The sequence below is a fragment of the Thermobia domestica genome, chromosome 17 (assembly GCF_964235325.1).
Source record: "Thermobia domestica chromosome 17, izTheDome1.hap1.1, whole genome shotgun sequence".
Taxonomy (NCBI): Eukaryota; Metazoa; Arthropoda; class Insecta; order Zygentoma; family Lepismatidae; genus Thermobia; species Thermobia domestica.
The window spans coordinates 117151136-117223224 of NC_137470.1; the positions used below are offsets into that span (position 1 = coordinate 117151136).

The window sequence follows — 72089 nt, forward strand, 5'->3', positions numbered from 1 at the left end:
ATGGAGATGGATTCTGTGAATGGTTTACAGGCACACATCTCAAAAAACCCAACCTTGCGGCTAACATCATGTTTTCCGACGAGGCCACATTTTATAATAATGGAACTATTAACTATGTGTGTTGTGTGTTGGACAGACAGCAACCCTCATGTTCCCAAAGTTTTCCATAATCAAGTTGACCCTCGTATAAATGTTTGGTTTGCAATTCACAGTAATGTTCTGGTTGGTCCCGTGTTCATACAGAGGAGATTAACACTTTGATGCTAGTGGTCTACTGTTCCACGCTTAGTTGCATGCATGCTTAGTTGCGTTCGGTCTATTTAATGGACGGGTTCCGCCAAACAAGGCACCCCGCCCGTAGTTCCTCAATACGCTATTGATTTATCGTGCACAAGTGCACCGTCAGAACTTGTCCCCTAATTCTGACTCGCCTAAGCGATGTAACCCCCATTCTCTGAGGGAGTGGGATACGCCCACTGCGCGGCCAGACCGAAGTCCAGAGTGCCTACCAGTAGACCTACTGGTTGAGGCAGACTGCTAGCGAGTCAGTCCTATCATGCTCTGCAGTATTCTTCCCGCTCTGAACTGCTATCATAGATATCTTGCTGTGCCGTGTCATTTTTTTAATCATTTCTGGCGAGTGTCGATGTGTGTATAATTTCTAATTCTTTTTCGTACTCATTGATAATTAAATTGCACCAAAATGTCGCAAATGATTCATCTGCTCCAACTGACGTTTGATCCTTAAATCTGCGCTTTAGTTTGTCTTTTAACAGTTCAACTACATGAAGGGGATTAATGCCAGCAACTCACCCATTTTCTACACTGAGTACCACACCTAACACTAATTCGAGCTTACTACCACACATTGACGCACCTGACTGATCTTCACTCAGCGTCTATAACGCGGAATCTAGCTGCTAGTGTTTCGAAGGATGGGTGGCGCTGTCGGCGGAAAACGAGTTTTAAACGGGAATGACTTACCATACAGTGGTCAGTACTTAGTCCTGTATATATCTACCAAGTTTTATGTTGATCCCCGCGTCGAACCGAAACATGTCCCTTGTAAGATTACAATGTTTCGAGGCAACAATCATGGCGGAAACGAGAGTAGCCAATCAGACGTGCCGGCTCAGATGATGCTCGGTTGTTTATTTTTTTGGCTTCATTCAGTTCATATGTTGAAGATATGTATGGGCAGATCCTCTATTTTATAACTTCCTTGACTGCAACAGACTATACCCATGAGATTATTGTAAATGACATTTTGAGAGAGGGTCGACGAAAACATGTAAGAAAATTGCATATGAGACCAAAATGTTTGTCACTTCACTTTACATAATCATTACTGAGAAGCTGAAGATGAACATGAGATGGGTTCCGCATGATCTGAGTAAAGAGCAGAAAGCATGTTCCAAAAGATTCCCAGAAAAAATGCTTCAACGTTATCAAACAGAAGGAGATAAGTTTTTCCAAACGATTGTTGCAATTGATGAAATCTGGATACGAGAATTTGAACCAGAACTGAAGTTTCAGTCGTCACAATAAAACAGTTCAGACTCTTCACGCCCGAAAAAATTCCGACGGCAACAATCAAACGTTTAACTCACGATGATCTTCGCGTATGATACGAATGGAGAGATGGCTACAATACAGTGATACAGGGGACGTCTATATCAGACGCATACTACAAGCTGTTTCTGCAAAATGTTTTGCGCCCGAAAATTATTGAAAGAAATCCTGACATGCTTGCAGCTGTTGTCCTCATTCTGAACGACAATGCAAGGCCGCATACTGCTCTACAAATAAGGTTGACACTTAACGAGTATGGATGGGAAATGCTTCCCTTCCCAATATAGTCCTAATTTGAACCTTCCAGACTTTGAGTTGTTCCCCCAAATTAAAAGAACCACTCTGTGGAAAACGTTTAGATTCGATTGACGAAGCTTTCAGTGAGGTGACCCGAGTGATCAGACACCTCAACAATCAAGGTGCCCTATCCAGAATACAGAATTTGCCAAATGTTGGGAAGCTGTCATAAACAAGTATGGATATTGTATTGAAGGCCTGTAAAGGTATTTTGTATATACAATGAATTATTTACTTGCATAGCATCTTTCAGTCTGCAGAACTTTTGAAATGACTGTCGTACAATATATTGCAAAAAATATTCCGAACAGCTGCTAGGACATAATATTGTACGTAACGGTACATCTAAACACTAAATGCAAACATTAGAAACTATTGGTACCATAACAAATAACAGTTTAAGTGCCACGCTAAATAACAGTATATGAGTCTAATTTTGTAATAATGTTCGTAAAATTTGCGGGTCGCAAACGAGCGCAAATAATGCAATAAATAATTATAATTGCATACCGAGTATCGCAGAAAGAAAGCCAAACTAACATTTCGTTAACACAATATACTGCAGAACGAAGCCGTACTTTAAGACATTCATTAATTACGACCAAGCAGCTGTTTATGTAAGATAAAACTTGAAGCTGTGATTTTTGTGATATTAATGCACAATTTACAAATTTTTACGTTTGCTGCAGTATCATAGGAGTTTACCAAATGTATACTACACTAAGCTAACCAAAGTCAACCTACGTATCCTAACTCATATTTTATGTTCAAGGACAAAAAGAAAGAAAAACCTAAGTTTTTAGTGAACCCCATCAGCACTATATTACAAAAGTTAAACATATCAAGTATTGTTGTGCGTGAGCCTGTGTATATTACATTACGTCAGTCTTACTACTTCCATTTTGATCAATTTATTTAGCTTTGAATTTATAGTATATAAGGTGCTGGTTTACTTTTTGTGCACCAAATTTTGAAAAATTTACAGGTAAAATTCCGTACTTCTCTTGAAAAGACATACTTATAAAGAACAATTTTCTGCAAACGATAGAGTTAAATACAACGTAATACACCTGTATTTTATGTTTACAAGTGTAGGTTACTATAGTTCGAGTCTCTCGAATTGGCGTGTGGCATCAGCCAACAAGCTTGCAGTGCGCTGTTACTATACATTCAGTGAGGAACATAATCATTCATAATTGTCTACAAATACGAACAAAATTAATTATGAATGATTATATTCCTCCCTGAAGGTTTAGTAACAGCGCACTGTTAGTTTATTGCTTGATGCCACACGCTAATTCGGGTGACGCCGAGTATAGTGTAAAATCCTTACGAGTACTTTACTACGGATAAAATAAGTGATTGCATATAAATGATGGTTGTATTAGAAACTATTTTCCAGTGCACAATGTACAAAAGTTGTATTTTATGTTTACAAGTGGAACGCTATAAGTATGAAACCGTGACAAGTATTATTGAAATCATATCATTGGCAAAATCCACTCGTTTCCATTATCCTCATTTTTGCATATACCAACCTTCGCTGACGCCCCCCTTCTCTAGAGCTCGCGCCCTCCAGCATCTCTATGCCGTGACTCACTTAGGTAGGATTTGTGCTTTTTAGTGGCCTACTAGCACAGGTGTTTTCTTGTTTTTTGCATGGCAGTTTTTATGTATACTTCTGGACGACGTATTTACACGCAAATCCTAGAAGAATTTTAATTTTTCATCAAATGATTATGATGGTCCCTTTGAAATTTAACTATGCCAATTGACATGTTTCCATGCCGGCCAGCGCAAATAATTTAGTAAACAATAAGAAGGAATTTGTAAAAGAATTGTAATTTTTTGAACAATTATTTCGAGTGGTGCGTCAAAAGTAAAGGCACACGAGAAATATTCCTAAATACGTGCGTAAAACATTATATCAAGCTTTACATGAACGGCAGTAGCTCGTTTCAAACTTATTCTTTGAATTGTAATTACACATTCAATAAATGAACTGACAAATACAGAAGATAACGTGCAGTTTGACAAGTTGGCGGCAGTTGACAAGTAGAAATTTAAGAAATACACTAATTTTATGGTACATATAATTATGTATTTCTAGAAAAAATGCCTATTTCATTGGGGCATATAGGTTACAATTCATACAGCTATCCTTTGCAGATATTTATAATATGGTAGCAAAACAATAATAAATAAAAAAAATCTCAGCTAGGGCCCATGGCTTTAAAATTTTAAGTTCCTAAGTGAGAGTTCATATGTACAATGTATACCACACAAAGAAATTTGTTTCGTGACCTAGTGGGTAATGTGAGAAACTTTGGGAAATAATTCCTATATGGATTGCGTCAACGCAAAGCAATATTTAATATTTTGTTAGTGATCATCGGCATAGCAGTTATAATGAGTTCTTGCATTTCTTTTATGTACAATTTCTTGAACACTGTTTCCGAATGATCCCCTTAGACGTGGAAACGAAGGAAGTTAGTAATTATCTTGGTTACATCCAGCAGCTACAACACAGCCAAAGAAATTGTGCTGGCAAAATATCCTTTGTATTGCTTCAATTGCAACAAACTGTTACTTATTTCATTCATTCGTGTTTTAAAAAGAAATGATAACAAGTCGGTAATATTTGCAGATAATATTGAATTGTTTCGATATTACTCCCCTAAAGTTGCACGAAAATAAATATATTCACTGCACGAAATTTCTATTAGGTGACTGTCGTAAACGTATTTCTACCATCTTGTTCAAACGTGAATTCGTATTACTAACTCAAGAACAATTTATATAAAAATTACGTTTAATTAGTCCCTTCAAAAACTCAAATGGGTTTAATTTTATTGTATGCCCATTCATTAATGTTTTATCTCGTTTTAATCATTTTTTCACGACAGGGGCGGATCCAGGACCAACTTCTGGGGGGGGGCGGTGGGTTGTCATACTGCTACTTTTAAGGGCTCCAAACTTTGGGTTGCGTTTTATTTATACATATAAAATAAGAAAGTTTTCTCTTCTGGGGGGGCGATCGCCCCCCTGGATCCGCCCCTGTTTCACGATTTCTCCAACGCTGAGGGAAAAAAGGGAATTTTGGAACAGCGTTACCATCTTATGCAGCACAAAATTCTCAGCTTTTACAAAGTACCGAATATTTCGGCTAGTACTTGACTTATCGATCTCAAGTAAACCTGAAAATGCTCCTTATGGCATACTGATTTGCTCTATGAATTGTAAACCATACTGTGCTAGGGACCTTTTCCAAGTTATTGCACTATTTCCAAATTCAACTTTTCTCTCTTCTGTTGTGGCAACACTGTTTAACTGATCCTTCTAAACTTGAAGTCATTTTAAAGAGTTCTTCCCAGTTTTTCATTTAATGTGCGCAAATAGTTTCTATTTCAATTCTTGTGTGTGTTAAAGGCAATTAAATTTGACACATGTTTAACGTTATTTCTCAAAAAGTATGCAACACTGATCTGCGAGTGTCATCTCTTTCGCCTTTGTTTTCATTGCTGATTGGAATTAGGAAATTAAATTTAGGTCATTCTATTTAAAAAATCATAACTTTATACTGGGTTGGCAACACTGTTCACCTGGTGATGTTACCCAATATATGGATAGATGTCCCCCTCCTGTAGTTGCATTGCACAAAGTTTCGTACCTCTCTCTCTCTCTTGGTTTCTCTGTTATAAAGGTGGGACATTATAAATGGTGCACCCGGTATATATATATATATATATATATATATATATATATATATATATATATATAGTGTGTCCCAGGAGGGACAGTATTTTGGGAAATGGTAGTATGAGCGATTCTAAGCAAAAATGTAAATGTAAACATATGTTTTAATCTCAGTTGTTTGAGAGTTACAGGTTGTGAACCATTTCTGACTTTGTTGCTTATTGTTCACCCTGTAAGTATTTTACAGAGGTAAGACATAGCGAATTTGAAAGGTGATGGAATGACCTTTCCAACGGTATGCAACATGTGGTAATGTTGTTTTTAGAAGGGAAGCTATTGACGGAAAATTGAGAAAGTTAAGGTTATTTAAATAAATTCGATGGCAACACTGATTCCAAATAACCCTCATTCCTTCTTTTATAAAGATACCACTGCCACATATTGCATGACATTGAAAGGTCATACCATCACTTTTCAAATTCGCTATATTGCAGCTCTGTAGAATAACTACAGGGTGAGCAATACGCAATATATAGAAAGAAAATGGTTCACCCCCTGTGGCTCTCAAACCATTGAGAATCGGACCTATGTTCATATTAACTTTTTGCTTAGAATCAGCCATACTACAATTTCCCAAAATATTGCCCCTTCCTCCTGGGACACCCTGTACACAGTGATGCTATTCAGCCGGTTCGCTAGAACAGGTTGTTAAAATATTTCGAGTTCGCAGAACCGTTTGTTATACCCAGGCATAAACACACACACACACATTGCATGACCTAACCAAGAGTGAAAGAAAGAGGCCAAACAAATTAGTGAAAAATTTCTGTACTTTTCCCGCTCGCTTGTATTGTGGAAACAAACGCCTTTCAATTGTTTCAATTCAATGTGCAGACAGAAATTTGAGAATGAACTCTGGGATTTTGTCCGGGATACTTGGATCTGAGAGTGTAATGAATGTGCCGTATTACGTAAAGCGACAAAGGGGGAGAGAGGGTTCGGCCTTACGTTACGAAGTGTGACACGAGGGAGGAGGGGATTAACGTATTCGTTAGTTAACGTGTTTTTTCTGTAATCTTTATTTTTATTCTCAAGTTTATATGCAATCTTTTAAACAAATAATTTTAATCAGCACTTTTCATTTTGATACATAAATACCTATGTACCTAGATATTTATATTGTTTTGGAAAATTGAGAACATACAGACTGTATAAATTGAATCATGCAGAAGAGATTTGAAGACGCTACTAGACACCAGCATGACTGGTGACGAACCCTGCGTGTATTACAATACAATAAAGCTATGTTTTGTGGCTATCGCCGCAATGCATTTAAAGTACACGCTTTTCTGGAGTTAGTTGTTAGCGATCGTAACTACCACTTGAAAATGCCCTTGCGTTTTCACTTGTATCGCAATTCGTGGGAATAGATTTAAAACTCTTGATTTGAATCATTACCCACTCTATTCTTCCAAGGGGTTTAGCATGTGATACAGAATAAACTCTTTTTCGTGAAATAATATTTTCCGCGAGAGAACGATCCTAGCAAAATAAGATATTAAAAACTGAATTCGTCGGACATCCATGTCATAGAAGTTTTTATCCTTAGATTTGAATTTTCTAAGAGAAATCGAGTTTACTCGCATTCTGACACTGATTCAAAGAGCCAAGCGGAATTTTTGTAAGGAGGAGTCCAAGTCCCAACAACCGGATCGGGGGACTAGTCGACAATCTTCCACTGTAATCCACAATCATGATGCTGTTATGAGAGGTGCGCAGTATCAAGATGTTCCAGCTGGTGTACCAATTTCTAATTCCACCATTCATGATATCTACCCGGAGGAAGAAAATACAGGTACAGTAAACCTTCATGAAAATATCTTTTCTGATGAGTTAATACCATATGTAGAAAATTTGCCTGACAAATATAAGGACGTTATTAATGAAGAATTAGGGACTGTTAAAGACTTTGTTTATGACATTAAAATGAACTATTCTAGTCCGAGTATAGCACAACCTTATCCGACTCGCCTCATAATTGCGCGAGTTAGATGAATATTTGGATGAATTAATAAAGAAAAATGTAATAGAGGAAGTTTCTAGTTCTGCATATATCTCTCCATGTTTCCTTGTAAAAAATCGAGATGGAACCAAGCGGCTCGTAGTAAATTATTTTAATATTAATTCTAAAGTGATTGTAACTGGTTTTCCAGCCCCTAATGCTGAAGCAACTATTGCTATCATAGGCAATCATGGAATATACAGTGTCCTGGATGCAAAGGGAGCTTTTCATCAATTAATGGTAGATGAAAACTGTAGGGAATATACTACCTTTGCTACACCAACTATTTTATTAAGATATTTGGAAATGCCTATGAGGTTTATATGTTCACCGTTTATTCTTTCTAGTATCATGAATAAAATCTTTAGGGATCTCTTAGAAGACTGTTTAGACATATTTTGTGACGATATTATTATTCATACAGATACTACTGAAAACCATAGAGAAATATTAGATTTAGTTCTGCTGAGACTTCGACAATGGGGTATTACAATTTCTAAAAGAAAAACTAAACCATGTAAAAATAAAATAAAATTTTTGGATGTTTTTTCAGGTGGATATATGATGATCGATGAGGACCGAGTTCAGGTAATTAAAAATCTACCTAAACCTAAAAATCGAAGTGCGTTGAGTAAAATGATTGGCTTCTTGTCATATTATTTAAAATTTGTTAAGAATTATGGAGAATTATTGGGTCCTTTGCATGCTTATAAGTCAAATAAAATACCTTTTCGTTGGGGAAAAGAAGAAGATGAGATATTAGAGCAAATAAAGGAGGCAATTATTAATCATATTGTATTGAAAGTTCCAGACTTCTCTAGTACTTTTGTAATACATATCGGTAGCAGCAGTCGTGCTTATAGCTCTATATTAAGTCAGTATGATGAGGAAGGGCAACTTCGTCCTGTTATTTCTTTTCTAAGATCATTACACATAGAGATTGGTCCAAAAGTATCTTTGATCTCGAAATGAAGAGTTTAGTTTATGCTCTTGACAAGTTTGATATCTATTTATAAAAGAAGTTCACCATTTATACCGACAATGCTAGCTTATCGTGGATTTTAAAAAATCATAAGAGACAAAAGAAGTATAGTTTTTTTAATTGAGAAGATAAGTAAATACTCCTTTGATATAATTCATCTGCGGTCTTTCAAAAATCATCTTGCTGGTTATGTTAGCCGTATGTATAAATATGTAGATTTTAGTCCACCCAACAGTGAAATAGTAGAAATTAATACGATTAATGAACAGAAGGTCCATCTTTCTTTCGTAAATTTCTGGAGCCATTCTATCTTTAATAAACCACTTTGGAAACACCAAAGAGAAGATCCTCAATTAAATGAGATAACTTTAGCATTAGAAAGAAAAGAAAATAGGGATCCTTACATATTCAAGGAAGGTGTATTATTAAAAAGAACTAATGGTAAAAAATATGGTGGTTTACGCGCAGTAATTCCCCAGTTTTTGCGCTATTCTGTGATTAAATACTGGCACAAAGAATTAGTGGGGGGATGTCACGGTGGAATCCAGAAGACTATATCTAAGGTAGCACCTAGGTTCATACTTCCCTACTGAGTACTTCATACTTCTCTAGTGAGCATTTCAGACAATATTTCTTTAGTTCAGGCATTAGGAATATCTGTACGTCACCTTACTCAATGTCTTCGAATAGGACAGAGCATATGAATAAGAGAATTAAAGGGATACTTCGTGCGTATATTGATAAGAATCATACACAATGGGCTAACTATCTTTATCAGATCCGATATACCTTGCATATTACTGAGAATAGTGAAACTTAAAAGACCCCTAGTGAGCTTTATCTTGGGAGAAAAATCTTTAATCCATTAGATGTTAGCTGGATTTTAGATTTGGGTATAGTAGAGAAAGCCCAAAATAAAGAAGAGATTAATGATACAATAGTAGATAATATTGAAAAGGCCTGGAAACGAAGACAACTAGCTTATAATAAAAAAACGTGTACCTAGTAATTTGCCTGTAGGTGAATTAGCACAATTCAATAGCACGTTTTCTTCTTTCAATCTCCATCTTCATTCAACTGCAGCTGAAAATAAAATGAGCTGTTTTCTATGTCTATGTGAAATGGTTGGGCTGACGCCCGCACGAGTCTGTTGCGGGCCCGCAACTGACTTTTTGCACGTCTGAACCGAGCGTTAACCCCCGACGTGGAGTCCGACGCACTCCGCGAGTAATGAAATGCCTATATATTGTCGCATGAGAACCAGAGGAACGTAACTCCATTTTCATAGGTTTACAGGCGAGAGGACAAAAATATTATTTTCTTAGAAAGATGTGACTTTAATAAGATGGTAATTGAGCTACATTACAACAGATGATCGACAAGGAGAACATATGGCGTCACGTTCCATTTATACCAATTGAGGCTTTCACAATTGTGTCCAAATATTAAGAAAACCAAAACCGCATTTTGGAGTTACGTTCCTCTGGTTCTGATGCGACGATATGTCTTATTATTTTTGGTGTAGCTCCACGCCCTTCTCGGTATCTTCTAGTCAGTTGAGTTTGAACGCTGTTCTGTGGCGTGCGTGCAGAAAGTTTATTTCAGTGCTGCTCAAGCGTTTGCGCGGAGTCCACTGGACTTCATGTCGGGGTTTGTGTAAAATTTCTATGCCATAACTGATTTAATGTTTCCACCTGACAAGGTGGAATTAAATTGTTATATCTGCCGAAATTGAATTGCTTTGTTACAATCCACTTTGAAAATGTCTCTGCCGTTCACAGTTAAGGTTAATGAACTAAGCTTTGCAGAGAAAGTCACAGGAGTAATGAACAAAGTGGGTAGGGATTTGTCTTATGTATTGTTTTTGGATGTGGATGATGAAAGGGCCGTCAGTCAAAGTGACCATGAAAGCAAATCGGAGATATCAGAAAATGACGGTGTCAATTCATCTGATAAAGCTAAATGGGCTACTGATGAATTTGTAACGGACGAAACAGACAAGGTGAAGAGTGATGGTGTATGTGCCCTGCAGATTTATGAGTTATTGTGTCTGTTAAACATGTGCTGGTTTCAGTGTATTCTGATACAATTTTTAAACAAGAAATAATCAGCATTTTGTGTTAGAAACAGTAAATAATTTCTGTAGATATGAAAAATGCGACCAATGTGATATGGCCATATTGCTAATCTAGTTGATTGTTTTTGATGTAGTGTGTACCCTTTGTTTCTAACTCAATCATGCAATAATACATTATACTATACATAAACCATTAAAAAATAAGCAACAGAAATACAAATTTTAAAAAGTAATTTTTACCTACAAAAATATATAGATAATATTTCGGAGTCCGTGGGACTCCACGTCGGGGTGTACGTGAAAAATTCTGACACCAGGGCTTAAGGATTAAAGGAAGATCAGCCATTGGGTCTCGTAATGTACGGTGTATCTCTACCGCAATTAGAGGAAGCCCTACGGGGTGAACCTGCCAAGGGAGATACGGCTTTGTAGAGAGACACGGCTCCCAAATGAATATGTCTGCTCACAGGTGGTCTACATCAGCAATTGGCTCTGATAATGTAGAGTGTACCTCTACCGTAATTAGAAGAAGTCCCGCTTGCTTGAATGATCCTACCGGGAGCGGAAAGTCGGATTCCTGCCTGCAGACGAATTCAACGAGGACTGGGCAAAAGTCTCAATCCCAGGTATCTCGCTAATTGATTCTGGTCCTAGTAAGAGGGAGGAAACTGTGGAATATGGGCTGGCATCAAAATCAAATGGTGACTTGGCACATATCATTGGATACGGGATGAGATATAGGAGTATCTCGATGTGTGTGTGTGCTACCTCTACACTCGAAAGCCGTTGCCGTGGAATGATAGAAGTAAGCAGGGGCGGGATTGAACAAACAACCTCGAGCATCGCCTGGGGCACTCGGATTGGGCTGAACTTTGCCGGGCTGTGGTCATACCATGGGATTGGGTAGCGGCGAGTATGGGTGGGAGGTGAGCTTACCTTGAAACGCTCGGGCACTATGCCTGCAGAGCATGCGAGCACTGGCTTGCTAGCAGTCCGCCTCCACCATTACGTAACTATCAGTTGGTTTCATAACGATAACCTTTTCTTTTTAATTAATGGTAGTAAAACTGCAAGTGTCTGTGCCTCATTTTCTCTCTTTGTTTACCGGAGTTTAAAGTGGATCTGTCTGGTGTATAACGAAGGAGAAGGGGTGGCAGGAACGAGTGTACAAGGGTTATTACCGTTAGTACTCTGATTCTTAGTAGATATGTGGATTAGAAGAAAAAAATAACAAAACTTCTTTCTTATTGTTTTTTTTTCAGTTCCTATGAATATGAAAATCATAAAGGATATTCTAAAAGAAATTGAAGTAAGTAAATAAACAAATTAAAAGAGGAAAGGGAATAGAATTATTCGATCCGATGTGAAAATGCTTTGCAAGCTTGAAGTCTTTCACTCTACTCGCTCAATCATAGTGACGTTATTGAAAGGGGATCCTACTTTATACCATACATTGAACTTTTCCGGGAATAGCGCGTCGCTTCGAGCCACAAGAGAATAGTTTTCTGTTTGTTTCTATATTTGTGTACGAACTCTTGATTACAGAAGATAATATATGTAGTCATTAGGCTAAATCCAACAGATTCAATACTCTATTCCTTGCGTCTCCTACCCAGCACCTTTACTGGAAATCTGTAATTTTCCCCTTCGCTAAATCAAACTTAATTTTCTTTTTTGCTTATACATAATATATTTTTTTATTTTTAATATTTTAATTGCACATTTTGATAAAGCGAATACTTTCTATCATCTCCACTTATTAATCACTCAACTTTAGCCAAGGACAGAAGGAAAATGTGATAAATGCGATAAATTGTGAATTACAGTATATTGTGTCGAACATGATAAATGATGTGATTTAAATAATAATAATAATAATAATAATAATAATAATAATAATAATAATAATAATAATAATAATAATAATAATGTTTTGGACACTATGATATATTGGACTGAAATTTTGTGAAAACGACTAACATACTTTATTTGACATTATGGACAGTGAATTTTCATTACCAAATTGAAGTTAAAATTATATTTCAATTTCAATTTATTTTAGCACAACTTACGGTTCATTTATATGTTCAAGCATAAAATGATTTCTATTATGTGTTGATTCTTTCCTTTAATGTGTTTCTTAATGAATAAACATAAAGATTGTTCCTAAAAGATCTTCTTACCTGATGTCAGCCTACACACTTTGCATTTCATCAGTCTGCCTTCGATTCATTGAACTAGGAATTCAATGACTGGTGCCTTGGAACAACTGCCCATTTTTGCCTCCCGCTGCGGATGGCCATTATTATTATTATTATTATTATTATTATTATTATTATTATTATTATTATTATTATTATTATTATTATTATTATTATTATTGTTATTATTATTTATTCTTTGTCTTTTGAGTGAGTGTATTTTAATTAAGGTGTTAATTGATTTGAAAATTATGCTTATATTCTTTTATGATTTTCATGTATTTTCATTTGTAACTTTATGATTATATGCATGTTCCTTTTTAATGTTATATACTTTTTCCCTATTGTATAACCATATCAATATGTTATTATTTTAGTCTCATGAGTGGGTGTACTTTGTTTGAGATGTACTTGGGATGATAATTATGTTTATTTATTTTTTCATTATGATTTTCATTGTATGTTTATCTGTAATACCCATTGCATGTTTTTTTTTTTGCATGTTTCATTTTTATGTTATGATTAAATGTAAGCGCCCTCTATTTGTATAATCTTTCTTGAGGGCACTTTGTGGCTGTAGCTGTTTGTCCCTAATAAACATTTTATTATTATTATTATTATTATTATTATTATTATTATTATTATTATTATTATTATTATTATTATTATTATTATTATTATTATTATTATTATAATCATTTCCAAGGTTAACTTTTAATTGCTATTTAAACAATATTTGTTTATTTTATTTTTGTGTTACATCCAATGATTTAGAAATTCGGTTGTGCATAACTCGGAAACTCAGACCCTGCACAAACTTACTTTCGCACGCTGATAAAGAGAGCAAGGTCTACTACCATTCCAACTTTGATCTCAATGGGATGAGTTCGGTGTAGGATTTTTGTTTTGGACTATATGATGCATAATTTGACAATTCATAACACGGGAACCGTAAGCCTGCACAACATTTGATACGCTTATATAGCAGGTCAAAATCGAAAATCATGCCTAATTTGATCCTGATCCGATTATTTGCATATATGTTGGTTTTCAAAATTATGACTCAAAATTTGAGCACCTTAATTCTTGGACGGTAATAACGTTTCACAAGCTTATGTAGTAGATCAAATTCTACAACCATATCAAGCATGATCCCAATCGGACCACTTTGGTGCATCAAATTTTGCTTTTGAAAATACGCGAAGTTCGACTGCCCATAACTCGTGAACCGTAAGCTTGCACAATATTTTTATACGCTTATTTAGCTGGTCATATCATCATGCCAAATTTAATCTCGATCGGATCATTTATATATATATAGAAAATGTGATGCAAAATTTGAATGTCCATAACTCAGGAATATGTTACGAACATGATATACCACATGCCTATGTAGATCAACTTCTACCATCATCCCAAGTTTGACCCCGAATGTATGAGTTTGGTGTATGGAGTTTTGGTTTGGAACATATGACGCAAAATTCGACCGCTCATAACTCATGAACCGTAAGCCTTTACAATGTACGATTTTATACTATTATGTAGTGTGTGAAGGTCTTCCATGTAAAGTTTGATCCCGATGTGATGATTTTCACATATATGAGTTTTTGGTTTCAAAAATATGAGTCAAGAAAATCACAGCCCATATTGGACAAACAAAGAGCCTACTCATATAGAAGGTCAGTTTCTACCACCATGCGAAGTTCATCTCGATCAAATGGGTTTGGAATTGATTTTGTTTTCGAAAATATGATGCAATATTCAAACTCCCATACCTCAGAAAACCAAAGCCTGCACAGCACAATATAGCAAGTAGAGGTTTACCACCATGCCAACTTTCATCGCAATCAGATTAATTTGGATGAATTCGTACAATACATAATGTTTCTTTTTTTTCTTTAAATTTTTCAGAGAGAGAGAAATTATTTCGTACTTTTATAATTACTCTGTTTTAAACGTAATGAAATGAAATTTTTAAGTTTTACGTTCCACGATTATGGCGGCTAGGTGATGATGAGAAATGAATGAAATAGTGGAATGAAGAACGTGGGAGGAAACGGGAGAACCCCGAAAAACCCACGCACACGGTGTTTGTCCACCGCAAAGTTCACTTGGAAGGAGCTGGGATCAAACCAAAAACCCCACGCACCAGAGATAAAGCCTCTACCACTAAGCCACCACGGCCCCCTTTACCCGTAACGAATACTTAGGAGTATCCTCCGGTGCTCCCTAATAATACATAATCTATCCTTTCTACATCAGGCTCTGAGAAAAAGATAGTCCGACCCTGGTGAGTCTCCGAGACAACAAGCCATGACGAACTCGCCTGTATTGCAAACCCTAGCACGCCGTTTCTCTAATTATTATTATTATTATTATTATTATTATTATTATTATTATTATTATTATTATTATTATTATTATTATTATTATTATTATTATTATTATTATTTACACTACCACCCAGGCATTTTTCCAAATAATTTTCCCCACGGAGTAAAACCAAAATGAGGGAGGTTACAGAGGGATACCATTTTGTTATATTGGCAACAGCAATTTAAATTTCTTAGCTCCGGAGAGGTGCAAATGGGGTGATATATAAAAATGATCAAAAATGACTGATATGAGTGTCAAGTCAGTAGTTTTCGGGGTTGGCAAGGTTAACAGTGACACTTTGATGACGTTCACATTACAATTCAGCCCTATTTAGTACTCCTTAGAGGGGACGTTGACAGGTCAAAATAACTGAAAATGAAAGATATTAGCGTCAAATTCATAGTCTTGGGATTGCTAAGTTGGCTGGTAACAGTTCTAGTGCCTTTTAACTCCAAGTTTAGCCTCCAGTATGGGCAAGACCCCCTCAGCTCAACTAGGAGCTTGGAAGAGGCAGGCATAGAAATCATAAGAAATGACCAATATTAATGTTGAATCCATAGCTTTGGTTATCGATCAAATGAATATTGACGCTCTCAATGCGTTTAAGTCCAAGTTCAGCCAATTTGCAGAGGGTGGGGTGTGGGAGGTGAAAAATAAAATATCAAAAATGACTAAGATTTGTGTTGAATTCATAGTTTTACAGGTCGGGAAAACGTCTAACTCGTTTGAAATGACTCTTGGAAGATAGATAATACCCATTTCAAACTGTGTTTTTAAACAATATCAGTTTGATTAAAGACGTAGTCTGTGGAGGTAAGGTATATCTTCTGTACTTTTATAATTAAATTTCCATTGAAATAAATGTCGTAAGGAGGAAGGGGATTCAAATATTTCTAATAACAGCCATACAGCACAACAGACATGATCATATTTTTATATATTTAAGCTTCAACTTCTTAGACAACAGAATTTGTGACGAAAAATAATTTTGCACTGAACAATAACAAGAATTGTCTGCTTTCAGTCAAGAATTAATTTCTTCGTGGAAATAGTTGTCTGTTTGTTGATTTGTTTGAAGGTAACCACTTTCTGGAAAGTATTATTTGATATTTTGACGTATATATAATTTGCTGGATTATGATCGGGGCGAATTTCTATGTATTTTATTTTCTCTTCATTCACTTTTAGCCCATGTCCATATAAGCGTTTAATAAAACCTCTGAATTTCTTTTTATTGTTCTTGTATCATCACCTATTAGATTTACATAATTAGCATACACCTTAACCTGGTAAATACCATTCAGAACTAGATCATGATTGCAATCTTTGATTTTCCTTACAGCATACTTCAGAACAAAGTTGAATAATAATGACGACAGCGCATCTCTTTGTTTCAGACCAGTCTCAACATATAAACTCGTGGACAAGAATTTTCCTACTCAGATTTTACTTTGGAACTCATTAAAACAAATCTTAATTAATCTTACTGGCTTTGATGTTTCAAGTTCTGTAAGAATGTTGTACAATGTTTTTCCCCTAACCAGGTCGTAACCTTTCAAAATGAATAAATAATTGATATACCGGATATGGAATTCCCATTTATTTAAGAATATTTGTCCAATAGTAAATATCTAGTCGATTGTTGATTGATATAGCCTAAATCAGCACTGATAATCTCCCAATAATTTCTACTGCGTGGAGGGTCAATTTTGCTAACAGAATGTTCCAGAGGATTTTATAGGATATTGACAGAAGAGAGATGCCTCGATAGTTATTGCAATAAGTCTTATTGCCTTTCTTGTGAATTAGAACAATAATTCCACTATTGTGTCAATTCCTCCTAGTTCCAGATAAGAAGAATTAGTTTGTGTAGTTTGTTCCACATTTTTCGCGTCCAGCTAAAATTACTCAGCCGGAATTTCATCTATACTCGGAGATTTATGTTCCTTTAATTTCTTTATAGCAATTTATGTTTTGTTAGGCTCTTAAATATACGATTCTATTGTGTGCATTTCCCTTTATTCCTGAACGTTAGTTTTTAGCTACGTATAAGCAAATCGTCAAAGAAATATTTTTATTTATTCAAAATACTGTCTGCATCAGTGAGAATTGTTCCATCGGCTTTCTTTAATATAAGAGCACGAGGTTGATAGTTTTTCTTAAATTCATTGAAGCCCTTATACATGTCCCGAATATTTTGTAACTATTGTTTTCAATTTCATTACTCTTTGCTTTCAAAAATTGCGTTTCTTTGTTCTAAATGTTTTGGAAATTTCCCGTGATTGAAAATTTCTACTGTTTTCAAACAGTGATTGAAAATTTCTACTGTTTTAATACATTATAAACATATGGTGAATTAATATTTTACTTATAGTTGCAAATGGCTAGTTTATTGGTTGAGGCAAAAAACAAAAATAAAAGTTTGATTCGAATGGGAATCGAATCCGGGACCCTTTGCACTTCAGGCTCAGATTCTTCTCCCTCTGCCACGCAGTCTCTTGGTAAGTTTGCGTGTCTTACGGTATATGCGGCGAGTAGAACACTTTAAGACGGTTTCTCTCGGTTATTTTTGGTCATTGCGCTCTCCCAGTTTGTAAAATTAACTCTTTATATGTGCACTACCACCTCGCAAAAAATGGCCCCGAAGTTCACTTACCAAAATCTGCCTTCTCCTTGTTAGACTTGAGAAATGGTTATCCTTCAGGTTTTTATTATCATTTGCCCATGAAACAAACGCCAGAGATATATACTAACTCCGTATACAAATGTGTGGTGTTGAAATGTATAATTTTCTGGAATATGATACTTTACTTTTTAAAATTTTAATATTTCCAGTGTACCCCTAAAAATGTAATAAAGAAATAACGGCCATTTTTTAAATATTTAATCAGAACTGAAAACTACACAAAATTTGCAATAGATTAGTAGAAACGACATCTTCCCAGAGGTTGTAGTTTCCGAGATATCAATGTCAAAAGAATTGTCCACAAACATATAGAATTTTCTTGACATATAAACCTAGCATTTTAATATATAGGATAGTTAAAAATAGTTTAAAACTATCATATGTTCAGAAAAATTCGCCACGGGGCTAATTCCCTGATAAGAGCGGCGAATTAATCCAAACCCATATACCACAAATCTCTAGAACTGTACCTAATAGTGTATGTACTATGTCACCAAAAACTTTAATATATTCATTCTTAAAGAAAACATATAAGAATTTATGATCTGCAAAATCAATTATGTCATGTTTTAGTTATATTACGGCTATCAGCTTCAACTTAGCAATCAAAAGCTTCAGTACATTCTATTCTAGTTTACAATCTCGTTTACAATATAAAAGTATTTGTGATTGGGCAAGTAACTCTCTCAATTTGTATCTGGGTGACAATTTGCCAAGTCTGTGGCAAAAAGAAGAAAACTGACTTAAGAGAAAATTCAATAATATAATTCATGTGATCACCTTGATGCTGAACTGGATTCATATGGAAAAGTCTAAGGAATGAAAAGTCATATTTAAGTATATCGTATTTATTGTTTGTTTCTATCTTAGAACATACAATTGTTCCATCTTAAATATATGGAACAACATCCTGAAATATTGAGGGTGTTGTTGCTTGATAGTTTCGTTACCTCCTCCCTTTTCCAAGCTTCTTGTTTTTTCTGCCTGCAAGAAAAAGGAAGAATATTTGAGTAATAATACGGTAAAGAACGCTATAACCACATCTTTACTACTAGTTGAGGAACTTAACCGGAATCAGTGGATTCAGAAATAGATTATAGTTAAGCTACAGCAGTTCTTGATATGTGAGCAAGTAGATACACGAGAGTGTTTTATGTGTTCATTGTACTCTCTTTACACGAATCGTATATGGTTAATTTAGGAATCTACGGTATACCAATCACGAAATTACATGCTCTTTTCTAAAGAACCTACAAAATTATACTACTACAATGCTCATTAATTGACGTATTACACTGAGAACAAAGCTGTACAGCACCCTTTGAAATATGCTGAGTTACCAGTGGAATCAGATGTTGTACGGAACATGACTGACATATACTTGAAAGGTTATTTTACCCATTGCTCAAGTGATGGAACTAATATGCTGGAAAATTGGTCTCTGAGGCAGGGGCGCCCGAAGAAGATTTTCTAGGGAAGGGCCCATCTACATGGTCGCTGTTTTATGTCTGGTGTTTCTGGTATTTAAATATACGTGATTTGCTATATTACGTATACATTTTCGTGAGCCAGAAGGGGGCCCGGGCCCCTCTTGCTCCCCTTCGGGCGCCCATTCTCTGAGGAAAACAATGCTGTGGTCCATGAATATGCTGCTAGTTTTCTTCAGTTTTGTATCAAAAGATATAATATATTTCAATCAAAAATTTTCTTGGACACCTTATATCTGGAGAATTATACACAGTGTAGTCACACCCAAACTATCACTTAACTCAGTATGATGTGATTATCACGTAAAAAATAAGAAACCTCGATTTAGCGGCCGTTTAAAAAAAATGTGGATCCTGATCCAAAAACTAATTATGGTCCAATATCGTAATCATTTGATACATTTTTTTTTTTGAATCATTCCTATAATGTTTGGCCAATATCGCAATCTTTTGATCCATTTTTGACCTTTCGTAAAATTCTTGTTCTCTAATTCACTGCAATGTGCCATTGGAGTTAATCTTTGGAGTGTTTCAATCATAGAAATGCAAGAACAATGACAAATCATGAACGAAGTTGTTATAAAGCAAAAAAGGTATATTCATAAAATGTATCAACTTATACCCAATTGTTCTATACAATAGTGATAAATGATTGTGGAATTATGAGACTTCTAAGAACGAAGTTCCTAAATCAATTTTCCTGACAAATACTCCTTTAGCTTAACGTAGGACATAGGATGTCCCATAGAAGGTCCAATTCAGATGACCACACTCATGCTCACAACCATATTGCTAAAACCTTAAAATAGGTTCGCAATCTACCTTAAAGACCTGTTTTGTGACGTAAAAGGCAGTTAGAAACTTCCGGAGGCATGTCAAACGGAGACCTTTTGTCTGGGTTGCGAACCACAAACCATTCTCATACATGAAATTACTGAATGGCCTTGACATCCACCCAATTCCTCCGAGAAGAAATTTAAATTAATACACGTCTTGGTGGCGTAGAAAACGTAGCTCAGAATTGATTATAATCATGGGAATAGAAATTCAAAGATAAAATTGAATAACACAGAAATAATTTAAAATAAGAATTTAATGATCTGATGTTGAATAATTGAATAATCAAAGAGCATGGTAAGGATTGGCATGGCTTTAAGACTAGAGAAGACAATGCATAATCACTTTTGGTAACGGTGATAAGCAGAACCTCTGATGGACAGAATGGTGGGGCAGGAAAAAAAACTAATGATGAATGCTCTGACTCGCAGAGTCTCGACGTCAAAATAGAACTTCCAATATCCAGAAGAGAATCCGGTAGTATTTATATGATTTTTCCATCATGTCAACATTCTTTGTGCGTCTTCTTAGTTCTAGAAGTCATAGCCGGTCATTTGCATTGTAGAATTCAAGGCACTCTAAATTTTCCATTGGATTATGAATTCTAAACAATATTCAAACTGCCTCCACTTCATACATTGCCTATTCTGATTAGACATTGCGGTACAAAATAATATAGTCACGATGGATCTCATCCAGAGAAACGTTTATAACAAGAATTTTAGGAATGATCAAAAATGCATCAAAAGATTGCGATCTTGGTTAATAATTAATTTTTGGATCAGGGTCCACAAAATTTTTGGACGGCCATTAAATCAAGTTTTTTCGTATTTTCTACAGAAGAAGCACACCATACTGAGTTAAGTGATGGTTAGAATTTGGCTACATTATATGTAGTTCTCGAGACATAAGTCTTACAAGAAAATTTTTGCCTGAAATATAGTTGAACTTTTGATCCAAAAAGTAAGAGCAAATTCCCCTTACAATTACTAATAATCAACTTATTTGTCTCAGACATATTCATTAAACCTATTATAACTGAAATTAATTCAATTTCCAGAGAACCAGTTACAATAAAATCCAAATAACATTTCATCACTAAAACAAAATAATAGTAATAGTAATAATAATAATAATAATAATAATAATAATAATAATAATAATAATAATAATAATAAATAATATGCTACTTAGAATATCATATTATTTTAGCCCTCTCTATTTCTAGGGGCGCCATTTGAAACTTCGTTTGAGGGGAAGACAAAAGCACCACCACCAAAAGCACCACCTGAAATCTATTGGACATTTTGATCCAAAAAGCGATTCACGCATAATAGGATACACTAGATCATGGCATATTAATTATTTGATTCTAGTCTGCGTCCGTAAGCAACCTCATGTCCGCGAGACCCTAGTATTCACGTGCGCTCTACCCACCCCAGCACTTAGTCGCATATTTGGATCCCACATATCATAATTTAAGATGACTTCAAACAAAACAGGTTCTTTTGATTCATACTGCTTCGCTTTTAAGAGAGCTGCATCATAGAGTCACGCTGCAAATCCCTTCTTAACCACGGCTAACAACACTTGACTTGCTTTACTCGGGTAACTGGCTTTACCTAGAAACGACAGGGACACGAACACAGAAACATCGAGGACAATTAAAATCAAAAAGGCTCTCTCACCGGGAATCGAACCCGCGACCCTGTACACCAAAGGCACACGTGCTAGCCACTAGACCAGCGGGGAGGGCAAATTAATTGTCACAAGGTTATCTTCCGTCTTACTGTAATCTCTTTACTGCAACCGGAAGTGGTAGAAATCTAGCACTACTTCCTCTTTCAATATTAAGAAAATATCACACCATACAAACTACTTCTCGTGGTATACACATATTACTGTATTTGGTCTAGGAATTAATTCGTGCGGTTGGTACGCACACATTGAAGCTGTAGTACAAACACAAAATACATACATACCTTAAGAAAAATATTGTCCATCGCTAGCCACCACTTTCGCCCATCTGTCAGGCAATGTACGGATTCCGTGGCGAAAGAAGTCCTCATCCTTGGAAGCGATCCAGTCAGAGACCCATGTTTCGATATCTTCTGAAGAAGTAAACCGCTGTCCAATCAAATCGTTGTTCATGCAATCGAACAAGTAGTAGTCCGAAGGAGCAACGTCTGGTGAATACGGCGGGTGGGGTAAAACTTCCCATCCGACATTTTCTAAATAGGTTTTGACCGGTTTTGCGACATGTGGGCGAGCGTTATCATGTTGAACAATAAGTTTATCATGTCTGTTCTCCCATTCAGGTCGTGTTCTGGCCAGAGCTTGCTTCAAACGCATTAATTGTCGTCGATAACGTTCTCCATTCATAGTTTCACCCGGTTGCAGCAGCTCATAGTACACCACACCTTTCATATCCCACCATATGCACAGCATAACCTTTGCACAGTGAATATCTCGTTTTGGTTGTGATGGACCTGGTTCACCTGGTTTCACCCAGGCCTTTTTTCGTTTAGGGTTCTCGTAATGGATCCACTTCTCATCACCCGTAATAATTCGATGCAGAAACCCCTTTCTGCTCTGTCGTTGATGCAGCAATTAGCAAATGGTTTTTCGTCTTTCAACGTCTCTGTCTTTCAATTCATGTGGAACCCAATGTGACATCTTTTGAATCATTCCCATGGCTTTCAAGCGTTTGGAGACTGTTGTTTGATCAACGCCTAATGCTGCTGCAAGTTGTTCCTGCGTTTGACACGAATCCTGCTCGAGCAATGCTGTCAATTCTTCGTCTTGAAATTTTTTGGCTGTCCAGCTCGCTCTTGGTCTGCCAAGCCGAAATCACCACTTCTAAACCGTGCAAACCACTTCTGACACGTTCGCTCAGCTAGAGCATGGTCACCATACACTTCTACCAAAATACGATGACTTTCAGTCGCACTTTTCTGCATGTTAAAGCAATGCAGCAGGACACCCCGCAAAAACACTTTATCAGGCACAAATTGCGCCATGTTCACTTAACTACAAACTGGTGTTGTTGACGCTTTAATCCACTGCCCTATACTACGAACGATACGCGATGACAGGGGTTTGCAACACATGTGTGGATACACGGAACTGTGGGACGCTCCGTTCGTTGCGCCATCTCTTGTCCACCCGCACGAATTAATTCCTAGACCAAATATATAGACCGAAAAAGTAATTGCGAGCTTGCCCATCAAACTCAATGCGACCATACGCTATAAAACAAGTAGCAGGGTACTTTTGCACCAAGAGAAGTAGTGCTTTGTGATCACACACACACGCACACACACACACACACACACACACACATATATATATATATATATATATATATATATATATATATATATATATAGATAGATAGATAGATAGATAGATAATGTGTCATGGTTGGGTACATTATATAGGTTTATTTAGGTCCCCTGGGGAAAAATATTGGTTCAGCACAATAATTCTTCCTGATTTTTAAGTACCCGGAAGTTATGCCAGACAAATTTTCAGCAAGGGCTTCATCTTTATCTCAAGTTTCAGTCCCACAGTCATTGCTGCTGTTTAGTTTAGTTTAAACCGTAGTTCGTGGACTTCGTTTCGCTATTCCCTGGTGCTTCTTGACAAGTTTCAATAGATACCCCTTATTATTAATTTAATGATGTAATTACAAACTTATAATTACTTTTGGCACAAAGAATTTGTTAATTATAACTAGTGTTCGCTTGTTTCTGAAATTTAAACAAAACAAATTAATACTACACACTAGGTAGACCTATGTTCTGACTTTCGCGCAGTAATAAAACCTTAGCGCATTTGCTAAGGATGTCTGCAATTCTGATATACTGACTGAGAACTCTGCTGAAGATCTAATGTATTGAAAAAGGAACTACTTGATTTCTAGGTCACCACCAAATAAAATCGTTTGCGGCCCACCTTGACAGATAGGGATGCGCACGAGACGAGTCGAGACAGGATTTTCCTGACAAAATTCGAGTCGAGACACGGCTCTTCCAATAGAAAAATATACATTTTTCGAGCCGAGACATCACTTCTACAGCACATTTTCGAGACAGACAGCAACAAATCTTGTCTCGTGCGCATCCCTACTCTTTTGGATCTCTTTTGGAAAAACTGGTGAAAAATATTGAATTAGTTCCATCTGTGGATAGTGTTGTACAGGTTCTGAAAGATTGAATTTGACGAAGAAAGAGCCCTCTCGTGGGTAGACCAAGGGGGCATTTGCATTAGACTCGGCGCTATCAGTTCCGACGACATAGGAAAAGATAGACTGTTTAAGAAGAGTAAGAAGAGTAATAATTTACTCTTTCTGATTCATTCTTGAAAATTAAATATTTAGAGATGATGGACCATCATTTTCTAAGGTACTTTCAGAAGTGTTACCATTAATATCACGAAACGTACTCATAAAATTAAAGTAAGCTACGTTAAAGATAACTGTGGTGCAAATCCAATTTAAACTTTAACAATGTAAAAGTTTGCTAGAAAATTAGTGTTTTTTAGATAAGAATTTGTAGATTACTGAACTCTAAATCTGGTTATCATATATTCAATAAAATAAAACACTGCATATAAGAGGGTTTCCTCAAGTGTATTAACTGATAACTTATTTTGTTACGTTAAGACTGGAGCGATCGGTCCAATTAATGTCACCCCAATTCTCCAGCTTTGGTTATTAACCTTATTGACTCTTATAATAATATCACATAACAGTAGTCTACCGTATTCTTCTCGCAATTCCTATTACAACTGCATCTGGGGAATGCAATTTCCAAAGCTATAAAGGTAACCAAGAAAGTTCTGTCCCTTTTGTGGAGCTCTTTGTTCAATTGGCCCTCATACCTTGAGTTGAATGCGAATGGAGATAAGGCGAAGGTAAGTTGTTGGTGTGAATATATCCAACATACTACCTCGTTGTGGCTGTTCAGTTACACCGTGAACTTGCGTAAGGACAGTGAAAATGGGACCTCCACAGAGCGTCATAAGGACACGTATGCTATACGATCTCAAACAGGGGTCAAACGACACTGCAGCGAGGCGGAAGATATACCAGGCCTTTGGAACGGGTGTCGTGATTACACGGACAATGCAGCAGTGGTTTAACAAGTTTAAGATGGTATCGTAACACTCGAAAACTCACCACAAAATGAAGATCTTCAGGCAGCAATTTAGGCGAACAGTGACAAGACATATGAGAAACTGGGAGTACAATTCAGTGTAAGTGGAGAAACCATTTGACAGCACCTCCATCAACTTGGGAAGCACTACAAGTTGGGTTGCTGGGTACAACGTGATTTGACTCCAGGCCAGAAGGCAAGTGAGCAGACACCTGTGTTTCTTTGGTGTCTCGTCTGAGGAAGGAGTTATTTCTGGACAGAATGTTTACATGTGATGAGAAGTGGCTCCTGAACGAAGCTCCAAGGTGTCGTCATCATTGGTTAGCATCCCATGAACCGGTTTTAAAACAGGCGAAACCAACACTGCACCATAAGAAGGCCCTTCTGTGTTTGGTATACTACTCGCGGCATTGTGCATCGGGAACTGCTACCAGCTGGTCAAAGCATCAATGCAAGTGTGTGCTGTCAGCAGTTGAACCGTGTTCAAGAAAAACTCAAAACTCAGCACTTGTGAATCGCAGAGGGGTCCTCCTGTTACAGGACAACGCTAAGCCCCACGTGGCTAGGATGACCCGGGACACCATTCTACACCTTCGATGGGAAACAGTATTGCATCCGCCATCCTCCCCGGACATTGCCACGTCCAATTATCACCTGTTCCGTTCCTTGTACAATCATCTTAGAGGACGCCAGTTCAAATCCCTAGTAGAAGTGAAAAATGCACTTAATGCTTCACGTTCCACCAAGTTCTAAGGTGATGGAATCCATGGTCTTCCAAAACTTTTGCAGAAGTTCGTCGATGTTGATGGGGACTATTTTTGATCTTCCAGATACGTCTTAGGTGGCTTATCGATGTTCGAAGGTGGTCGGTAAAGAAGCGACAGAACTTTCTTGGTTAGTTTTATAATAATAATAATCACCTGAGGACATAGACAAAGCAATAACGCTTGAATGGACTGACTGATTGTTTTTCAATGTGGATAGCAAAGCAGTGTTGTCAAAACTTCGGCACAAAGTCGCTAAACAAAGAATGAAATGACTTCAATTTTGGATAAAACGTCGTTAAAAATTATTCATGAAATTCAACGTGCTGTTTCATACTTTTAGATGTTATTTGTATGCATTATTATGTTTTCAATAAGGTACGTCGAGGTTTAATACAACAATAAGAACAAAACAACAAATACTACTACTACTACGACTATTATTACACCCAAACCCTCGGATGCTCTAGTAACGTGTTTGTCTGCAGCAGTGGTTCTCAACATAATTCTTACCACGAGCCCCATTTTGTCACATTCTTTTGCCAGCGACCCCCTGGCGTTGTGGGATTTTCAATATATACCTATTGCGGAGATCTCACGATATCCATCTATTTCTATAAAAGCAGAATTCATTGCTTGTATATAGTGGATATAGTAACTTTCCTAAAAATGAGTGGATTAAAACCAAATTTACTCAGTTCATTCATATTACAAATATCGAATCCTATTCGTCATACTTTTTTTTTTTTCAAAATGGAGACCGTTTGGAAATTTTAAAAGTTCATAACTCTTTAATTTTGGATCATATGATAAAAATAAAATGATTTCTAATTTTGGTAAAACAAAACTTGGATAGTTGTTAAAAAGTTATTGATTATTTTAATTTTCGAGAGGCCGCCATTTTGAGTTACCTCATATTGTTAATTTGGTACAGTAGTATATGTGTTCTGTTTAACAAATCTGTTAAAAAGAACTTGTTTACATTTAAATTTTACATTTACATTTAAAATTGAAAATAATATTTAAAAATATTTAAGGTATTAGATTCTAATTGAATATATTCATATTTTCCGCTTATCTTTGCAAACTCCATGAAACCCTCTTGCGAACCCCAGGTTGAGAAACCCTGGCCTATATGATGTAACGAATCCTCGAATTCGGGGATCATTTCCAATTGTTCTCTATACTTTTGTTTGTATTTTGAAGCAGTAGCATCATTTTACATTTTGCTTTGCGTCTCAAAAGCAGGTTCTAACTTTGATTCTTCATTGCAACAAAAAACGATAAATCTACCATTTACGGTTTCCGGTATCAAATTTCTATAGTTTGAAAGGCTACAGTAGTTTTACAATATGAGTGCAAATTTTCACTAAAAACAAATCCGAGATTCTGTCAAACGATAGTTATTTGAAAAGAAACTCACCTTTTGAGTTCAAGGCTGCGTTCTTCTCTCGTAGACGCTGTGAGGTCCTAAGACCTTGTCCTGATAACTGCAGCAATCTGACATTTCTTTCAAGGATAGTCTGTCGCTCAAAGTAAGCGCGCTTCAGCTGCCGGAATTTCTCATTCATTTGTGTCAATTCACGTGCCAGGTAGTCCAGTTCACGCTTCAGTTTTAATTGGCTTCTCATCAATTTTCGAGACATATGTAACGTATAATGAAGTTCGCTGGTGTTGTTTGTTGCTGCCATCCTAGGGAACAACAAACATAGAAATAGAAATTACAATACAAATCAAGGTATATCAGAAAGTAGATTATTAAATCACAATATATCACAGTAATATTCACTCGAAAACGTATTGTATTCTACTGAATTGCTTATAACTAAAACAAACTCAAACCTCCCTCAAACCTCCTGCCCCACCCAACCGTTTTTTCCCAGGCAAATACGAAACACATCTTCCCTCGTTTTACGTCTACAATATCTGTGTACAATTTCGATCACTTTGGTCTACTCCTTCTTGCCTTTCGGTCGTCGAATTTCAAAATTTTGGGTGGGGACGTTTTTCCGCAAAAAATTAAAAAAAAACACGTATTCGTTTGTGTAGTGTCTACCTGCCAAATTTTACCAAATTCGGAGTGTTACATTTAGGAAGTGTTACTCGAAAGTTAAGTTCTGGTCTTTGGAACGAACTGGTTGTTTTCTGGAAGGTTATTTACATCAGAACGCATGTCGAAATTCATTTATTCGACGACCTGGAGACAAGCTAGTGCCCACTAGTAAACGAAATAACATTCAATCCAGGAAAAAAGTACAGAAATAATAACATACTATGCAGTAATTACGGCGTGCAAGTTCAAAAGTACGCTAATAATAATAATAATAATAATAATAATAATAATAATAATAATAATAATAATAATAATAATAATAATAATAATAATAAATATTCAGCTTCACTCTATAGTTGTCATTTCAACTCTTAATAATATAAATATGCGGGGTCAATCTAACGAAAATTCTTTGAAGGTCAGGCAGTTCTTCCATTTAATCTTCCGTTTCCAGAAAATCCACGCACGTAGTATTTATCCACCATAAGTCCGTATAACATTAGATGGGATTGTTCTTATGTATACTTAAGAGTCGGGACCAGTACTACACATGTTATTGTCGAATAACTCAAGCTTGTGTGCAGCGTTACAAAAATATTTACATACGTCTTGTGCACGTGGACATGAGTTCAAGTCTTTTCTTTTCGTATATTTGGTATTGCTTGAAGAATTGCGATCAAACCAACGAATGAGATAGAAATGTAACCATCACGAATACGTTACAATAGAGCACCCAACCTACTGGTGCAGCAAGTCTTTTTGTATGAACTACGTATCAGAATTAACGTATGAACTACGTAAAATTAGAAAAATACCCGAAGGTGTGCAATGTTTGTTTAGCAGTATGAGTAGGAAGTCAGAGTTGTGTGTTCATCGCATATTCGTTATATTCAAGTAAATAATGTCGAGAGAACCGTGACGAACGTGCATTAAGAACAAAATATATATGTGTTGTTACCGAATGAAATAATAGTTGAAGTGAATCGAAGTTCAATTGTTCTTTAGTCTTCCTATTATTTCTAGATACATAATAGAGAATAATAGGGACATATTTGTACTGTTATGAATCACAAAGGATTTAAGCGGCCATCTTGGATTCAAGGTGGACATAGTTTTTCAATTAAGCTTTTGTTTACATTTTGACCCGCCTCAATTTTGGACAGGGGTGTCGTAGAAAGTCAAGACTTGTTCCATGTACTTTCATTTAACAAGATCTTGCAAACGATGAACTTCTTAACCTCTCTTGCCATTTGAAACCTTTTAGTTGGACCCCACCTAGGACCCTGTGGGCAACCTGGGACAAGACGCTTTAACTTAAATTGTTGTACTATGAAAATAATGCCACACTCCCTTTCCTATTTTCATATTTGTCTCACCGTTTCCGATTTATAGGGGTGACCATGGACTTTTCATTTAAGTTTTTGTTTACATTTTGACCCTCCGCCATTTTGCACAGGGTTGTCGTAGAGAGTCGAAACTTGCTGCATTTTCTTTCATTTTACAACAGCTTTCAAACGTTGTGCTATTTAACCCCCTTGCCATTTAAAACAAATTGAGTTGGACCCCGTCTGTGACCCTGCGAGAACCCTGGGGCAAACTTCTTTATCAGAAAGGTGTATCTTTGAAAATGATGGTATACGTATTGTCCGAGTTTTCCATTTACCCAACCGTTTCAATGACTCGGTTCAAACTATTCTGCCAGCTTTGTAGCTTTTATATTAGAAAATATGTTGTAACTCCGCCCGGTGGCACGTATAACTTTGGAATTCTTCTAGTTATAACATAGAAAATGCAAACGCAATTGTCTCGTTCGGATCCCAGCGGAGCCACTACGTGACCCTTCCTTGTGAGCAACTGTTGCTCTTATAATGACACTATTGTAAAAATAGATGCAACAAATAAATATAGTTTTAGATTCCTCATTTTAAGTATTTCATGACATGAGTATTTGCATTTACATTTTAATTGTTAATTACTGGGTTTACTTGCAATAGAATTTCTCAAGAATTAGTTGATATTAGTCACGAAAAATTCAATTTAGTAGAAAATAAGCAACAGAAGACGTTAACTGCTTCGCCCAGAGAACGTTTCTTTTAAGGGTCTGTGCAGAAAAAACAAACAAACAAACAAACAAAACATTGCAGTATGAGCATCAAAATATATTAAAGTACGCCTATACCGATTCTTCAAATTTTGATTTGCTTCATGTTATATTATCTTCCAACATATAACTTTACAGCGTCATAAAGGTTTTAACATTAACAATGCAAGTAAATGTTATTTTACTCCGTTTCTTGAGATCTTCAATTCCTTTCAAAAGAAACACCGGCTTTTCTCTCTACCTGCTATTCAACAGATGGATACAATGACTCACATGTTTCCAGGTAAAAGCAGAATACTTCAAAATATAAGCGCCCTACCATTGATCCCCGGATTACGGAAAGAAAAATTACCTTTAAAATTAAAACAGAGACAAAATACACATTTCAAAGAATACTTGAGGTAATATAGCTTTATATCTCGCCAGATAGCGCTCAATGTGACTTACAGACAAGTGTTTGTTTGCTCACAGAAGTCATTGAGTCACCATACGGTTTGCTTTACCAAAGAAATAAACAATTACCACATTTCCCTAAAGGTAATTATAACTATATTCATATATATGAGTGTTAACTCATTTCTTTTCAGCAATAAAGTTAATATTACTCATAAATGTGAAACAAGTTGCAATAAATAAATCAATACAAAATCTTGCTTTCATTTTTAACACAGGATTTTACATTCAGTCTTTCAATGGGGTAAATAAAACGAAATGAAACTTGTAGTTTTACGTCCCACATTTTCGCCTTTAGACTAAAGGATACGAATGAACTAATGGAAGTGCATTTCGAAATATTTGTGGAATGACATTGTGAGAAGAAACGGGAGAACCAGGAGAAAGCCCAGAGAGACAGCGTTGACCACCAGAAACTCGCGTGAATGTGAATCACACCAGAAATTCTTCACTTCAAAGATGAATGTTCTGAGCCACAGCGCCCGTTTCAATCGATTCTGTAAAAATCATTCTGTTACATACTCATTAACATACATACTTAAGAGTGTAATTTGAAACGGACACGAATGTTAAGTATTAGTTGAAAGTTAACCAACTTTGTTTATCCTATATTTATTTATTTACTTCTAAAATGGAGACACCATAATAATTTTATGACGCACTAAAACAAATGCAATTAACTTCAATCGTTTCTAAAGAAAACCACAAGTAATTCATTCGACCATTTATTTTCAGCACCAAGACGTAGACCGATTGTTTAACGTATACTCCGAATCTCACGTGTTCTTGATGAGAATCGAACCCTGGTATCCGAAGCCAAAGATAAGTTACCAAAGCATATACACATGAGGAGGCTTCAAAATATGGATTAAGTTTCGCAAATCTACCGGCGACCTAATTCACTCACACCGGTGTGTGTTATCCACCTTAGAGCTACTCTATATGACTTGGCAACTGACTGTTTTCTACATATTGTTATTTTATAATTTTGAATTACAAGCGTAACGATTTTATATTGTAAAACTTTGTCCCATATAGGTATAGGTAGAGCGTTAATAAAAAGAGTGTCCGGAATCGATTTCCCACTACCATTTTTTATTATAAAACGTTTCATTATATAGGTATTTTTACAAAATACTGTACAAACAATCTCTCTAATATACAAGGTTAGCTACAAGTAGTCTTTGACCATAAGGTCGCAGACAGAATCTCTACAGAGCCCCGAAGCAGGCTAAGCAGAGTGGAATTCGGGACCCTAAGCTCCGATGCAAGCAGAGGGAAGGATAAATATCCAACAGAGCCCCGAAGCAGGCTAAGCCAGAAAAAAGGATAGGCGTAGTACCGAAGCAGACTAGAAGCCTTGGTGTTAGGTTACTCCTAATGCTTCGAAGCAAACAATACGAGGGTCACCAGAAAATTGGTACAGAATTGCCGTGGTCCATCCAATTTATAGCGTTCCTTGGGTGGCAGTGGCGCTGCTGCTCCGATGTTGTCTTCTGCTCTGTGCGAGGGGCTAGAAGCCGTCGTCTGCAAGTGTTTCTGGATCCATCTGGTGTGAAATCTTCTTGCAAAACCACGTGGTGGTGTTTGTAAACACTGGCGTGTGGGATTGTTTGTTTATCACATCACGTGGGACACTACAATATATTTGTATCTGGCTTGAATTACGTATTACATCCTATAATTAAGTTTGGAAATTATTTATACAAATGACTTTTAGTTTCTTTCCTAACTTTTAGGCCTAATTACCTAGCTATATACAGAGCAAAACTAATTATTTTAAAAAATGACCCAGTATTTAATTTAATTTTATTATATGGTCCATTTCAGCAGCGACGCTATACGAGACGTGGAACTCAGCTTAACGTGGGATCAGAACCATATAGCTTTCTGCCAGGAAACCAACCCGTGTCTCCTACGCCAATAAGAATGAATGAAATGTTGGACACACTAATTATTTTGATAATTTGATCCAATATTTGATTTGATTCGATTTGATTTTATCGCCCCTTTCAGTAACGAAACTATATAAGACGTAGACCAACAGTTAAACATGGGATTCGAACCACATGAGTTTCCACCAGAAATCAAACTCGAGTCTCCCATGCCAAAGGCGCGTACACTAATCGCTTATCCACGAGGGAACTCATAATTTGATCCAATATAAATTAATTTTTATTTATATTATTTTATCCCTTTTTGACAGGCATTATTTCTGCCCTTTTATCTTATGTACTACCATGAGCAAAATAAATGACGCGTCTCTTTATTTTGAAGTTTTTTGAAAATATCTCCGTTTTCTTTATATGTTCGAAATTTCGGAAGGTTTCCCCAGCAGGACAGGTTAATAACAAACCCGTTTTTAATATTTGTGTTAGATATTAGCTTAAAATAAAGAAATTAGAAGCAAAAAACATTAAATCGACAGAAATCTCGAGAATTACCAACTCTGCTAAAGTGGGAAATTTTCAAGAACGCGAGGGAATTCTGCAGTTCAACACGAAGCAGCGACATCTATGTCATTGAGAGAAGCGTGGATTACATCTACAAACGAAAATTTTAACGAAATATTTCTAGTATGTCTTATTATATGCATTATCAGCGAACTCCAAATATATGAATCTATGCTAAGTATTAACGTATAGATAGTGCAAATAGTGGAAATTACCTATGGAAAAAGACGAATTGTTAGCCCAATCGTAATGAAAAATCGTCTTTATTGTAGAACAGGTTCAGCTTACGAAAGAAAGCAAATAGCTCAGTTAGGTAAAGCAACGACTTTGTATACCGAAGGTAGACGGTTCGAATCCCGTGGAAGTACTGTTGTCATTTTTATCACTAAGGTTATTTTATTTATTTTTTATTTGGGAAAGAATCAAATTGTAACATATGTGTAAAACTCATGACGATACCAAAAAAAAAAAAAAGAAAAAGAAAGAAAAAAGAAAAGAAAATATCGTCGCATTTGCATTAGTGTCTCTAATTTTTGTTTGCAAACAGATTCGTAATTATTTCCCCTGTGCTCACTGATGCATAACGAATGTTTTCCAGTAAATGTTAATTCTAGTTTGGAGAATTTTATAGTTTCACAATGTTTCTCACTACATAGTCTTCTATCTACGTGTTTGGATATTTTGATAACAGATTTCCCTATTAAATGTTTAATTTTCTCTATAAATATTTGTCTTAAATTGAAATTGTTTTGAATTTACTACATAAGCAAAGTTGCCCGAAGGAGGGGAGCTCAAGTAATAGATATTCTACGTAAAAGCTACCTATTGTAGAATGATGATGCTTCTTACCTTCAGCACATAATCTTAACGTTAGAGTGTCAGAGAGAGAAAAATCCTGGTTTTTCCTCCTCTATGACCACCCATCTTAAACCTCTACATATCATTGTTCGTCTCACATAATTTCGGCTCTCCAAAGACATTCATATTTATTATTATTATTATTATTATTATTATTATTATTATTATTATTATTATTATTATTATTATTATTATTATTATTATTATTATTATTATTAATGAATATGCCAACCTTACATAATGTTGTAACTTTACACATCTTAGTTTATAGTGCTTTCTTTAGTAATAATTTGAGCAACCACGTCACAAAATTTAAAATGTATGAGGGGGCACGACGTTCTATTTCCCCTCCTCTCTTTTCAGCACCCTCCAACAGAAGGTATATAATTTCTGAGAAGCAGGGCAGACAAAATGAATAAGAAATATATTTAGAGCATCCTTTCCTCCTTCGTGAATGTAATATCACGTAGCATTTTTTATTCTACTGAAGACGACCCTAGGCCGTTATGGTTAGGTAACAAAAGAAATACCTAATATATTTATAGCGCCCCTTATCTGTAATATTACCTCTTCTTTATTTGTTCGAGGCTTCCTTACACAACCAAGGGTGACAAAAAGAATAGGAAAAGTGTCTAAAGATTACAAAAGACTTTATATTTTGTCAGAAACAAGGCAGTATATACACAACATTGCTTTCGTTAACAAGTGTTTCACCCTTGAGTCGCTTATAAAATTATGCAGAATAACTTTTGCCGATCATTGTTCTAGAGGGATTTGTCCAGGATGGTTTGGTGTCGAGCTAATAACGATAAGTATATTTATTTATATCACTGTTAAAGAAATAGCAAACTTTCTGAAAGGAACTTACTTAGGAAACAGATCTTCCTTCTACTTAGCCAGAGCCCACTCTGAAAAATTGCATCTGGCATTCTGAGTGAAAGTTCTATGGGACTATTAGAAAAATATATTCCCGTTTTCACGCTGATGGTAGAATTTCTTAAACAGTTATTGAATTACGTTCGAAGGGTAGGCGTAAATAGCGCCCCCGCAACAATGTGGCGTGGGGACCGCACAAGCTGCAAGGCCAAAAAATATACAGAAAGTACGCAGGGGCGGAGCAGGCCAAATTTTCACACGGGCAAAGTGACTTTTTGGCGCCCTTCCCCTAGTAGTAGCCTATATTTTACATTTTATCATAGTGTTTTTAATAGTTTAAACCAGGAGCGTCATTTCAGATTTTGCTTTGGGGGGGGGGGGGGAAAGACCTCTTGATATAAGTAAAATTTCGCGTTTTTCACTGATTTACTACTATTCTAATGATAAAATCTATATACATCTCAAACTCACGGGGGGCAAATGCCCCTCCCTGCCCTCCCTAAGTGACGCCCCTGTTTTAAACCCATTTTCAAAAAGAAATCCATTACCTAGGAAAAGTTCACAAAGAATATGGCCCGCTATAAACAATACCAACTCCACCCCCCCCTGGTCTAGTGGCTAGCACGCCTGCCTTCTGTGGTACCGGGTCCAATTCCCGGTGGATTACTGTTGAACGATAAAAGTGGTTCGGATTCCACTATAATTAGTATCCACATCTCCCTTGCCCATTAAGGCATAACCGTGGAACACTAAACTCAAGCAAACAAACAAACAATACTTAATTCCCGGCACTCTTTATTCTACATGCCATCTCTCAATTTTTCGATACAGCCCCCTTAGTACTATGAAACTCTCTTCTTCCATAGTGAAATGTAAAAAGATCATATAATTGCCACTACTTTACAAGAATATAAACCAAAAACGTCAGTAGAAAGCACATTATAAAATTTACTTTTTGAGGCTCGTTTTGGTGCCCCTCTTTCTCTGGCGCCGCGGGCAGTCGCCCGGCCCTTAGTCCGCCCTTGAAAGTACGGACGTATAACTAAGGACTGCGGAGGAGAGGTTAACCTTCATGTTATGCCACTGGTTTGACGTGTTTGAAATGTTCAGTAAGTGATCAGTTGGTGAAATAATTTCGACGGTTACTGATGTTTAAAGTTTAGCTAAGACAAAGCTACCTAATCAAATACATTTGATATCGCGATGTCACAATTTGATTTTTCCTCACATAAAAAAGATAAAAACAATAGTAATAAAAACCCTTACTCGTACTGGGCTCCTAACTAACTAACAACCTAATTCTTACAGACTAGTTGCTCTGACCAACTGAGTTTCGATTTCTTACGCGAAAGAAGTCTGTTATATTAAGAGGCATGCTTTTCATTATCAAAACTGTTCGAAGTAATACGAACATGGCTTAAGAACAGAGACGGAACTGAATTACCACTCGATTGACCTTGAGGGCAAATCACCAAAGCGTAGCTTTAAACGTAAGTTCAGCATGCATTTCTCTGCAGTTGTGTTCAGTATTCCTATCTGCCAGTCATGCTTGTTCGTAGGAGTAATATGTTACAAACCTAACCTTTCGATAGAGCACAATGACAGAGAATCAAAATTAATGAATTCTTGCCCTTGTGAACTTGGGATACCACCATGTGCAATAAAACTGTCGCGTCTTCTGAAGTGATATTTTATCGAAAATAACTCGTTTTCCTTTATATATCCGAAGTTTTTGAGGGTTTCAAAATGAGGAAACGTTACTGACAAACAAGGACGCATTTAGGGGTGGGTCCAGGTGGTCCGGACTCCCCTCTGAAATCCCAACTTCTCTGTAAATTTAGCCTAAATTTAAGGATTATCTTTTAAATTTTATTATAATTTATCCTAATATTGAAGTCGGACTTCTCCCGAAATAAATTACTGCATACGTGCCTGCTGACAATTTTCAATATATTCCTTAAATAAGTAAAATAACTAAATTAGGAGCAAAAAGCTTCAACACGGGCTAACTTTTGTCCACTGCCAATATTGTTAGAAGGGATATTAATAGCAAAAACTGCTAGGCAATGCTGAACCTTGGAACTTCACTCCGAACAGCAAGCTTATTATTGAGAACTACATATGAAACATTTTATCAAAACTTATCTAGCTTTTACCTGGCATGAAATTATTATATACACCAAAATTCACTCTCCTAAAATGTGTATCTAAACATTGCTCTACGTATCCACGAAGCAATGAAAATTATTTATCGAAATATGTGAGCAGGGAATTCTAACAGCCAGCCATTTTATTTAAATCGTAGTAAACCCTGTAACCGAGCGTTAACGTGAAGACAAAGCTTGGTCCATTGGTAAAGTGTTGGAAGAATATAAACTCAATGTTCGTAGGTTCGAATCTATCCACTCACCATAACATTTTGTTCTTATGTGTAACGATGAAATAAGAAAGAAAAAATGTATAACCTTTAAGACAAAACTTCAACCAAGTCTGAAGAGAACAATACTAAAATAGTAATACAATGACGTCAACCAAAAATTATTTCATGTAGCGTTTGGACGAAATTACAGCTGTTAACAATTGCAGAAATAAAAACAGGCTGTAATGCAGTCTAGACTTCTGAATGCATTTACTTCCTGAAAACTTCCGTCTCGTCATTGGTATGCCGTTAATCATTGTAAAACCTTTCAATTGGAAGTGAAATGACACAAACTAAAACAGTTTTAAATCAATAAATGTCTATGTGTAAAAGTAGGTGTCTTTTATCTGTAGTTCTGAGTTCCTTTTACTTTGAAGTGACAAATGAGAGAAGAAAGTATGGTGTTCGAAAAAAAATCAAATTTGAGATTTCAACGAATTTACACGTATTATAGCCCCTAACACCGAAAAAGTTATTTTTCGATACATGTCCATTAGTTCGTCCGTCCGTTCGCTACACTTTTCTGTGCACTCGCCTAGAAGCCATACCTGAAGCCATACCTCGCCTAGAAGCCATACTTGAACATACCGTAAATTAGTTGAAAAATTTACGGTATGTTCAACTTATCTGCACCAAATTTTAGTTTAAGATTTTCATAGTATTTCCTATAGTTTTTTTTATCTCCCTCCTACTCCCAAAACAAGGGTAGTTTTCTGTACGATGAAAATAAAAAAAAGATATTTTCTCATAACTGGCTCTAACGATCTTGTTTTCTTTCTTTTTTTACAAATCAATATTTAATTAGCAACCCTATTTTGTGGTATAAGGCATTTATCTGAGAAAAATCTACAAGGGGTAGTTTATACTAAGGGGATGAGTTTTTTCTCAGTGATTTTCTCAAAATGGACTCAAATGTTTTCGTTCATATTTCATAAATAAAGATTTCATTAATAACTTATCAATATGGCATAACTCGTTTGTCCTAAAAAAAATGCGAGGGGTAGTTTATTCTTGGTGGAGTGTTGTCTGGGCGATTTTCTCAAAAACGACTCAAAAGAGTTTATTCATATTTCAAAAATAAATATTTCGTTAATAACCGAACAATATGGCAAAACTCGTTTGTCCTGAAAAAATATGCGAGGGGTAGTTTACTCTTGGGGGTGTTTTTCCTCCACGGTTTTCTCAAAAATGAGTCAAGCAATTTTGTTCGTACTCAGAAATAAATATTTCATTAAAAACATAGTAATATGGAATAACTCGCTTACCCTGAAAGAATCCTCAAGAGATAGTTTCTTCGGGGAGTTATTTTTCCCTCAGGATTTTCTCAAAAATTACTCGGACAATTTTATTGATAATTCATAAATAAGTATTTCATTAATAACCCTATATTTTAGTATAAGTCATTTCTATGAAAAACAATTACAACGGATAGTTTATTTTTGGGGTCAAGGTTTTTTCCCCGACAATTTTCTCGAACGACAGGCGATTTTGTTCAAATTTCTCAAATAAATATTTCATTCATAACCAAAAGTATATCTTAACTCATTCTTCGAAACAATTCACAAGAGGTAGGTTACTCCTGACGTGTTCTTTTTGAACGACTTTCCGAAAGTGATTCATTTGATTTTTTTCATATTTCATAAACAATGATTGCATTAATTGGTCTATTATATGTCTAATGAAAATGTGCTCAAAGTGTGAGTTAGTTTTGTAGTATGGATTTTCTTCAATCGAAGTTTTTTAGTCGATAATCTGACATTCGATGTATTTGAATAATACGATAATTTTATTCGTATTATCCAAATACACACTTCAGTAATAACTGCGGCCTAACACAGTTAAGAAATTGAATTGAAAAAGTTTAGTGCGGTGGCCCTGTAATTGAATATTTTTTGAGAAACTCCCTAGCTTTTTGTGGTAAACTCAGGCTTTTCTTTTTCAAGCGACAAAAGAGAGAAGAAAATATAGTGATTGTGAAAATAATATCAAATTCAGATTTCAACGGATTTACATGTTTCATGGCGTCTACATACCGAAAATGTGACTATTCGACACCCGTCCTTCCGGTCCGTCCGTTCGGCACACTTTTATATGCACTCGCCTAGAGGCCATACCGTTCAACTTATCTACACCAAATTTTAAACTTAGGGTTTACTTAGTATTCTTACAGGAGCTTTTCCATTTTTTCCTACCACCTAAAATAAGTGTGGTTTACAAACAGCCGAAAATCGAAAAACGCTATTTTCTCAAAAATGGTTTTAACTGAATGCATTAATCAATATTTAATTAACAACCCTATATTGCAGTTTCAGATATTACTCTTAGAAAAATTTACGAGGAGTAGTTTATTCTTGGAGATGACTTTTTCTCGACGATTTTCTCAGAAAAGACCCTGGCGAATTTTGTACACACTTCATAAATAAATATTTGACCTTACAACATGGTATAAGTCAATTGACCTGAAAAATATATGAGTAGTAGTTTATTCTTGGACTTGAATTTATTCCCAGTGAGTTTCTCAAACACGACCAGTTGGCAACCCTGTATCTCGACAACGAAGCTGAATTCGAAAACTGCAAGAGGACCATTTGTCTCCTTTTGATGTCACGAATCACCTCCCGAAGTTTGTGGACATCTTTCAGGTTCACCCTTAATGAAGCTTCTTTTCGAAAAGTTAACTATTAACTTTAGGCATTGTTTATCTTTTTTTAAATCACAAATGTCGTTATTAATTTTAAGGCAGAGAACTACTTCTGAGAGAATAGATCTTGAAAAAGAATTTTAAAACTTAGACTTTTGTTTTCGAGACATTCCAGACAAGACGAGACATTTTACAAGCTATCTCGTGTCCAAAACATTTGCGTCGTATTATCTTGGATGTCACAAAGCGCGTCTTGTCTCTTTCTCGAGACATGTCTTATCTCGTGCGCATTCGTTAACACTTGGGAAGGATTATCTTTCTACTCAAAGCATTGTTTTTATAATGATTGCATATTTATGATAATTGCTGTCCACATAAATTACAGTCCTTTCAGTTGAATTAATTTTTATTATTATTATTATTATTGAAATTGCAATATCTAGTTTAACGTTGGACGATTATGCACCTACGCTAAGGGAGAATGGTGATGAATGAAATGGTGAAATGAAGAAAGTGGGAGGAAAATGGAAAATCTCAAGAAAACACATACCCATGCACACGGTATTTGTCCACCTCAAATTTCACTTGGCACGAAGTGGAATCGAGCCACGGACCCCCTGCACCAAAGGTTCCTGCAATGCTTTATTATTATTATTATTATTATTATTATTATTATTATTATTATTATTATTATTATTATTATTATTAATAATAATAATAATAATAATAATAATAATAATAATTGAAGCGAGCTTAACGAGTTTCAACCGTACGACTCAACCAACGTTTGGGTGCCTGTTCGTTCGTCTGCTCCTCTCATAAAAGACATTTCATTTTAATGAAACTAGTAAGTGCCTTCTTTTAGCTCTGCGAAGTAACTATTGCTTGGAATATGAATCTGCAAAACATAAGAGGTAAAATTAACCAAATGGTGCAAGTTTCCACTTATATATATAAAACAATTTTGCAATATCAACTACGTGAATCTTGTCTCATAAAGAAGCCGAAACCCCTACACCGAAGAGCCCTCCGAGATTTGATCATTGTCCACACGGACTGAAATTGTCATTTGAAGCCAAGACTTTAATATGAAGCCAATAATTTCTTTAAAATAGACGGAAAATTCGTAACTTATAAGCATTTTCATATTTTTGCCTTTTCCCATAAGGGAGCCGTAGCCCCTTATACTGAAGACCCCCCGGAGATTTGATCATTGTCCACTCGGACTGAGTTTGTCATTTGGAACCAACACTTTAAAACGAAGCAAAATATTTCTTTAAAATAGACGAAAAATTCGAAAGTTATAAACATGTTAATAATTTTGCCTTTTCTCATAAGGGGGCCGTATTAGCCTACACTGAAGAGCCCCACGAGATTTGATCATTGACCACTTGGACTGAAATTCTCATTTGAAACCAAAACTTTAATATGAATCCAAAAATTAAACTTTTACATCAATTTAAACTGACTGGGTTCCAGTTCCCCCCACTATTGTTTAGTTTAGTTAACTGGTAATTTGTGACAGCTTCACATCATCAAAAGAATGTTTCACTTCCCCTCCCCTCCCCCAGGAGTTCGTGCTGGATCCACCACTGGAATCAATAGACACTCTTCCTATTCTTTTTGTCACCCTTGATTGTGTAGGGGCTCCCTCGTACAAATAAAGAAGCGGTAATATTACAATCAAGGGGCGCTATATATTAGGTATTTTTTTAGTTACCTACCCCTAACCGCACAGGGCCATCTTTCGTAGAATAAAAAATATTACGTGATATTCCAATCATGAAAGGGGAGAGGATGCTGTAAATATATTTCTTATTCATTTTGTCTGTCCTGTTTATCAAAAATTACTTTCTGCTGGAAGGCTACTGAAATGAGAGGGGCAAAATAAAAAGTCGTACCCCCTCCTACATGGTTGCTCAAATAAGTACTAAAGAAAGCATTTTAATCTAAGATATTTAAGATTTAAACTAGGAAACAAAGATATCCTACATTATGTAAGGATGGCATATTCAGGATTATTATTATTATTATTATTATTATTATTATTATTATTATTATTTGAATGTTTTTGGAGCACCGAAATTTTGTGAGACGAACAATGATATGTAGAGGTTTAAGATGGGTGGTCATAGAGGAGGAAAGACCAGGATTTTTCTCTGTCTGACTCTCTAACGTAAAGATTATGTGCTGAAGGTAAGAAGCATCATCATTCTACAATAGGTTGCTTTTACGTAGAATATCAATTACTTGAGTTCTCCTCCTTCGGTCTACTTACCTTATGTAGTAAATTCAAAACAATTTCAATTCACTACAAATACATTGTAAAACTTTTCCGTAATTAAACATCTAGGGAAAATTAAACATTTAATAGGGAAATCTGTTATCAAAATATCCAAACACGTAGATAGAAGACTATCTAGTGAGAAATATTGTGAAACTTTATAAAATTCTCCAAATTAGAATTAACATTTACTGGGAAACATTCGTTATGCGCCAGCGAGCATATGGTGAGCAGTGAGCACAGGGGAAATAATTACGAAACTGTTTGCAAACAAAATTAGGGACGCTAATGCAAGTGCGACAACAGCATTTTTTCTTTTTTTGGTATCGTCATGAGTTTTACACATACGTTACAATTTGATTCTTTCCCAAATAAAGAAATAAAAAAAATAACCGTAGTGTAGTGATAAAAATGATAACGGCACTTCCGCGGGATCGAACCCGCTATCTTCAGCATACAGACTCGTTGCTTTAACTAACTGAGCTATTTGTTTCTTTACGTGAACTGAGCCTGTTCCGGTAAAGACGATATTTCATTACGATCGTCCTACCAATTCGTCTTTTTCCATAGATAATTTCCACTATTTGCTCTATCTTTATGTTAATACTTAGCATATATTCATATATTTGGAGTTTGCAGATAATGCATATAATAAGACATACTAGAAATATTCGTTAAAAGTTTAGTTTGTAGATTTAATCCACATTCCTCTCAATGACATAGATGTCGCTGCTTCGTGTTGAAATGCAGAATTCCCTCGTGTTCTTGAAAATTTCCCACTTTAGCAGAGTTGGTAATTCTCGAGATTTCTGTCGATTTAATGTTTTTTGCTTCTAATTTCTTTATTTTAAGCTAATATCTAACACAAATATTAAAAACGGGTTTGTTATTAACCTGTCCTGCTGGGGAAACCTTCCGAAATTTCGAACATATAAAGAAAACGGAGATATTTTCAAAAAACTTCAAAATAAAGAGACGCGTCATTTATTTTGCTCATGGTAGTACACAGATGTTCTCGGTCTCCGCTGAAATCTGAATTTACTACTTCTTTGATCTTCCAAGTATGTTATATCCAATGCACTGTGGGCGACAAGAATGTAGATACATAATTGCATCCTTTTTTTTAATGGACATTTACGGGGCCGCAGTAGTTCAGTGGTAAAGCGTCCGCCTCTAGGTCATGAGGTATTTGGCTCGATCTGAGATCACGCCTAATAGGTTTTGTGATGGGTAAACACCGTGTTAGTGAGTTGTCGCGGTTCCTCTCATTTTCTTCATTCCACCATTTTATTCATTCTTTGGAGTGGGAGGCCCGGTTTCAATTATAGGTGGGAGCTCATGTGGTTCGGATTCCACGTTAGGCTGTAGGTCCACGTCCCATATGATCTTGTTGAAAAAGAGGCTAAACTGAAAATCGACCTAACTTATTCATTCTCATCATCACCGTGTCTTTCAGCCTACACAGCATAACCATAGGACGTAAAGCTAAAAAATTAAATTCCATTATTGAAATTGACACTTCACCCAATTTCAAAATAACCATGGAAAAATTACCTTTATTATTCTTACCAATATAAATTCTTGCAGCAATTGCATCAGCGCACTAGCATGAGCTTGGTTTACAGCTTTTAAATTTCAAGACGATAAAAGAGGACAATTTAACAGATATGTAGTTTCAACAATATTTTATTATTTTCTATATTAATTAAGAAGACTTAATCAATATAGAAAATAATATTAGCTAAATATTATTTTATATTCTTAATATCATATTCTTACTTTATATTCTTAAATATTCTTAATAGTAAATATTAAGAATACTTCTTAAAAATCTATATACTAAAATATATATTTAAAAGTCTCTATATTCTCCGAAAATACAAAACTAACAACAAGAGTTATATTTTCCTTGAGTTGAAGTGTGCTCCTTTCGTGCCCCCATGTGATTCGGCCACTGTTTTGACTTTTGTGTGAAGTATATTCCTGCTTCATCATAGGTTTTGTTTACAGTTAAACACGATTGAGTTTGAGACAAGTAATTAGGAGTTACAGCTCTTGCAACGTAGAAGCGTAGTTTTTGCACAAATCACATTTAGTTTTACGTCACGAAAACTGATATAAACAGTTCGAATTATGGGTATGAATGATCGTAAATAATAATTATAAAAACTAATAGAATTATAATATAAATTAACATGGATGAAGCAAATTAGTTTACCGACAGGACTCGAACCCAAGTCTGCCTCGTAGCAGCTTCGTAAGATACCACTAATAAGAACCCTGGCTTTTAGCTTAGGAGGCTTGAGGTTTTATTCCTAGCGGGACCACATGTCATACGGAACCCACGCAAAGCTGTAGATTCATGTCTCTTATAGCCTCCATGCTAAAAGAGACACTTAACTCAAAAAATCAAATGAAATCAACAATAAATCTCATGGCAAAGTAAACTCCCAGTTACAATGGGCGTACGCCTGTATATTTTACTTTAAAATATCTTGAAACCAAGAAATATTTCTGAACGTTCTGACATAATTTACGGAATAACAAAATAACGTAGAGCTCCCTCGTGGCTAAGCGGTTAGCGTACGCACCTTTGGCGTGGGAGACCCGGGTTCGATTCCCGGCGGGAGCTCATTTGGTTCGGATTCCACGTTAATCAGTAGGTCCACGTCTCATATAGCCTCGCTGCTGAACGGGACGCTAAACTAACAACAACAACAACAAAATAACGTATGCCATCTTTTCTTCTTCCTGGGTTGAGGAACCAGCATATGAACCTTAAATTTAACTCGAGGAACATTTCGAGAGACACTTTTCTCTCTGTGGAAGGTTATTTTACCTGTATCTAATTCGAAGAATGAAATGATGACTAACTCGATCAATGACTGTCTGGAGTGATCTTACACGAAAGGTTTTCACTAATTAATAGTTTCTGTGCCACATGAAATAAGTGGTTTATCGACAGGCTTTCTCCTCAGGCATAGACTTTCTGCTCAGGTGGCCTGGGTTCGATTCCCCACAGGTCAGAACTTCTTAAAAATGCTTCAATTTATATTTCAATTTCAATCCATGTCAGTGTGATATGCAAAATCTTCTGTGAAGACAGAAAGAAATGATGGGGCAATTGGAGTAGAACCATATATGAAGAAAAAATATTTATTAACTTATTTCCGTGATTTTCTTTTCAGATTTGACATTTTCAGTTAATTCAAACTAGTTTTGAACTTATATATGATCAGTGATTTTCTTCTCAGGCTGTGAACGTACTGAAATAATACATTACATACGTAACGAAGTATGTCTTTGACATTAGACACTCACTGGGCAGCACACTCCAAACAACCGAGATAATTAACAAGTGGATATTTTTTTGTGCTTCAATTGCACAGTAAAAGCCTATTGTAGTGCTCCATAATTTTGCCAACTATCGTCTCCTGGTTGAAATATTAGGTGTAAATTGGATTGCATTTGTCCAGGCGTTTGTGATACCAGCAAGAGTACTGTACTAGGATGCAGCGTTTTACCACTTTTTTCTCAGAACGAAATGTAATACCTGGCAAAAGTGGCCAATCCACATGGACATTTCAGGTATAGATTTTTTTTTTCAAATCAGATAATATCTTCTGTGAGAACTATTGCCTCAAAGTTTCAAAATTTACCTGAAAATTGCAAAAAATACCAAAGTTGTTCATTAATTTTAGTTATGTTAAAGTAAACATATTTTTGGTTAAATACCTGTCAGTTGCTATGAAAACTGACATTCAAGTATAAAAATGTCAGTTATATGCACTTTGGGGGAATGGGGGTGCCTCTTCTGGGGCCAGAAAAGGGGCAAATTCAGTACAGTTAAGCGGTTGTGCAGTTCCTCGCTCACCTGGAAATATAGCCTGGTCAAGTGACCTAGAGCCCACCATCTAGAGGTGGCTACACCTAGGGCTCCTCCGCTAGGCATATCCAACCAACCAACCATATATTGGTCCGCATGAAGTGATCCGATTAGTCACTGTTAGGAAAAATTGTCACAAATTGGGACTTTGATTGAAATTTAGACGCAGCTTGCCTAGAAAGTAAGGTTGACCTGATTATTCTGCCTCTAAAATCACTGCCACATACTCGGGAGGCTTCTTCAGTGATTAATTTCACTATCCGTTCTACTGCCACTGTGTGGCACGGATGGACGGTGAAAGACCATTCTGGCACAGTGTTGTCAGAAAGTGAAAGTTTGACCATGAGCTGTTTGTTTGGTACCGTCCATAGAACTTACTGGTAGTACAATTATTGAAACATCACTGCTTTCCCAAACGGGCATTGCAGTGTAATCGTTTGCCTCAAAATTCAGTCTGGGAATGATGTTATATCTAATGGAGTTATGGAGATTCTCTGCTTCGTGTTCTCGAGCACTAAGAATCTTACGTAATGCATCTTGTCGGACAGCAAGTCGACCATCAGTCATCATGGCGAGAAGAAATTTTCTGGGAGTGCAAAGAATGCATTCGTCTGAATGGATGAACGGATTACAGCCTGGTATTTCCTTGGTAAGTATCTAGACCTATGAATGGTCTCAAAGACGTGAGAGGACCATCAGCAATAGAAGACTATGTTCTGATACGGTATTGCATACCCACGCAGACTCTTAAGTATGAATGTCGCAATTTCTATTAATTTCTTGGTAGGTTTTCTGTTGCAATATACAATTTTAAAATTCTTTTTGCACTAGTCAACCAGCTAGATTTGTTTAGTTTGCCAGGGAACATAGAAACAACCTCTTCCGAGCATGCTCCGGAGTCAATGGCTTGAGATATCTGGAACAAGCATCTCAGGTCTTTACTGAGTTTTCTGTGCTCTTCCGGACTATGATGAGATAAGTCACATTTTATTGGTTTGAATAGCCACACTGAAAGCTTTTCACAGTTAGATAGTTTTGAAACTATGGGACCTGTGTAAGAATAGGGGCTTGAATAAGCGAAGTGAATATGCGTGAAGAGAGCTCGGAACAGCAGTTCATTTAAATGCAAGAGACAGATAGCCCATTGCATAGGTTTTCCTGTTAGTTTCTCTAATTTTCGAAGAACAACTCCATTCCAACCAGTGTTAATGTATGTTCCATCACACCCAAGAACCTCAACTTTATCAAAGCCAACTGTGAGTTGGTTCATGATGTATTTGAAAATAGCTGTGGTCTCGTCATGTGCAGATCCAGAGGATGGTGTTACGTGACCAACGTATTGAGAGTTAGGTTCAGCCGCAAGTGATAAGTGCTCTTCTCTAACGGTGCCTGTGTGTATTTTAGTGTCATCCCTTCGATCATCAAAGTATAGGATTTTAATGAGATCATCATTTCTAGAACTTTCATTTAAATTCCGAGCAAGTTTAAGTTTCGCAAGCCTTCTTTTGTTCCTGTCTACAGTTAAAGCAGATGTTATGTCGCTAGATTTTTGAGAAGTTATGATTCCAGCCTTTGAAGCTGCCTGAAGCATAGTTGTTATATGTGCCGCAGCTCTCTCGCTTACATTGTATCTCTGAGCACTCATAACAGTTTAAGTCAAATCTACGAAAATCGTTCCGAAAGTAATGCCTACTCTTTTATGGAAACTAATGGAGATACATAACTAACAACAGCACAACTAAACAGAGCAATATTTCAAGTACAGACTCATTTTTCCACATAGTTCCCACCATTTGTTATGCACTTTTGCCAACGATGAACCAGAGCATGCATGTCGCGCTTTTAAAAATCGGCATTCCATGGACTGTCTTTTGGATTCCGGCTCGTAGTGATAACACCACGTATCATCTCCAGTGACGATGCTATCAAAAAAATTGTCACGTTCATCTTCATATTGGTCCAGCAGATCCCGAAGGAAAAGGCAAGGACGAAAAAAGCTGTAGAAACGCTTAATTGTACTGAATTTACCCTCTTTTCCGGCCCCAGAGAAGGTACCCCTATCCTTCCCAAGCGCATATAACTGGCATTTGGAGACAGAAATGTCAGTTTTCATAGCATCTGGCATGTATAAACCCAAAAATATAATTACTTTAACATAACTGTACAAAAATGAACAATTTTGGTATATTTTGCAATTTTCAGTGAAATTTCTAAACTTTGATGCAATAGTTCTCACAGAAGATATTATCTGATTTGAAAAAAATCTATACCTGAAATGTCCATGTGGATTGGCCACTTTTGCCAGGTATTACATTTCGTTCCGAAGAAAAAGTGGCAAAACGACCCACCCTAGTACTGTACACGACCTAATGGATTTATAGCAGTCAAGGAAGTTACTTTTGCTGTTGACTGTATATATAGAATGAAAAATACTTTCAATTCACTCAAATATATTTGGCAAGGTTAGTTGCGGGTATCTCAGACCTTTAAATATTGTTTACAACATGATTAATTATTTTTTTTGTTTATTACCAGGGTGCGAATTACCGGGGGGGATGAGGGGGATTTTCCCCCTCAATCACATTTTGTTCCCCCCCAAAGAAGTCATCTGAAGTATCCCTACCGGGGATGCTCGCTTTCCCCCTCAAACTATGCTTAGTATAACTCCAAATTTCACTTATTTTTGTTATTTCTTGTAAATTTAATCTTCTAGCTGTATTTCGAAATGATCGATGTAAACTGTTCAGTTTTGGTCATTTCTACTTACCACCTAATTACCCACTATTTTCAACGTTGTTTAGTAGAACTATAATGTTATGACTACGGTTGTTACTTGCAACTGTACCTTCGTGCCCTTCAGTTCGTCATCGTTTGTGAATTTGAATGTACTAATTGCGTATAACAAAGCCACATATAGATTTATAAATGTTCTTAGCGGTTGGCCAAGAAGAAGTAAACAAATAGCTTCTTCTACCATACTTGGCGAAGTTCAGATATGTCATATTCATCCTCTATATTTGTATCGATTATCATCTTATTTTTTAATTTTTGTTATAACATGTTATTTCATTTTCCAGTGTACTCTTTGTTAGCACATGGTCTTCATTCACTAGTAGGTTGTGTGTATGCAACTCAAAAGTTGCATTTAATTTGTGATAATTAGCATAGTAATCACTGCTTTTACAGTTTACGGAAATGAACTTTTGAAACTGTACTCAAAATCTGAGATATAGGTATTCTCTCGTAAGTATATGTTAACGTACACGCTGGGGGATACGCTCCTAGTGAGCAGACATGTTAATGAAGGTGATTTTTAGGTGAATAAGCGAATAATTCAAGATTTGTTTCAGCATTTGTTAATACGACTGGTTCTCCGTGTCATTGTCCGTGTCTGTATAAGCATTTCAACTGGAGCGGTTTTTTTTTTTTTTTTTTTTTTTTAAGTTAAGCCTTCATTTTTCCATCTTTTCGCTGTACAGTTTGCTGTCCACGCAATTAATGTTGTGTGAAAAACTTCAGTGTAATGTTTTACTTTATTTGAATAACGTAGCCCATAGTGAATCAACTCATCTTCAACCTAACAGTAAAGTAATTTTTAAGTGTTGACTTTCTGTGCCCATCACGGAATCGATATTTGGAGAAAAAAAAGTCGTGATGAGCATAGCTTTAGCGGGAAGTAGAAGCACAAGCTCGAAATTTGAATTGAGATATTTTAAATATTTGGCCTTCGATTTGACCTTGATGTGAGAAATCGGGACCAGCAACAATCCATTTCTTATTTGATAGGCTAATATCTAGATTTTCTTAATAATAATAATAATAATAATAATAATAATAATAATAATAATAATAATAATAATAATAATAATAATAATAATAATAATAATAATAATAAAATATCCGGTTTAACTGATAATTTTAGTGGTTTTCACAAGACTGAAGTAGGTTTCTTTTCGCAACCTGTATGTATTAATGCAAAGTGGAAGCTTTCAATATGAGTGGAAAAATTAACATATGCTTGTGATCATGGCTATGGCTCGAGCCGAATTATTAACTAAATAAACCTTAGAGAGCTACGGGGACAAGAGTGAGTACAACATTAAAACACGTTCAGAAAGGTTTAGTGGGATGTGTGTATGTCAGACAATATATATGTGCATAGTTATTGTCGGTAGATTTATTAAATTAATAAATCTCTTATTTATTACTGATGTCACACACACACACACACACACACACACACACACACATATATATATATATATATATATATATATATATATATATATATATATATATATATATATATATATATATATATATATATATGGGGGGTAAGGCATTTATTGTCTCATTTTGAAATTTGAACCTTCAGACTATGTTCTTTGGCCTAATTTTATCCCCCCCCCAATATAGATTATCTAATTCGCACACTGTTTATTACCGCTGTCAGATATTCATTGGAACGAAGATCCCTTTTACTCGACTTACGAGTTCTTTTATCCGGATGCTTCTCCGAGATGCTGAACCGTTTATAACATGGTGATTTGAGACCATGCGTTGTGTGATGTAAGGGCTTGTGTCTCACGATCGGACATACTATTGAGGAATAATCACAGAAAAACTAGATCTCCGAAATGCCTGAACCATTGCTCACCAAATTCGATATGGAGATTCAAGAGAACACACTTAGTGTCGTAAGGGGTAGGATGTTCCGAGTGGACATACCATTGAGGAATAATCACCGAAAAACGGGATACTCATAGATTTAAACTTGGAAAAGAATTTGACGTGCCAATTCTCATTGCAAACAATGGAAAATAGAATTTTCAAAATTAACCAGTTGAGAATGCTCCAAGAGCATTGCCAGAAGGAACTTTAAAAAATGGAGAGATAGAGCGGGAAGGATAACTGTGACTTTACCTATATGTAAAAATAAATCTTTTTATCCGCAATTTGCACTGTTTCTCGCAAAAAAAAAAAAAGGCAAAATATCCTCTCTGTCTGACTTACAGTTCCCAAGATATGTCTCCTTAAATATCCCAAAATTCGAACTTTCTTGGCCAATATCAGGGGAATAGGATAGAGCGTTTTGCACGTTGGTCGGAAATTCGATGACGGCTAGTGCGGAAAAGGTGCAATTAGTGGCACTGACCTTACTGATTTTTTTTTTTTAATTGGAGAACCCTTTACCCTGCCCCAACCGACTTAAAGTTTTTTAAGTGTTTGGTTAGGCAACATGCTCAACACCAATGACAGAAAAGCTACTTGTGGTCGTTTTTAGAGTTACCTGATGGCTATAATACAATTATTTTATTAAACGAAACTTGTAGCAATGCCAGTAAAAAATTTGAAAGCCAGTTTATGAGTAAAAATACAGCCATATTAGCTCAGTTGTTGGAATTAATGTCCAGATTTTGTTTGGAATGTCACGTTGATGATGATTATAGACATAGCCCTTGATATAACACGATTTTCTTTGTGCAACTCTGGTGACTCCCCTATACGTTTGTTAAATATGTTAACTATATGTTTTATGCGTTCATCTGTATGTGAGATACTTACCGCCTATATACAGTTTTATCTTTCATACGGAACGTACGTATAAATGGAAAACTTATACGGAAATGAAATGAAATGAAATCTTTGAGTTTTACGTCCAACGGTTATGCCGGTTAGGCTAAAGGAGACGGTGATGATGACAGATGAATGAAGTGGTGGAATGAAGAAAGTGGGAGGAATCGGGAGAACCCCGAGAAAACCCACGAGCACGGTGTTTGTCCACCACAAAGTTCACTTGGCGGGGGCTGGGATTGAACCCGGGACCCCAAGTACCAGAGGTGAACGCTCTACCACTGAGCCACCGCGCCCCTACTTATACGGAAAGTATATATAAAACACACGTTTTCAATTATATGTTTACTGCAGGGTGTTACCTATAGCCCCTTTCCGGATCCGGGGTTTTTGGGGTATTTTTTAGACTTTCAGTCAAGCAGCTACTGCATCGTCACTATTTATCCTAGGATCATGGTTCATACCTCATTCTCTTCAGAATGGAGCTGGCTTTCAAATGCATGCTCACACCATATACCAGGAGAGGGAAAAGTAATGTCAAAGGGAAAATTTCGAGGGAAATTTTTTCACATTTTGGGCCCCTCTGGAACGGCCCTGTGTGAACGTAGAGATCTCAAAAAAATCTAATAAATAGTACTTGGTATACTGAATGTGTGTACCAAATTCCAAGTATCTATCTTGAATACTAAGGGCGGGAGAAATTTTATCAAGAATCCCCACAATGCCCCAAATTACCGTAAAACACCATGATCTCAGGTAAAAAAATTTCTGAGACATCTCTATTTACCTAAGACTATAATCCGCCAATCATTCCCTTCAGAATAGAACTGCCTTTCAGGCGGTACCATTCACGTGTCTCCATCATGTATCTAAGTGGGGAAAACCCCGAAAAAAGGCATTCAGAACAATATAGAATCAACCTGTTATTAAATGCTAGTTTGATGCATAATCAAGTAAATGATGAGACCACACTAAGCAGCACAGATGGCCCAGCGTTGGGGAGGAATTCATTGCGAAATTTTTGTGCCGACGTTGGTCCAATATCTGTGCTACTTAGGTAGGTTATTAGCTTCTAAATGGAGTGTGTCCTGAAAGATTTGCTTCAAAGTCAATAAATGACGAATTCTTTCCACAATGCAGATACTTACCAGTTGTCGTTATTATTATACATTGTAAGTCACTTACTTGCTTCTAATTCTTCAACATAGATCCACTACGCAAGTTTTGTAGAATCTGCAAAACCATAAGAAGGGAGATCAGATTTTTGAATTGCTAAATAACATCTAATACAACACTGAATATGTATGCGTCTTTTCTCTGTTATAATTACGTGTAGGTCTAACACTCCTTTGACAATTCAACAAATTGGTTGCTAAGGAACATTTCTAAATGAATCATGCTTCTTCGCAATGGCTTTTGTGACTTCATCTATAGATAGTCGTATAAAAACAGCAAGGAATTCTTCAGCCCGGAAGACGCCATTATTTTATCGTTTACAATTACAAAACATCCTTACATTGAATCATGATAGAAGAGAGCAGAAATATGCACGGTATGGTCGTGAAACACCGGATATCCGGTACTTGGACTTTAACCCGTCAATAACAAAGATAATTCATACATTCCAAAACCCTAAATGAAATCGTTTGAGCTTACGTGTCGCATTAGGTTACCAACCATTCCATTTTGACGAATCCAAAATAGTTATTATATTCATTAACTTCATTTTCACCCGACATTTTTTTTTATTGAGTTATGACACTTTTTGCATCGACCCTACCAATCTTCGCCAGGCTATAACTCCGAAATAACACATTTGTGCATCCATGTTGATCTACAAGTTTCTTTTTATATGCTTTCGTATGATAATTCATTTCCAAATATTTTGGTGCTGTTTCGGAATACCCTATATGCATACTAAACATAATTTGGAATTATGTAGTATTATCATCAGAAGGACAGAAATTCCAAAAAAGTTTCAGTTTAACATCCCACGTTTATGCTTCTTAGGCTAAGGGAGATGGATGATTAAGACAAGTGAATGATGAAGGAAGAGTAGGTGGAATGAGAATGTGGAAGGAAACGGGAGAAAACTCACGGACACGATGTTGTCTACCACAAAACTATTTAGCCGTGGGTTGAAGCAGGGACCACAAGCACCAGAGATAAGTGCTCTACCACTGAGCCACCGTGTCTCCTTAGGAAATTTGATGTTGAAAATTAATGCAGTTACTACGTGCCATCGGCTGATATGGCCGGGTAGAATCCTTCATTGATTCTTGGTACTCAAAGCTTTGTACTTTATTTTAGTACACAGAGATAGAACAAATTGCAGGAGAGGTAGATAATAAAGAAGCTTCATTACTTTCGGTTTTCTTCAATGAAATGACAACGAAATACTAATTTTGGGGCCGCAGTGCTCAGTGGTAGAGCGTTCATTTCTAGTGCATGAGGTCCATTGTTTGATTCCAGCTCGCGTCAACTGGAACTTATAGTGGACAAACACCATCTGTGGGGTCTTTCTCGAGGCTCTCCCATTTCCACCCACTTTCTTCATTCCACCATTTCATTCATTCTCATCCTCAGAGTCTGCTTTAACCAACATGGCATAACCGTGAGCGTAATGCTTATTGATTTCATACTCATTTAAGAAATTCTAATTTAATCTGGAGGGAGGATGATCTCGACCACCTGTTACCTTGGCATAAGAGGGTGGCTTAAAACAAATAGCTTTATCCCCAGGCCAAGAAGCCCATTGGACCGATTTCTACATTTTTTTCCAAATGCCTAAGGAGGCCGATCACCCGAGTGTAATATTGCTCTTGGCTTGTCAAGTCCAAACACAACATTGTAAGTTAACTGGGAAACTAGGTCCGACTGAAATTGTTCCTAATTGGGTCTCGCACTTCCTAAAGAAGGCCCTGTCTACCACAGTAAAAAATCTTAGTAAATTTAACAATTAATAAATAGTTAATGAATACTTTTCGGACGAGAGTATATATTTTTAATTAAATTAAAATAAGCCGTAACAGTTTCAGTAACTTAACGTTATCTTCATCAGACGTTATTTGGAGCAGATATCTTCAAAAAATTGAATTATTATTGTTATATAATTTTAATTGTTGCATTTTATAATTTTAAATTTTAATATGAAACGATCAGGAATTGGTATAAATTATTGTTTTATTTTAAATTTATAATAAAACGGATTTCTTAATCATTATTATTTCTACTTTTCTCTTTTATTATCATTATTTTAGTAAATTATTCCAAATATCAGTTAATTTTAAAGTTTGTTTCTATTTAGTGTTCTATCACATAATTTTTATTCCCATTGCTTCTTTTAATAATTTCTTACATCCATGAATTTTATCTTTCAATTTGTTCTAGCAATCTATCCCATAATTCATGTATTGTAAGTCAATTTGTCCAGTTCATTAATCTTTCACTTCTTTATTTCTTAATCCTCCGCGCTTCTTTCAATTTTCTTATTATTGTTCTCTTATCTCTTTCCACTAGCGGATCCAGAAGGATCGTTTGAAGGGGGCGGTTCGCTTCCTGGAAGATGAATGTAGAATCAAGGTGACCATAATTTTAGTTTGCAAGAATGGGACGCTAATGAATCCGGGGCTGAAGGGAGGGGGGGGGGGGGTAAACCTGATTCCCAGATTTCATTTGGGATCTGAATTTGCAATTTTTTAAAAATGAAAGTGTATTCTTTCCGTAGATTTAAATTAAAAATGCACTTCCGTTTTGGAGACGTGGCGGTGTCATGATTCACTTCACAGATAGTCTCCGCTATATATCAGATGTGCTGTCTTGCACACTACTTGTACAAAACAAAATACTATATTGACGATGGCATTCATTTTAACGAAAGAGTGTACAATTTGCTCTAATAATTTATATTTTGAATAACAATTGCGGGACAACAGTTGAAAAAAAAGGACCGGTCTACGCAAAATAGATAACGGTATACATGCATAAAGAATAATACAAAATGTTAACAAATTACAAAAGACATTATGATATTCCTATGCATTTCTTGGTAGCTTAAAAATAATACAATAATTAATTATAAAGTGATGTTCAGTAGTATATAGTACACAGTGTTCCAAGTGGGCCAAAACATAGGAAATCTTTACATATTGTATTCATTTCTATTTATATCAGGATATAATTCAGTAGATTGAAAATTTAAAAGAAAAAATAGAATATTCAAACTTAACTTCAAGGATGTATTAGTGGGACCGTGAATATTCCCCTTGGCGATTGCCCGAACATGATTTTCGTGGTTTTTCTCCGAAATAAAAATGTTATGGTTTCTCCTTTAAAAGAACTAGCTTGCTCACTCAAGAGCACAGATCAAGTACAGGAGAATGAAATGGATATACTTTCTAATGCTTAATACTAATCATCACTGTATTTAAACACTATTGATTCAATAGTATTGAACTACTAGCAGGAACACAGTCACAGAGCGACGGTTTAAAGTCAAACTACAGCAGTAACATGTAAGGAAATGAATTGTGAATATAAATCCTATATAAATATATTGCAGTATTCCTTAACCATATAAATTATTAGTTACTACGAAGGAAAGTGCATAATTTATTAAATAAAATACTCCAAATAATGTAATAACAAAAATATCAATACTAAGTGTTCTCTAATAAAAACTCAACAGAAATTTTGTCAATCTAGTACCATTGATTCAATCTGAAGCATCGCTTTTGACAAACGACATAAATACATATCAATCAATCAACCAACTAAAAAGTTTCAGATTCAAAGAGCTTTTCGGTAAGGAGCGCTGAAGACTCTGATTCTGTTTATTCAAGATAAAGGTAATTGAAGTTTCGGAATCCGAATTCCATTTCCATATCTTTTTCTAAAACACAATTTTAAAATATACATTTTTAGTTCAAAGAGTTAGCCGTCTTACTCTCCTTCCTACAGCTGTTCTTCCGTCGAATGAATCATATTCTCGCTACTTTGGGGTTAATGGTGGCCGCTTCAAGAAACTAGGGACAGAAGTATTCACAATTCAAATATATCAAGTACTATTGAGTACCACACATTTTGATTAGACTCTGCTAGGCTTGTCACACAGATTGGATCGGTCGGGAAAAGACCATACTTGTATTTCTCAACAGCAAATGCTGAAAGTAAAAAAAAAAAAAAAAAAACACCTTTGAGAGGGGGGACGGTCGCCCCCTCCGCCCCCCACGTGGATCCGCCAGTGTCTCTTTCTAGACAATGGACCCCTTCCAATGTATATCATACTCCGTTTCTTTAACATGTTTGCATATAACGTTATTTTCTCTTTTAAGAGTCACATCGTCCTTATGTTTTTCACTCTTTCCTTAATCTTTTCCTTGTTTCTGCAATGTATATCATATTACAATTTTTACATTTCACTTCATACACTACACCTTCATTTATGTCTTTCCTCCTATTTCTCATTTCCTTAACCACTTCCAGAACTCTCCTTCCTCCTTTTCTGTATGTCTTCATACCTACCTTTCTTAATATGTTCTTCAGTATCTCTGTCTTTTCTTTAATACTTTCTATCCCAAGTTATTTTCTCTATTCTTTTTCTATTTTCTCATTTCTTTCCTTCTTTTCTCTTCTATTCTACTTTTTTATTTCCTTTTTGTTGTACTCAATCTTCTCTAGTAGACTGTAAAATTCCTCTTTCTTCTTTCCTTTTTTCTTCTTCACTATCTATTTCTTCTATTCTCTTCTCTATATTATTCATGAAGTTTCTTTTTGTGTGATAATTCCCATCACTTCTTTTATGTGGATTATTGTTCCAGAGTCTCGATGGATGGAATTATTCAATAAATAGTGTATGTATGGAACATAATGAGGATTAAGTAGAAAGTCCAATGTGTTGGATCAAGCAGAAAATACAATAAGTAGACCATGGAGACAAATGTCCTGATTAGGGCAATTTTCAACAAACTTTAAAAGTTTGTTACTAAATTCTCTATTTTTATCTGTTATTTGCAATATTTTCTTTCAATTTTGAGCCCTCCATTTAATAGAGTATCAAAAACTATTTGAGAAAGTGACGTAATTTTTTGCATCACTCTTACCGTTCCCGAGATATTGGCCAAAACTGTCCGATTTCCGGTGATTTAAGGAGATATATCTCGGGAATCGTAAGTTATAGAGAGATGGTATTGGTGTTGATCAATACCTAAGAGGATGGCCAAGTAGTATCGGAGACCAATGTCGACCTGACCATTGATTTGGCCAGTGGCCACCAGTTAATGTTGGTATCAAAATGTTACCAGCCTCTTAGGTATTGATTAACACCAATGTCGTCTCTCTATGAGTAACTGTTATCGAGATATTGGCCAAAAATAGTCCCGATTTCGGGAGATTTAAGGAGCAATAACTTGGGAACCGTAAGTCATACAGAGACTATATTGGTATTGATCGATACCTAAGAGGATGGTTAACATTTTGGTACTTAATAGTAACCGGTGGACACTGGCTAACTGTCCATCGTTCCTCCGATATTGGCCAAAAAGTTCGAATTTTGGGACACTTATGGAGCCATATCTCGGAAACCATGTCATAGAGACGAAATCTTTCGAGAAATAAGAAGGTGCGAATAAAATGATTTACTTTTACAACTAGGAACAATCACAGTTATCCTTCCCGCTCCATCTCTTTATTCTTTTTAAGTTCGTTCTGGCAATGCTCTTGGACCATTCTCAACTGGTTCTTTTTGGAAAAGAAATGGTAGAGTGCTTTTCTCTGATGTGAGATATCCAGACCACGTAAATTATGGTGGATAACGTCGTGTCCGAAAGTTTTTTTTTTCTCCAGATCCTCTTGTTTCCTTCTATTATAATCATTTCATGAATATTCAGTTTCATCAATCGTCGTCTCCTTTCACCTACAGAGCAAAAGTGTGGAATACAAGGTTGAAAAATATAATTTATTTTCTTATACATCACTCGCACATATTTTCGTTTTGCACTTTATATCACTATTCACAATCTTTCGGAGCAGTTTGGCTTTATGAAACACACTTTACCAGGAAAGAATACGTAAAAATTCAATACAAAACAAAGCAAAATACACAATATCAGAAATTACACTACCAAAGGAGCAGGATACCTATCTGTTCAATATATATAGCCAATGTTCTTCGATTTTATCTTAAGCTACGACGTCATAATAGATTTGAAGATGTACAGGTATTCATTGAGAATGTGCAACAACTAGGCAAGGTTTCAGTCCAGTTTGATGAAATAATGTGGCGGCTTTAGCGGGTAGGCCGGGTAGGCACGTGCCTACCCAAAAATTTTGAAAAATATGTAAACACTAAAAAGTACAGTAAAGATATAATTATATTAATGGTAGATAATTATTTAAGAAAAAGCATCAGCCACTACTGTAAAAGTAATTTCCTACTGTTATTAATCAATCAAATGTGTATATGTCCAAAAGCAAGGGAGCGGGCCTGCCCAGAATTAAAATCTTAAAGCCATCCCTGATCCTAAAGGAATAGGGGTTTAAAATTAATGAGATAAATAGAGTATATTATGAGCCCCTCAAGTTAGGAAGATGAAAATTTAAACTTAAATTTCTCATTACAACTAAGTGGACACGTAACCTAGCATTTTCCAAAATTCCGTTTTTTAAGCCGCAAAGAGGTGCAATTTTTATTTCTTCTCACCACATTGGAATAGATGATGTCTGTTTTTTCTGATCGCATCACGGTAAACGACTTACCCATATGAAATGAATCTTTGAACATTGTTAGTTCCTGCCTCAAGGTTTTTATTATCATGTCATATTGATTAACGGGCGTGTCCTAAGACCGCGGCGGAGATGGCGTGGGTCAATGAAAACTTGACCCATGACCCACTGACCTATCACCCACCAAATCCCAAACTATCACCCATGATCCACGCTCTCCTCTCTACTGACTACCGTAAAGAGTTTACACTTGTAAGAAAACAAGGCTATGAAATTATCACTCATCGGAGTTTGAATTTCTACGATCAATCGCTCAGGCACCGCTCTGCTACAATACCGGTGGATCTGACTTTTACGATATAAAATTGTTAATCCGGTGGTTAGGTTAAGAGCAAATATTTTAGTGAACTTTGCATTTTGTGACTAAAAGGTCACACTTCGCCCAAATGTTCTTCAGACTATACCCAACCATTTGAGAAGTAAGCCAATCTGAAATTCTTGGCGGGTGGCTTTGTCAGGCATGGTTGCATATAATTAGAAGTGGATTGCTATTTGATGCATTTGATTTGACATTTGACATTCCCACGTATCCGCTACGACACAAAATGTATAAAACTGGTACGAGTTAGTCATTAACTGAATCTACAAACAATATCGGCATTGTTCGGTTTAAAGAAGGCAATCTATAACGCGGATTGCCTAAATTCGAGGATAGTTTTTCAAATTTTAGCCCTAAAAGTGTTTTGTCGAATTAAAAGTAGGTAATCAGAAATCAATTAAACTAAAATAATGTTATTGTTACATGTCAAGTGTTGTTTAATTATAGCAAAAGGATATTTTTAAAAATAACACAAACATACCTAAAGTGAAAATTTTGGCCAGCCAAAATTTTGGTGAACTATGAATTTTGTTGCTAAAAACTTATAATTCTCACATTTTTCTTCAGATTATACCCATCCATTTGTGAAGGGCGCAAAAATGAAATCCTTGTTTAGTGTTTCTTAAATGCATGTTTCAGGGTCGTCGTCATTTCAGATTTGGCTGGGGGAGGGAGGGAGAAGAGCCCTACCCACATAAGAGTTTCACGTTTTTAATAGTATATCAGTAGACAAGCGATTAAAGTACATATGTTCCTCAAAATCATGGGCAAGTGCCCCTAAACCCACTATATGACGCCCCTGACGTGGTTGCCTGCTCTCACTTGATACCTTGCATCCCGACGTGATGGCAGCTTTCAAACGAGGTGCCTTTGTTGCACGGAAAAGGCGTCGATCTTTTTCAGCTATGGCTTTCGACCAAGCTCGCGAACAATATAATGCCACACCCAAAGGTAACGGGGAAAAGAGTTGTTGTACTGACGGAAACATTACGGAGATTTCTTTCAGCATTCCCAGAAATATGCCAATATATTGAACACATGTAATTCACTTTTAAGTGTGAAGAAAATGATACTACACATAATGAAATATCTAAAACATTTACTGAAAAATTTCAGAAACGTTTTCATTCTTTAAGAATGACTTTCGAGTATGCCGGTAATACTTTTCTGTAAACAATAGGAGAGCTTTACCGGATCAACAACAAAATAATAGCACAATCTGAAGCAGCAGACCCCCTCAAAATGATGGAAAGAGAAGGACAATAGCAATTCAGAGGATTCGTTGAAGAGAGACTGAAGCAAGGGAGCCGATATCTCTGTAAATTTGGGGGGACCCATTCAGATGCAGAAGGTATATACATATATATATATGAGAATTTTAAGACAAATTGCATTCTTATGCCAAATATTGTATATTCATAAATACAATAGGGGACCCACATGAGCTTTGGGAGGGGCCCGGCCCCCCAAAACCCAGGATCGGTGCCCTTGGGCTCAAGAATAAAATTAAGAAAGTTACTGATCCGCTGAAATGCAAGACGTTTTCCTTATTTAATAACCAACAGAAGAGACGAACATGTCTTGCTGAAAAGTGCACCAGCCTTACAGATAACTGCTTGTTGTTTAGTTGTTTCTATATTGCATGCCAATATAGATTAGACGATTTGGACGAATTCTTTAAGCATAAAAATGAGATGCACCCTCTGTCACTGACAGTAGGAGCTATACAGCAGAGTCACAATTCTAGTTTGTTCAAATGCCTTGAACCTTTCCAAGGGAAGAAATTTTTCAAGAGTCTGAAGAAGACGTGAAGATTTTTGATGGAGCAGCTATTATTCGTATGATTCCTCGAAGCGCAGTGAAAACTTTTGAAGAATATATCGAAAACAGGTTGCTACAGTGAAACAAATCGATGTGATATGGGTCGAATATTTTCCCAACTCCATAAAAGAAATGACACGAGAATCAAGAAATAGCTGGAAATATCGCGTCTCACCTAACGATCCAATTCCCAAGAACTTCTTTCAGTTCCTGCTATCAAATGACAATAGGCAACAACTTTTTCGTTTAATCATCCCGAAGTTGATGGAGATCGGACAAATGAACAAAGAAGTTTATACCACTAAAAGGAAGTTTGCACTGACTACGTCTACCAGTTCGAATATTCATTCTTTAAGCCTCTACAACCACGAGGAAGCTGACACACGGATGATGCTTCATTCTCCAGACGCCGTCTCTTCTGGATATCGAAAGGTGCTCCTTCGAACTGTGGGCAAGTGATGTTGAAGTTTTGGCTATCAGTGTTTTCGACAAATTGGCACTGGAAGACATGTTCCTTGCCTTTGGACTTGGACAAAGCTTTCGGTAAGTATGCAATGTCATTTAATGAAGGATTTGATGTTATAAAGGTTGCTTCACGAAGGGTGGAATATGTGAAACCGTATTCAGTTGGTATTGGACTCTGCATTAGCTGTCGGTATACACATTTCACACTATCCACAGGGATACTTTCTTATTGTATAGTTAAGATTAGGCATACAGTGTCATAACTGCTACAAATATAGACTATCCACGAATGATCGCTTGGCCTTCCAAGCAAATATACATAATGTCTATAAATTGGACCACTCATGCTATTGTTCCCGGCGAGCCAGCATTTCTCTCACCGCGAGAAAGTGTTTGCTTAAATGCACTCTCTCACACACACCTTCGTGAAAAATCTTTTCATTTAGTGCTAATCGAGTGACACTATACGCTGTGCTTACTTAAGTATTGTAAACGCCTAATGCATGTGTTATTTCTGTATTCCAGATACATAAACGTGAGATAAATGTCAGAGTCATTGGGACCATCAAAGGCCGAAACACTTCCGATGTTCCATGCATTTACGGGATGTGATACCACACTATTTTACGGAAGAGGCAAGGAAAGGGCAAGAAAACGCAGTACCAGAAGTGACTGGAACTTTTACTGCACCGGCCAAGGGGAATATAGATGATTCAATTCAATCATTAGAAAACTACGTTGTGCTACCATGTGATAAGTCATCGAATATGAATTATGTAAATGAAGCAAGGAAGCATTTATCTACAAAGAAAATAATAACGATTGAATCAATCCCACCTTCACAAGACGCGCTGATATAACATGTTCGCAGAGCATCTTATCAGTCTATAATTTGGGCTCAATGTTTGAAGCCACTCCATGACCCTCCCCAACTAACTTCGTGGGGTTGGAAAGAAAATGAAGGCAAGTTACCACGATCCCCATTGCTGCAGAGATCTGTTTGGAGTTGGTTAAATGTGGTTGCAAGAGGATATGCTCCGAGAATTGATGCAAATGCCGGAAGTCTTCATTGATCCGTACACCACTTTGCTACTGCGAATGAACTGTTTCGAGTATTTTTTAAACTTCTTTGGCTTCTGTATTCCCTTTTAGCAATTATTTATAGTGTAAATAACGTTGTGACAGTGTACAGTGTTGTTAATGGCAATTAACTATGGATTGCTCTTGTAAAGCAAAAACCATGGTATTTTAATTATACTTGTACTCATTTAAAAGGTACTCTTATGCTATAATTTAACAACTCTTGAAATATGACACCAGTGACCATTATTTTCAGTTTAATTGATTTCTGATTACCTACTCAGGTATACAATTTGACAAAACATGTGAGGATCAAACACTTTTAGGGCTGAAATTTGAAGAGCTATCCTTCAATGTAGGCAATCCCCCATATAGACGGCCTTCTTTTAACCGAAGGCAGTACCGACATTGTTTGTAGATTCAGTTAATGATTGACTCGTACCATTTTTACATATTTAGTGTCGTTAGGAGATACGTTTGAATGCCAAATACCGAATTGAACGCTGCAAATAGTGAACTAATTCTGTAGGTAGGCAACCATGCCTGGCAAAGCCCCCACCAAGAATTTCAGCTTGGCTCTTCTTAAGTTGTTGACCAGAGTCCAAAGAATATCTGTGTAAAGTGTGACCTTTTAGTCATAAAATGCAGAGTTGAACCCCTTAACCGCCGTACTATGAAAAGTGTTTGTCATGCTTTCAGCAGAGTGGGTCACAGTGGGTAGTTGGTTTTGCAGTGGGTCACTATCTCACTCACAAATCTTGACCCACTTCATCTCTGCTAAGGGGATAGGACATTTCCAAATGTATGCCAGAAATAGAGTGTTATGAGTTTTAATAACTGCAGTTTCATTGAAAAATGTATTGTTAGAAAGGGGGAAGAGGTTCAAATATTTACCATAACCCTATTCTCCCGTGCGAAGAACGGACATTTCAGATAATGTTTGCAACAGGAAATGAAAGAAGAATATTTTCTAAAAAAAAAACACACATCAACGCGTTAAAGGAATTAAAATAAGTGAAATAATAATCGATTTTGTTAATTTTATTTGCTTAATTAGATGTGCAGTTAGCGACAAAAGTTCTTCCCGTTTGGTAAAATCTATTTTGGAGATAATGGTGGTATGGCTGGAACATACAGAAAGTTACATTCTTATTAATTTACTGAAAATTGTACTTCAATTGTTATTCCATTCTGAAGTTATTTACGAAACTAATTTCATCAAAGGAAAAGAACTTTTGTCGCTGACTGTACATAATTACGAGTTTATTACTACACTATTTTATAACAGCGTTTGAGTTTAATCTTAGTTTTTTTTAGATTTGTTCAATCTTTCACACTCGTATATATACTTAATTCAAACAAATAGACTTTAATAAACAATTTTTGTTTCCTTTTGTACACTTTCTATAATCTTTGATTTGAACTTCACGCACTATCAAGACCCATGTTTCAACAAAGCAGCAGACTGCAAATATAATAATATGCACATGTGTAATATGTATGTATGTATGTATGGCGAGATATTAATGCTTTCATATTCTGAAAGAAGAAATTTTGTTTGCTTTTAGTACGTAGAAAGCCCGGGTCTTTGTAAAAAGTTGCAAGTTCTCACTAAAGCAACTTGTTGACTACATCGCTGATTCCTGTTTTATTTGTTTAATGTCTTGAAAAAGTAATAAATAAATAAATAAATAAATACAATATGGAGACAAAACTTTTAATATGACATGAACATAAGCTTGAGCTCCTTCGTGGCTAAGCAGTTAGGGTAAGCGCCTTTGGCGTGGGAGACAAAGGTTCGATTCCCGGCAGGAGCTCATGGGGTTCGGATTCCACGTTGATCAGTAGATTCCGTCTCATATAGTCTTGGTGCTGAAAGGGACGTTAAACTCAAAATCCACTCAACAAACATAAGCTTAGGAAAACTAACTCTTCCAGATACAGTATAATTCTTAACGTTTGCTCATCTTACTTGGACAATAGGCCTAATGGGGATACAAAAATGTAACATTTTACCTGCGAGTGTGGCAGTACTTAAAAAAAGGTTTATTACTGAAGTTGCTGAACCTAACATCAAACGGTATTGGACAGAAAGTTTGCTAAATTAATATGCTTATCTTGCTTATATTTAATTTGGATTCACAAAAGAGTTAGTTCTACCTATTTTTTTTTTAAGAAGCTAAATGCAATATAGATTGTCAAAACCATTATTGTTACAAAAATACAATCATAAAATGAGTACTTCAGATAACATCTATTGTTAGTTGTTAGTAAAATACAATGCCTGTGCAATACGTACCAAGCGCTACAAACTTGGTTCGGGTGTCACTGAACTCACACTAAACGCCTCATGCGTTTTCTTGCGCTGGAAACACATCGGTTTTTGCATTCAGCTGTTTGTGTAATTGCGACCAATCGACGAATCATAATCACTTGACGCAAAGATTAATGAAGCAAATAATAACGTTATATACAAGGTTATGGTATATGTCTTATGATTAGTCAATTAACAATCTGCCACATTGATATTAATAATGTTATTACAGTTAAGGATTTTTCTTTTCACTTAACGAGCTGAACAATGTATATTTAAACTTGAAGTACATTAGCTACAAATCCAATAGCGGGTACACCCGGAAGGTAAGAACATGTTTTTTTTTCAGCCCTGATCCGCAAAATATTTCAAATACATGAGTTATTGCCCTAATCATATTTCTGCTTCACCTTTCTTAGCATACTTTAATAGAATAACTAACCTTCGGCTAGCTAGGAGATTCGCCCCCAGAACCTCGAGTTTGCTCCCCCTACGGTTTCACATCTTTAAAACCTACGACTCTACCAAATTTCAAGTTTTTTTTTTTCCTATTTCAACTGTCTAAAACAAAGATTTTATATCTCAAGAAAACGCGCATTTAAATAACATGGGAATGTCTTCATTCCCCCTTTAGGCCCCATGAAAGCTAAAAATATTCACTTTTGGAAATTATTCTGTGGGATTGTCCTGAAAAGCTACAAGCACGTCAAATTTAATCATTGTAGCCGTACAGAAAGTGGAATTTTGGGGTGTAAAAAGTGTCCCATATAAATAACATAGGGAAGATTTTTCAGTTCCCCATAAAACCACTCTAAAGTTGGAATTTTTTACCAAGTCTCTAAAACATGAGATTATATGTAAAAAAAAAAACTATTTAAATAACATGGGCTTTACTTCATTCCTCGTTTAGACCCCCTAAAATTTAAAAATATTCACTTTTGGAAATTCTCCTGTAGGTTAGTCCCAGAAGCTACAATCAAGCCAAATTTCAACTTTTCACGTCAACCAAAAGTACCCCTTTATTTTATGTCAGTCCACGTAGTTTTATATATAGTTAAGATAGGATATTGAAATTTAAATTGTATGGACTTAAAATGGAAGTTACTAATACCGAAAACGCGTTTCCTCCACAAGTATTTATAAAATCTTAACTTGAAAAAATAAGAGAAAAATCGGTTTCATTACAGTCAAGAAGGGATCAAAGTTAACGAAAAGAAAAGAACGTACACTGTAAAAAAAATCGTTGTGTTATTTCAACGACATGCGTATGTGTTAACACGATTGTGTTAAAATATAACATAAACAAGTGGTAGAACAACTCACTCTCCATTTGGAGTTGTGTGTCAAATGCCGGTAGTTGAGATGACACACAACCTGTGTGTTAAATTAACACAAGTGTGGAATCATCGGTGTTGTTTTCTGCGTGATTGCCGAATATGTTGGGCATCTACTTATAAAGGCTTATGAATTGAAGCTACAGACAAACACAGTAGAAAGAAATACTTAAACAAATCCAGGTATACGCAGAATTTCATTTCCCATATGCACATTTGATACATTTATTGCTTCTTTTTCTAAGCGATTGTGTACTAGATGCAACAAACGCATCAACTTTATTAGATGGCAACTGTCGCCGATCATTTGAAAGTGAGTATGGAAGAACTAAGTAAAATAAAGTAAATAGACAGTCGTCATTTTGTTATAAAATTACATGGCAAGAAGATTTTATCTTATCCCGAACGGTTATCGTCGAATATACACGGCTTAAAGGAGCACTTTGATTAGCCAAATTCAAAAGACCTCAACAATTTATCCCTCTACAAGCGACGTTTTCTTCGTCGCCTCCATGGGTAAGTCGGAAGAGTGTGCGGCTAGCAACCGAAAGGTTGGTAGTTCGTGTCCTTCCCTGGCCACAACAGTGTTTTTTTTTTACTTGTTTAAAGTGTTTTTTTTAAGACTCAGCATAATGTAAACACATTACGCATATAGGCGATTTAACATATTTTGAGGGAGTAATTTTGCGGTTCATTAACGCTTACGGCAGGGCTCAACACCGGTTGTATGTTAAAGACGTAACACACCCCTTGTGTTAAACGCCAACACTACGGGGTCTGTTGGGAGACCTGAGTTCGATTCCCGGCGGGAGCTCATGTGGTTCGGATTCCACGTTAATCAGTAGGTCCACGTCTCATATAGCCACGCTGCTGAACGGGACGTTAAACTCAAACACAACAAACACAACTACGGGGTCTGTGTTGAACTAACATCGCATAGTGGTAGTCACGCTGGAACCACTGCCTTGTGTTAAAATTGAGTTGAATTAACACAACCATCTTTTACTGTGTAGACGAATTCCATATATTAGCAATGGTTACATACATATGTAACATATACAAAAAATACATTTAGGAAGAATACATGCGAGCTAAGAGCACCAAAGGAGCTCTGTCCCCAACCAAATTGCTCTGTTGAAACTATAAACGCAATTGGTAAAAACGTCTCTTTGTACAGGGAGTTTCAAAACAACACCGACAACGTTTGGGAGATTATTCCTGACACCAAGGTAAGACAAAAAGTGTAGACTAACCTGGGTGCACAAATGCTTCCTTTAGGAGTTATAGGCTACCGAAAACATGAAAAAATGAACTTTAAATGTTCATAGCTCCACAACTATGGGACCTACTGTAGTCGGATCAAGACTTCTCTTAGGAACTAATGTGTGCGATATCAAGAAATCCAAGTTTCAGAGTCCTAAGGTACTCACGCAACAATTTTCATAGAGAAAGTTTGGCTACGGACTTATAATTTGAAGTTCTCACCAACTACCTTTATAAAATTTGTTTTCTGCGAAAAACCGGTTTTAGGGCGCAAAAGTCCCACTCAGGATTTTGAAATTTGACGCCCGAAAGGCAGAAAAAGTAAACCGAATGAATTTGAATGAATTTGTGCACAGATATTGCAGACGTAAAATGAGGGAATATGTCTTTCGTATTTTCCTGAAAAAAAAAAAAAAAAAAACGGTTGGCTTGGGCACTGACCCCTTCAAACATTTGATCACAAAATGTCAAAAGTGCTAATAACAGTATGTCAGATGTTTTTAAAGGACATGAAGAATTGCAACGAAACTTTGTGTAGGGACAATACGCAAAAATAAACGAATACGTTTATTTATTTATTTATTTATATTTTTTTTGCGGAAAAACGGTTTTAGGTGGCAAAAGCCTCCACCCAAAATTTTGAAATTTGACGCCCGAAAGGAAAGAAGAAATGTACCGAAGTGAATGAAATTGTGCATAGATATTGTAGACGAAAAATGAGATAATACGGGTTTCATACTTTCCTGGAAAAAAGCGGTTGGGTGCGGCACGGACCTTTTAAACCGTTGATTACGAAATATCAAAAGTGAAAATAATTATACGTCAGAAGTTCCTAAAGAATATGGAGAATTGCAACGAAACTTCTTATAGGGACAATTTGCAAAACAATAAACGAAACGTGTTTTAACTTGTGCGGAACAACAGTCCGAAAAGAAGGAAATATTACCATAATAGCGCAGGAAGTAGTGGACCGAATCAAATGAACTTGTGTGTAGATATTGTATATGTAAAATAAGGCCTTTCGTGTTTCTCAAATGTCCCTATCCGATTTGCTTGAAATTTGGCACATCAACAGTAGACAGGAAATAAATCGACACGTGTTTTTGTTTATGCTGAAAAACATTGTAAGGGTTAAAGGCGCCTCCTGAAATATTATAAAATACGCTATACTGTTTGTGCTTACTGTTGATCTACAAAATTTGAAATCAGATCGATACACTTGTGAAACACGAAAGGCCTTATTTTACATATCCAATATCTACACACAATTTCATTCGTTTCGGTCCACTCCTTCCACCACCCAACGCCAGATTGAGTGTCTGTTTTGAAAGTAATAATTATTAAAGAAGAACGTTATTTGTATTATGTAGTTTTTCAGCATATGCAATTCATAAAGTAGTCGGGACTACTTCATTAATAGGAAATTCTATTTAGCTCACTGATTAGCGACATACAAAAGAACATAAACAAAAATGTTTTTGTTTTAATGACAGTGTGGTCAAATGATAACCAACCGGTTGCCTTTGTATCGAAGTTAAGACATCTTCCATTAACCGTTATTTTTTATCCATTATCATCACTAGAAGTGCAATTTAACAGCATAACATTACGGAAAAGATTTGATTCTTGCAAGCAAATTCCACAGATTAGATCATTTCATAGAGTTAAACCTTTAGCTTAAAAATTATACCTTATGTATATTCACATTGAAAAGTTTACTGATTCTTGCACTACAGCAATTCAAGAAGAAAATGTGCTGTAACTGAAAATTAAAGATACTATAGCTTCCAGTTACAACAAGAACTGACGGATGGGGAAAATTGAAAGAAACAAGTGAGTAAAACTGCCTTTTCATTGACTTTTTTCATCCACATGACAACAGAATCTTCTTCTAAATCTCTCAAGATGAAAAGAAAAATTGGGTGCGAATTAGTAAGGTCCTAAGGTAATTATCATCAATAGAGTTCACAACTGCTGTAAATCGAAGCTTAAATATCAACAAAATAACTATATACGTACATAAATAAGTCAACTTTTATCAGCAGTAATATTTTAAGAAGATATGAATAGAATGATTATGAGCGGCTTGTTGCGAACGATTCAGTTCCTTAAGATAACATATGATGACTATCCACAACACTATACCAAAACGGAAGTGGTTTAAGTTTACTATTACTTCCGGTTTCAATACTAATTTCCTTGGGGTACTCTCCTTTTCTCCCACACTCTCATTCCACCAATTCTTCTATAATCAACCATTTTCTTTAATCATTGTCTCCTTTAACCTAAAGAGCATTATCGTGGGACGTTAAACTGTAAGATCGCATTGCATTTCCATTTTTAATACTGATTTCCGTAGAGGAAAGACCATAAATACTCTCAAGATTCGGCTTTTGTGAACGATTCATTGTCCCAAGATTAGATTTCATTTCTTCCGTTGAAGCTCTATTCTAAAAGGAAGTGGTTAAAATAAGCCATTTCGACGTTTATCTCTACTTAACAAACACAGAAGCGTTTTTATTTTTTTATTTTTCGAAACGATTAAGCGTCTCAAGACAAGATATCACGACTATCAACAACATCCTACCAAAACCAAAACTGGTTCAAATTAAGTGTGATTTTCGGTTTCAATATCTACTGATTTCCGTAAAACAAAAGTTAAAAGGCACCAAGAATCTTTTTTTTTTTTTTTAATTGATTCGGTGTCCTAAGAATAGCTTCCATCTTCTCCTCTTAGCCCTCTATTCAGATCAAAAATGGTTGAAATAAATGAATTTTGACCAGAAACTTTATCATCATACAACAAAGGCAGTAAGAAACAGGAACGTCATTTCAGACTTCTCTTGAGGGGGCAAGAGCTCCACCGACATAAGACTTTCACGTTTTTTACTAGTATATTACTAGATAATCTATTAAAGTATATGTATTCCTCAAACTCTTGGGAGGGCAATTGCTCCTTCCTGCCCCCTAAATGACGGCCCTGGTAAAAGATAGCGAGTAATGGCTTCTTAATATGGATTCAGATTCCGAGGAAAATGTTCTATCTGTAATCTTATCAGCGGTATGTATAGATGCAGGACTTCAAGTTTGAGTGTTGAATTCGCAGTTTGAAATTTTTAGTTTCACATTGTGAACCGATACTCATTCTTTTAGTTCACTATCAGTAGGATGGTCATTTATAATGATTTCCACAGTTTAAAGTGGATCTAAACCCCACTTTAGTGCATTTTACGATCTCATTCCTGAAATAGAACCCGGGATCTCGTACAACAAAGTCATACACGCCAGCCACTAGACAATCATGGAAGAATGTTATATGTATCATTGGTAAATGGCTTGCACCATTCAAATATCTTAAATGTCTGAATGTCATACCACCTTATTGTGACCTAAGTCTTTTGCAAATATCACTGGCTTATGCCCTCCTTGACTAAAACCTTCATACTACAAGTTGTTCCATGTACGGTATACATTAACTGCCATCCACCATTATGAATAAAAATCTCTGGACCAGAAACGTTCAAACAAGCGAGCCCGGCTCCGGGGCTCTATCCGCTTCGATTTCAAAAAAACACAAATCTTTGTGAGCATGAGTTTTGTAAGCAGACATCGAGCCAAAGTCTGAATTCCAGCGAGCGCAAGTTTCAATAACATTAGTGAGGGCGAGCACGAGCGAGTGGCATTGGAATAGTTGGTCCGAGCCGTTAGTGAGCACGAGTTCCTGCGGTTAATTAGCAGGAGATAGAGCTAGCTCGAGTCTCACTGAGGATAGGGAGCTCGAGCTCGAGAGAGTGCAAATCTGAGGTAGCTTGAAAATCAGAGTTTAGTCAGGTCGAACCCATTGAGGATAATGAGTCTGAAGGACACGATAACCCAGTGGTAGAGCGCTTCCTGGTGCTTGGAGCCCCTGGTTCAAT

General features: G+C 36.1%; 1 protein-coding gene across 1 annotated transcript; it reads right to left on the minus strand.

Annotated features, from left to right (window-relative positions):
- Nucleotides 1–18799: 18799 nt before the first annotated feature.
- LOC145674664 (uncharacterized) lies at nt 18800–53129 on the minus strand. Its single transcript, XM_081744887.1, has 3 exons — nt 52980–53129; nt 27620–27888; nt 18800–18933 (listed from the first exon to the last, which is right to left on the minus strand). Exons 2-3 carry the CDS (start codon nt 27885–27887, stop codon nt 18896–18898), a joined length of 306 nt encoding a protein of 101 aa, XP_081601013.1. The 5' UTR covers nt 27888; nt 52980–53129; the 3' UTR covers nt 18800–18895.
- Between the last annotated feature and the right edge of the window lie 18960 nt (nt 53130–72089).

Coding starts and splice junctions, on each gene's coding strand:
- LOC145674664 (XM_081744887.1), bottom strand. CDS start 27,887: ATGGCAGCAACAAACAACACCAGCGAACTTCATTATACGTTACATATG. Junction 18,934..27,619: donor CGCAGCCTTGAACTCAAAAG/GTGAGTTTCTTT, acceptor TTTTTCTTGCAG/GCAGAAAAAACAAGAAGCTT.